Source organism: Hyperoodon ampullatus, assembly GCF_949752795.1.
Source record: "Hyperoodon ampullatus genome assembly, chromosome: 7".
Taxonomy (NCBI): domain Eukaryota; kingdom Metazoa; phylum Chordata; class Mammalia; order Artiodactyla; family Ziphiidae; genus Hyperoodon; species Hyperoodon ampullatus.
Window position 1 is genome coordinate 96,743,496 of NC_136920.1, and position 59,763 is coordinate 96,803,258.

General features: G+C 41.0%; 1 protein-coding gene across 4 annotated transcripts; it reads right to left on the minus strand.

Moving 5' to 3' along the window:
- Positions 1-220: 220 nt before the first annotated feature.
- RNF214 (ring finger protein 214) lies at positions 221-56,024 on the minus strand. Of its 4 annotated transcripts, none has more exons than XM_079709180.1 (14): positions 55,909-56,024; positions 52,905-53,415; positions 52,149-52,208; positions 39,922-40,062; positions 37,137-37,276; positions 4,452-4,548; positions 4,135-4,223; positions 3,221-3,311; positions 2,920-3,018; positions 2,345-2,721; positions 2,078-2,210; positions 1,759-1,863; positions 1,388-1,483; positions 221-466 (listed from the first exon to the last, which is right to left on the minus strand). In XM_079709180.1, exons 1-14 carry the CDS (start codon positions 56,016-56,018, stop codon positions 401-403), a joined length of 2,115 nt encoding a protein of 704 aa, XP_079565306.1. In that variant the 5' UTR covers positions 56,019-56,024; the 3' UTR covers positions 221-400. The 4 variants fall into 4 exon arrangements, with proteins under 4 accessions (XP_079565306.1, XP_079565304.1, XP_079565305.1 ...); XM_079709179.1 differs by having other exon boundaries at positions 223-466; positions 53,370-53,415; positions 55,909-56,020; XM_079709178.1 differs by lacking the exon at positions 1,759-1,863 and having other exon boundaries at positions 55,909-56,020.
- Between the last annotated feature and the right edge of the window lie 3,739 nt (positions 56,025-59,763).

Consider the following 59,763-nt stretch of genomic DNA (forward strand, 5'->3'; position numbering starts at 1 on the left):
GGCATACGTGAGCCTTAAGAAAATGGACTAGAGGCTGAGCCAAGTCAGAGCAGGGTGGCCGTAGAGCAAGAGCAGCTTCCTAGATGTTTTTATATTGTATCTGAAAACAGCCCTAGGCAGGAATATCATAATTTCAAGGCCAAATTAAATACCATCTTACCTACAATCTGCTTCCCCCAGAGAAATTGCAAGGTGAGGGGGACAGACCATTTCTGCATAATATACATACTTTCATTTACGAACATCTGAATACAGACTTTCTATACACACATTACCTATATAATAAAAATGTACATGGCATGAGTATATGTCACTGTATAAATATAGAGTTTTAGAAATCTTGAACCCGCGCTTCCTGTTCACATCAGTTTCTCCTCTTCTTCCTCCCCAGTCAGGTCCGTCATTTAAGAGTTGGACAAAAGGGACAAGTGTCATTTGTGTTGGTCTGGGCCCAGAATTTGATACACTGGAAAGAAAGAAAGACATACCTCAGGTTCATCTGGAAAGATGGAGGGAAGGAGGGGAGAGAGCGCTGTTAAGGCTCAACAGGTCTAAGGGATGTTTACTGAGTCAAAAAAGCTCACTGGGGGACTGCAAGGGCTGCTTCACTGGCTTGTACCGCCAGAAGAGTCTTCAGAGCAGGTGAACCTGATCTTGTTTTACAGGGAACATTAACAATCAGCTAATAACAGTGTGAAGCTGCTTTCTGCTGACTGTCTACAGGCTTGTTCCTTCTTGTCATCCATTTAGCCTGAGATGAGCTTCCATGTCCTAATACCCATCGCCCTCAAATCTTATTCAGGATTTTCCCTTACCAAGAATTTAGATATAAATTCAGTTTCTACCTCTTAGAAAAACAAAATGAACAAAACAAAATAGTAAAAAAAAAAAAAAAATCATCCCTGGTGCTAAGAGATTTAACTCTGTCTGGTACCATCATAAAAGACAGGAATAACTTGTCAGTTTGTGAAGCTAATCTCTAATAGGTCAGCCTTCCAACTATTTTATTAAAGGAGTTACTAATCTCATATTCAGGTTCCCTATTCCATTCCTCTCATCTAAGCAAAGTCTCTTGGCAATGGTGCATCTGAAACAATGGTTAGATATGTATATCTTATTGTCAATTTTCCAAGACAGTGACTGTCAGTGTTCTAGTATGAACTGTTTATCCAGTCCAGTCCCCTACAGGGAATGGGGGAGAAGGAAGCTGGGAGAGCCTAGCTGCCAGTCTTCTGAATGCTGCTGATAGTTAAGCCACGATGTACTGAAAACCTTATGTTTAGATATTAATGAGGAGCATCAACACTGTAAAATGTTCAAGAAAATTAAATTCTCTCAGCTGTCAAAAAGAAAGAGTGGAAAAAAGAGGAAGGCATGCAGCACCCACCTCCTTGTGCAGCACATGGGTGCATGCCATTGGGTGCAGCTCACTGGGCTGGACAAGTTTCTGGCACATTAGACACAGTTTACAGGTGGCTGGAGCCTGCACAGCAGAGGAGGGATAGTCAAAAGAGTAAGGAGCCTCTGGGCCTCCTTGCCTTATATGCCCATGATCCCATCTACGCTTTCCACATAGCAGAAAGATTTTACACCAAAAGAAAGAAAAGTTCCAATACACAGCACCTGCGTTTTCCCAGCTGGGGCTGTTGACAACCCAGCTGAGGAGACGATGGCTTCTTCCTGCGCTCCACCTGTAAACCCACTCCCTCCTCGCCCCCAGCTTCTCCACATCCCAGTTTTCAAAGAATAGAGTCTTACATGTGAAGACCTCCCAGGATATGAAACTTGGGCAGAAGGCAAGAACATTGGGGTACTGATTTGGGCCAATGGAGCAGGGAACAGGGCCCGGATCCGACCAAGGGGCTGTGGGCAGAAACGTTGTCACAGTGAGGGAGGAACATCTGAGAAACAGGGCATTTAACAAAGAGAAGTCATTCATTTCCCAGCTCAGCAAAGGAAGAAAGCAGGCCAGATACCCCTGGCTGCAATGCTTCTTCCCACCCCAAATACTTCCAAAATCTACCTCTTCCCCAACATCTCAGCAGGTCTGAGTTCTCCGCCAAGTAGCTTTTCTTACCTGAGTACTTGCTGCCACCCGCTCGTGCTCTGCCAGTCGCGCAGCTACCAGCTGGATCAGCTCCTCCATGGTCAGACCTGCCATGGTGGTACGTGCTGTCTTGATCTGCTGAAGAATGTTGGTCATCTGGGCCCTAAGAAAGAAAAATGTTGAGGGGGAGAGATTCTATACTACACTCATGAGGAATATCTGTGAAACCTCTCCTATTTTAACCCATAAACATTTCTCTGAAAAACACTTTTTAAATTAATCCTTAAAGATACTTACTTATTGCATTGTGGAAACCGAGTCAGCAGCTTCTCCAGAATCTTCTCCAGTTTGTCTACTGGTTGGGGCCGGGGAGTTTCAGTAGAAGCCTTAACACCACCCAAGCCTGGGGGAGGTGGGATGGAGGCGGCAGGGGGCACGTGTGGACCATGGGGGCCGACAAGGGAACCCAAGCCAGGGCTATTTCTCCCATGGGAGCCAGGAAGGGGTGGGGAAGGCTGGTTGGGCTGGGAAAGGGCAGGGTTCAGGATCGGGAAAGACAAGGAACGGGGATCTGCACTGGGCATAACCATGGGCATTGTGACCTGCCCAATGGAGAAGGGCATCCGAGGAGCCAGAGAGGGACTGGGTTGAAACACCTGAAGCATGAAGTCTGTCTGCAGAGGGGAAGAGGTGGAAGACAAGTGGGAGAGAAAGAAAACAAAAGTTTAGGAAACTGGAGCAGAAATCAGTGAGCAACTCTTTCTTGTAACAAATAAGGATGGTCCCCATATCTTTATAAAAAGAACAAGTGAAAGACTCTAGGCTCTGCCACCAACACACAAAGGTAGACTCCCCAAAGCCAGCGCTCTTACCTCTGATGGGGGTGGAGGCAAAGTGGGAGTAGGGATCTGAGGAAGGCTGCTCAGCTTGGCTCCATTCCTCACGAGCTGGATATGACTATTAAATTGGTCCTAGAAAAGAGAGAAAAGCAAGAATTATCCTTTACTGCTAAGCAGAATGAGCCTGCCCAAAAAGAGAGCACCATCCTGTATCAGGAAGCAAGAGGAGTGGTAGGACAGGCCCTAAGGGCAATGCAAAAGGTCCTTCCCTATCGCCAGAAGTGTTTAAGCACAGATTAACTCTGATTCAATGATCACGCATCACTACACTTACCCGAACATTCTTTTTCATTATCCGAACTCCATTCAGTCTTGTCTCCCACTCCTGTTTGGAACGAACTGTCTCTAGTGTTGGGGGAGTTGACCTTTCAAGAAACCAAGAGTAATTTACAGAATTAAAGAAAATCCAATTCCTAACTCTCTGAGACAGCAGAACAGTAGCTGGCTAGTGGGCCTGGAGAGAAGAGGTCGGGGCATGTGCAGGAGAAGGCCAAGGTTCTAAGCCATTTGCCTCACTTTTACTCCAGCATCTTGCAAAACAAGTATTGGAGAAAGCGGACCAACCACAGAGAGAGGGCTCTTGTCTGGCTAAAAATGCCACGGGGGTCCTCCAAATTTCACGGCAGAAAGAGGAGAAATGACTGTATAAGAAACAAATCTCGGGGCTTCCCTGGTGGCGCAGTGGTTTAGTGTCTGCCTGCCGATGCAGGGGACACAGGTTCGTGCCCCAGTCCGGGAAGATCCCACGTGCCGCCGAGCAGCTGGGCCCGTGAGCCATGGCCGCTGAGCCTGCACATCCAGAGCCTGTGCTCCACAACGGGAGAGGCCACAACAGTGAGAGGCCCGCGTACCGCAAAAAAAAAAAAAAAAAAAAAAAAAAAAAGAAACAAATCTCCAAAGACATTTGTTATGCTTGACAGCATAAGAGATACTGTTTATCCAATTGGAAATAATACAATAAAAAGTACAAAACTATAGAACTGTAGAAAGGGAAGAGTCAGAGAGTGAGGAAGTTTCGAGTATGGGAAGAGAAATCACTGAACAAATTACTATCACACAGAGATGACTTCCCGTGAAGACAGAATAAGTGCCAGACTAGCTGGCCCAGGGTTTCAAAACCTAAAAAGAAATCCCTCCAAAACACAAAACTGCAGGGCCATTAAAACCCTAGAAATGGAAGGTACTTACTTGAGGTAAGTAAGGTGCAGTTCTGCCTCTTTTTCTGCTTCTTCTAGTTTCAATACCAACAACTCCTTCCGACTCTCTAGTGATAAGATCTAAGGAAACCATACACACACATACACACAAACACACACACACACACACTTTATTAATTTTACATACACAAAGCTACCGTTAGATAGTTAAAACAATGCTTAGTGGCTCTACGGTATAATACTTAAATAGCTTAGTGTACAGTATTGATACTATGCCAAAAGTACACACCATCTGGAAGCCCAAAATCAAGACCTTCAACATAGCTTCAACATAGCGGCTCTTCTCACCTCTGCCTTCCAGGCCCGTTCTGTCTCTTCCATAATGTTCCGATTTATTTCACCATCTTGATTCTTGAGTCTATCCAGTTCCATTTCCCACACTTCTCTGTAAGGTAAGAAACCAAGAACAAGACTTAGGAGAGACAGACAAACCTGCTGAGGAACACCAAGGCAAAAGTAAAACCTGAAACTGGTCTACCTAGTATGTTAGAGGAAGTGTTACTCTAAGTATTAACTACAGGTATATACAAATTAGGTTTAAAGTGGTCTGAAATTGCATAAACGCCCTATATTTGAAAGTAAAAATGTTCACATCTCTATTTGCTAAAATAAAGTTACCCAGAACACAGTGTGTACTTAGAACCAAAACCCACTGAAGGCAGAATGTTCTTCTATGATCCAGGAGTGCTCAAATCAAAATGGCATTCCTCTGACTCCTTGTCTTTTGGTACGGGTATTGAAGAATGCAGGACTAAACCCGAAATACTTATCGCTAAGGCAGCAATCACTAATTCACCACTAACCACACAGATACTGGCTTACTGATCTTCACATTTCCTTAGCTACAGTAAACACTCTTCAAAAGGAAAAAATGTTGTCTTCATACCTCAGGATTTTTCCTTTCCATCAGTTTCCTACATTCTTACACCAGCTCCCCAGCCCCATCCTTAGAGTGTAATATACACCCTTAGGATTAGGGTGACCAACTGTCCCAGTCTGCCCAGGAATGAGGGATTTCCCATGATGTGGCACGGTTGATCATCCTACTCAGGACCGAAGATGCCAACAAAGGATCAGAACCAGCAGAAGAATTTCCCTGTATTACACTTGACTGTAATGTAATGAGTTACATAGCTAAAAGCAACAGGATTACCCAGATCAGTGGACAGAATAGTATGGAAATGTGTACATTATTTTCACTGAATTTTTTTTTTTTTTTTTGTGGTACGCGGGCCTCTCACTGTTGTGGCCTCTCCCGTTGCGGAGCACAGGCTCCGGATGCGCAGGCTCGGCGGCCATGGCTCATGGGCCCAACTGCTCCGCGGCATGTGGGATCTTCCCAGACCAGGGCACGAACCCATGTCCCCTGCACCGGCAGACGAACTCTCAACTACTGTGCCACCAGGGAAGCCCTCACTGAATTATTAAAAAGTAAAAATAAGAAGAAAAGATTGGGAAGGATTCTGTCTTAAGAAAAATGTTCCCACTTTTCTATAGTGAGAGAAATAATTTTATTCATCTTCTGGTTTTTTTAGTAACCTTAAATATAATATGAAAGGAAACAATCCACTTAACATAAGGGTTTCAGGTCCCTTTTTTCATTGCCCAATTCTCTTCACATCCCTGGCTAGCTATTTCATAAAGTACAGGTGTATATGTCTGTGTGTCTCTTACACACACATTCATTTATTGATTCACTAGCATCCATCTGGCCCTCTACTGACAAGGTCAACTCATGTAATAGATACAACTAGGAGGGCATATTCTTCCTTAATCTCCATGTGTTGTCCTCTCCAAATAAACTTCCTGCCAGAGGAAGAATTCTCTAATAGTTCTTTCTTTTTTTCTTCCTCTAACAGTTCTTTAGACAAAGGTTTATAAGTAGATGTATTTTCCTAATACAGCACATATTCCTCAAGTGAAAAAATATATGAGGAGTCAGAATCCTCTTACCATAAGAATATGTGATATACGTTGTGGGGTCAATCAACGGTCCATTTAGCCTACTAGACACTCTGTGACGATGGGATGATTGTAGGAAAACATGGCTGCTGCTTTCTGTGAATGATGCTGTCTTTAAGACTATCGGTGTTCATCGAACACCTCTAACTTTCATTAAATTCATTTATCAACTAGGGATTACAATTATATTAGAAAAATACTGCCATGTCCACGGGGGACATCCCACAAATTCACACACAGAAAAATCTTTTCCTTTGGGCATCTGGCAACATCTATCTCCTTGGGATCCAACAAGACAAAAGGAACTACTAGCAACCACAACAAAAATGGTTAAGGAATTCTTAAACAGTCATAAAAATGGTCAGCCTTACCATACGTTCACTAGCCTGTAAGATATGTAACAGATTTCACTTCACTAAGGGGTACTAGCTGCAACCCATGCTAGAAAAAAAAAAAATCAGTTGCCCATAGTAGATGCCCAAAAAATCCTTGATATAATAGAAACCTCTGAGTATGTTTTAACTCTTTAAATGCTTGGTCTAATTTCTTTCAAGTCCCATGCTTCTGTTATTTTGCTTAGCTAGTTTAAAGAATCAATGGTTCCAATGAATAAATCCTACCAGACTGTACAAGTCTGACTTGTCCCAATACGTTTGCATAATTAAAAAAATTAATTTTGCTTTTCATCATGTAAATAATACAAATTATAAAAAGTTTAAACTACCATATGACCCAGCAATCCCACTACTAGGCATATACCCTGAGAAAACCATAATTCAAAAAGAGACATGTACCAAAATGTTCATTGCAGCTCTATTCACAATAGCCCGGAGCTGGAAACAACCTAAGTGTCCATCATCGGATGAATGGATAAAGAAGATGTGGCACATATATACAATGGAATATTACTCAGCCATAAAAAGAAACGAAACTGAGCTATTTGTAATGAGGTGGATAGACCTAGAGTCTGTCATACAGAGTGAAGTAAGTCAGAAAGAGAAAGACAAATACCGTATGCTAACACATATATATGGAATTTAAAAAAAAAATGTCATGAAGAACCTAGGGGTAAAACGGGAATAAAGACACAGACCTATTTGAGAATGGACTTGAGGATATGGGGAAGGGGAAGGGTAAGCTGTGACAAAGGGAAAGAGAGGCATGGACATATATACACTACCAAACGTAAGGTAGATAGATAGTGGGAAGCAGCCGCAGAGCACAGGGAGATCAGCTCGGTGCTTTGTGACCGCCTGGAGGGGTGGGATGGGGAGGGTGGGAGGGAGGGAGATGCATGAGGGAGGGGATGTGGGAACAGATGTATATGTATGACTGATTCACTTTGTTATAAAGCAGAAACTAATAAAAAAAAAAAAAACCTTCAAAAAAAAAAAAAAAAAAAAAAAGTTTAGAAAATACAAAACAGAAAGAGTCTACTAATTCAAAAAAAATACATGCAGGGGCTTCCCTGGTGGCACAGTGGTTAAGAGTCCGCCTGCCAATGCAGGGGACACAGATTCAAGCCCTGGTCCGGGAATATCCCACATGCTGCAGAGCAACTAGGCCTGTGCGCCACAACTACTGAGCCTGTGAGCCACAACTACTGAGCCCACGTGCCACAACTACTGAAGCCTGCGCGCCTAGAGCCTGTGCTCTGCAACAAGAGAAGCCACCGCAATGAGAAGCCCACGCACTGCAACAAAGAGTAGCCCCCGCTCTCTGCAACTAGAGAAAGCCCGCTCATGGCAACGAAGACCCAATGCAGCCAAAAATAAATAAATAAATTAAAAAAAACAAAAAAAAATGCACCCCAATGTTCACAGCAGCACTATTTACAATAGCCAAGACATGGAAGCAACCTAAGTGTCCACTGACAGATGAATGGATAAAGAAGATGTGGTGTATACACACACACACACACACACACACACACACACACACACACAATGGAATATTACTCAGTCATAAAAAAGAATGAAATAATGCCATTTGCAGCAACATGGATGGACCTAGAGATTATCACACTAAGTGCAGTAAGTCAGACAGAGAAAGGCAAATATCATATGACATCACTTATATGTGGAAGCTAAAAAAAATGATACAAATGAACTTATTTACAAAACAGAAACAAACTCACAGACATAGAAAATAAACTTATGGTTACCAAAGGGGAAAGGGGGAGGGAGGGATAAATTAGGAGCTTGGGATTAACAGGCACAAACTACTATACATAAAACAGATAAGCAACAAGGATTTACTGTCTAGCACAGGGAACTATACTCAATATCTTGTAATAATATATAATGGAAAAGAATCTGAAAAAGAATACACACACACACACACACACACACACACACACACACACGTAAAACTGAATCACTTTGCTGTACACCAGAAACTAACACAACATTGTAAGCCAACAATACTTCAATTAAAAAAAAAAAAACCAGAAAGAGCCTAATACAGAGGTCCCAACTCTTCTACTTACTGGTTTTATGACCCTTGACAAGTTACTTAATCTTTCTAGGCCTCAGTTTCTTCATCTGAGAAACGAGTAGGACCTACGTCATGCGACTGATGGGAGAGTTCACTGAGAAAACACACGTGAAGAATTTAATATGGTGCCTAGCCCATGGGAAGCATCCAACAAATTGCTCTACAATTACAATTGCTCTACCCACAAAAAATCATTATTATACTTCTTTTCAGTCTTTTAAAATAAATATTTGTATATTTATATATGCATATGTAACATATAAATCCATTATATATGCTTTTCAAACAAAAACTGTGGTTTTTATCTTACTTTTTCATCCTAATGTATTTTTCCATATCATTAAGTATTCTTCAAAACTGTGGTTTTTAAATAACTATCCATTGTACATATATCCCATTACTGATTTAGGTATTCTCTTATTTTCAATTTCACAATTATAAATATTATGATGAGCATCTATCTGTGCATGTGTACTAACACAGGTTAATGATAAAAGTAATAGATTTGAGAGGAAGCTTCTCACAGCAGTTAAAAGCCCAGCTTCTGGAGCCAAACTAAGCTCACAGTTCAAACCCAGACCCTATTACTATCTACTATCTGTGCAACCATTGGCAAGTTACTTAACCTTTGCCTCATTTTCCTAAAGAAAAATGGGGATAATAAAATAATCTACCTCTCATACGGAGCCATTATGCAGATTAAATGAGTTAATACATGTAGAACATATAGGACAGTCTCTGGCATATAGTAAGAACTTAATAAATGTTAGTTATCATTTGGATGTTAGAGAAACTAAAATATGTGAATACATTTTTTTCCACCAGAAGTGGTGGTAGCAATCAGGTGATTTTAATGCAGAGAAGCAGATGATAAGTGTCTTGTGAAATATTCTCAACAGTCAGAGACAGAACTAAAAATTAAGATGTTGAGTCCTCAGCCGAAATACCTTCCTTTCAGAATATATTATACTCTAAACAAGGCAAAAGGAAACAAAACAAATACTGGTGGATGCGTTAATATAGATAGGAGTTGGCCGTCCTGAACTTGAGGTAGGTTATAAAATTCTTTTCTCTGAACTGAAGCTAATACAAACCAATATATTGGGTGGGCCAAAAAGTTTATTTGTTTTTTTCCATAAGATGGGTCCAGTAGCGCTTAGTTGTCTTTAACTTCATTCGAAATAATTTTGTTAGGCTGTATTGTGACAGCTGTCATATCAGCGTGCGTCTAAAAAAAAAACTTATCAAAATTGGTGAATTTTTGTGTAGCCATTTTAATATTGAAGATGGAAGAAAAAAAGCAACATTTTCGGCATATTATGCTTTATTATTTCAAGAAAGGTAAAAACACAACTGAAACCCAAAAAACGATTTGTGCAGTGTATGGAGAAGGTGCTGTGACTGATCGACCGTGTCAAAAGCGGTTTGCAAAGTTTCGTGCTGGAGATTTCTCACTGGACGATGCTCCACGGTTGGGTAGACCAGGTGAAGCAGACAGCGATCAAATCAAGACACTAATTGAGAACAATCAATGTTACACCACTCGGGAGAGAGCCGACATACTCAAAATATCCAAATCAAGCGCTGAAAATCATTCGCACCAAATGATTTTTGCACCACATCATTGGTTATGTTAATCACTTTGGTATTTGGGTTCCACATAAGTTAAGCAGAAAAAAACCTTCTTGAGCATATTTCCACATGTGATTCTCTGCTTAAACGTAACAAAAACATTCCATTTTTAAAACAAACTGTGACAGGTGATGAAAAGTGGATACTGTACAATAACGTGGAATGGAAGAGATCATGGGGCAAGTGAAATGAACCACCACCAACCACACCAAAGACCGGTCTGCATCCAAAGAAGGTGATGTTGTGTATATAGTGGGATTGGAAGGGTCCTCTATTTTGAGCTCCTTCTGGAAAACCAAACGATTAATTCCAGCAAGTACTGCTCCCAATTAGACCAACTGAAAGCAGCACTCGATGAAAAGCATCCAGAATTAGTCAACAGAGAGAACACATAATCTTCCATCAGGATAACGCAAGACCACATGTTTCTTTGATGACCAGGCAAAAACCGTTACAGCTTGGCTGGGAAGTTCTGATTCATCTACCATATTCACCAGACATTGCACCTTCGGATTTCCATTTATTTCAGTCTTTACAAAATTCTCTTAATGGAAAAATTTCAATTCCCTGGAAGACTAAAAGGTACCTGGACCAGTTCTTTCCTCAAAAAGATAAAAAGTTTTGAGAAGATGGAATTATGAAGTTGCCTGAAAAATGGCAGAAGGTAGTGGACCAAAACGGTGAATATGCTGTTCAATAAAGTTCTTGGTGAAAATGAAAAATGTGTCCTTTATTTTTATTTAAAAACCAAAGGAACTTTCTGGCCAACCCAATAGAATGAATGAGATCAGGCAAAAAGAGAAAAAAATTTACCCTGAGATGCACTGCAAAGTTTTTGTTTATGAGGCTAGAGTTCTTCCTTGATTCAATTTAACTCAACATCTATTAAGCAGCCTACAATGTGCTACACATTTCTGCTAAAAGCTGGGGATATAAAGATGCCTAGTTCCTGCCCCCAAGCAGCTCACAATTCAGTAACTTTCCAAGTGAACAAAAGGAAAAGGAAATTCTGGGCAGATCAAACAGTATATGCAAACGCCAAAGAGAAAAAGAACACCAAGCAGAGGAAATAGTCCAGGTAGTTCAGCAGGCGAGGGATATATAAGTAGTCTGGGCTGGGATACAGATGAGAGTGTCACTAGCACAGAGATAGTAGTAGAAGCCCTAGGTATGGAAGAAATAATCTAGAACAGCAGTTTGCAAAACACAGTCCATGGTCCCCAAAACCCTTTGAGGGCCTGGTCTATGAAGCAAAATTAGTTTCATAATAACACTAAATTCATTTGCCTTTTTCACTCTCATTCTTTCATGAGTCTACAGTGGAGTTTCCCTGAGACTACACAAACTGTAATGAGATCATCACTCTGATGGCTAGTGGAATACATGCTTCTGTATTCTAACGTTTTCTAGCATTTTTTAAGGTAGTAGGTTTAGGGTATAATTTAAGGTATTTTCCTTCTCAGTACTTCTGTTTGTGCTCTTACAGCTATCTTTAGCTATACTTACTATAATCTCATTACTATCCAATAAATCATTACTGTAAAATTTCAAACTTCACGCATCAGGTAGAAACAAGTACTTTTTGTTATTTTGTTTTACAATAACACTTCAAAAATTTTTGGAAAACTCTTCTCAATTTTTAAATTATATCTAAAATGTATTATTTTAGAATTTAATTTTTTCTAAAATAAAAGAAAATTTATTTGTAATTTTTCATTTATATTTAAGAATGAATCATTAACTCCAAACAGGGAGACTAGAAGACTTACTTTCTCAACCCACAGCTGCAATACATACATTTAAAGATACTAAAAAAGATGCAACTGGCCTAGAGTTATCTGACTCATGGAAAGGAAGAATCTACTCCAAAAAAACTAGGCAAAACTGTAAATAAGAAACCAAAGTGTGACAAGAGTCATCTTTCTCTTGACTTTATAAATGTTAATAATTTATCTTACTGTATCTTAGGCAACACAACATTTTCTAATTATATTATGCCAGTTAAGTTATAGTGACATTTTGAGATCATTCACAATTTAAAGAAAAAGTAGTTGAATATTTTAAATGCAGATGTGATGAATTCTTTACAATTCTTAAAAATTGTTAACACCTTTCAAGCTAGAAATGAAAAAGCCACTGAAGCATCTTCGGGTAAGTTACTGTACTTCCTTAACTGGAGAAGCACGACTTGGTACAGGTGACATTGCTATATGCCTGCTGAATGAAGTCAGTAAAATAAATCATGGCAGTGCCCCTTTTTTAATGATATATTAATTCACCAAATTAAAGATTTTGCTGCAAATCTGAAGACTTGGTTAATAACTCATCTGCAGAATTGTAATTTTACTTTACAAATAGACAAATCCACAGACAAGACTAGTCTTGCTATTTTGTTTACATTCATCAAGCATTGGCACCAACTAATCACTGAAGATGATGTCATGTATGAATTCCTGGCAACAAACACAAGTGATGCTGACCTAATCCAAGATGAGTAACTCTTTTGAATCTCATGGTTTATCTGAGAACAACTGTGTTGATACTTACACTGCTCCTACTTGTATGAAAATTATAGTGGATACAAATATTGGCACCATACACTAATGAAGGCAGTGGAATCAAAATTATACTAGTCATTGTATTCTTTACTGCCACACACTTGCAGTTGAGAGTGGGGGGCACTTTTACTTCAGGATGCCCTTGATGAAGCCATCAAAAGTAATAATCCTATTAAATTTCAACCCTTAAATACATAACTGTTTAATATTCTGTTTATGAAATGCTACATGCCAAAATACAATGGTTGTCTTGAGGAAAAGCACATGTGAGACTGAGTTGTGACTTGAACTAGCCTCTTTTTTCATGTAAAATCATTTTTACTTAAAAGAACAACTGAGAAACTATGGTTATTTGAATTTGAGTACTTAGCAGACACGTTCTTGAAAATGAACAAATTACTCTTATTATTTCAAAGAAAACAACTGACAGTGTTTGTTGCCAACAATAACATTTGAGCTTTCAGGCAAAAATTAGAATTTTGGAAAGTCTGCATGGGCCACTGGGAGCCTGAAGGCTTCCCATTACTTAAAGACTATTCTGATGAGATCCACAGTGAGATAAACAAATGTGATTCTTTTTTTTCTTTTTCTTTTTTGGGCCACACCATGCAGCATGCGGGACTTTAGTTCCCCGACCAGGGATCGAAACTGTGCCCCCTGCATTGACAGCAGGGAGTCTTAACCACTGGACCATCAAGGAAGTCCCAACAAATGTGATTCTTTAAACATTGTATAATAAAATGTATCAACGCTTGGAAGAGCTGCATAACTCTGAACCAATATTTTCCAAATTATCAATGCATTGTTTTACCAAATCAATGGGGCCCACTTGGAACCCACGAATTGGTATAAAGATTATTCTAAGATGAAAATACTTGTGGACTTCCAGGGTGGCACAGTGGTTAAGAATCTGCCTGCCAATGCAGGGGACACAGATTCGATCCCTGGTCTGGGAAGATCCCACATGCCGCGGAGCAACTAAGCCCGTGCACCACAACTACTGAGCCTGTGCCCTAAAGCCCATGTGCCACAACTACTGAGCCCACGTGCTGTAACTACTGAAGCTCGCACATCTAGAGCCTGTGCTCCACCACAAGAGAAGCCACTGCAATGAGAAGCCCGCACACCGCAACGAAGAGTAGCCTCCACTCGCCACAACTAGAGAAAGCCTGCACAGAGCAACAAAGACCCAACGCGGCCAAAAAAATAAAATGGAACAACAACAACAACAAAAAGATGAAAACATTTGAGATTCAACAGACACAGGAAAGAAAGCCTTCTCAGAGCTTTCTCTAGCTAACAGCAGCAATTTCTGGGAAATAAGGCTGTCGTAAACTCCTCTTCAGGGCAGAGCTACTCCCAGAAGAAAGAATGTGAATAAAACCTACCCTACCTAAATCTCTTCTCCAGTGGAATTTTATGGCCCTGAAGGAGACGGAAAAACTATTCATACCTGTACATATAAATATTATCACAAATTTAAACTTCTGCTTGTTCTCCTGAAAACCCATTTATCTTTCCAAAAGTCCAGAAAGTGTCCTTTCTCCCCCACTTTTAAGAAGTCATTTGTTCTCCCATAAGCCCCAGATTCTAACTATTCCTTTGAGCTACTCATTGCTGAATTCTTTCACTGTATGCATGTTGCATGCATAAACTGGGCTTTTTCTCCTTACTCTGTCCTTTGTCAGGTTAATTCACAGGCCTCAGAAATTGAACCTACTAGGATAGAGGGAAAAGGTTTTCCTTCCCTAGCCAACACAGTTAAAAAGATCCACTCAAAGTGCAAGTTACGACAATGAATTTTAATAAAACAGTACAGAATCACTGAAGTGGTTTCAGTTTCCACGATGCAATGAAACTTTAAGAAACTATCAGCTGTCAAGTTTTGGAGCACTGTCAAAGAAGAATATTCACAGTTATCTAAAAAGTCTATTAAAATTCTCCTTGCTTTTCCAACTGCATACCTGCATATCACTAGATTTTCTTCCTGTACTTTAACCAAAACAACATATTGTAGGAGATTATATGCAGAGGGAGATAGGAGGATTAAGCTTGTTCCATTAAAGAGGCTTACAAAAATGTAAACAATGTCATTCTTCTAACTAAACTGATTTTTTCTTTTTTCGGTTAGGCAAAGATTTCTTGGGACACAAAATGCAGGAACCACAAAAGAAAAAACTGGTAAACTGGACGTCATCAAAATTTAAATTTTTGGAAATAAAAGAAATTCAAATTGGAAAGGAAGGAGTGAAACTGTCACTGTTTGCAAATGACATGATACTATACATAGAATATCCTAAAGATGCCACCAGAAAGCTACTAGAGCTCATCAATGAATTTGGTAAAGTTGCAGGATACAAATTTAATATATAGAAATCTGTTCCATTTCTATACACTAACAAGGAAATATCAGAAAGAGAAATTAAGGAAACAATCCCATTTATTACCATCACATCAAAAAGAATAAAATACCTAGGAATAAACCTACCCAAAGAAGCAAAAGACCTGTACTCCAAAAACTATAAGACACTGATGAAAGAAAATGAAGAAAACACAGATAGAAAGATATACCGTGTTCTTGGATTGGAAGAATCAATACTGTTAAAATGACAATACTACCCAAGGTAATCTACAGATTCAATGCAATCTCTATCAAAATACCAAGGGCATTTTTCACAGAACTAGAACAAATAATTTTAAAATTTGTATGGAAACACAAAAGACACTGAATAGCTAAAACAATTTTGAAAAAGAAGGTCAGAGCTGGAGGAATCACGCTCCCTGACTTCAGACTACACTACAAGCCTACAGTAATCAAAACAGTATGGTATTGGCACAAAAACAGACCCATAGACCAGTGGAACTGGAGAGAGAGCCCAGAAATAAACTCACACACTTATGGTCAATTAATCTATGACAAAGGAGGCAAGAATATACAATAAAGAAAAGACATTCTCATCAATAAGTGGTGCTGGGGAAACTGGACAGCTACACGTAAAAGAATGAAATAAGAACATTCTCTAACACCATATACAAAAACAAACTCAAAATGGGTTAAAGACCTAAATGTAAGACCAGATACTATAAAAGTACTAACACGGGGGTCCCCAACCCCTGGTCTGCAGCCTGCTACTGGTTCATGGCCTGTTAGGAACCGGGCCACACAGCAGGAGGTGAGCGGCGGGTGAGCAAGTGAAGCTTCATCTGCCATTCCCCATCGCTCGCATTACTGCCTGAACCATCCCCCCCACCCCAATGGACAAAATGTCTTCCATGAAACCGGTCCCTGGTACCAAAAAGGTTGGGGACCACTGTCCTAGAGGAAAACACAGGTAGAACACTGTATGACATAAACTGTAGCAATATTTTTTTTTTGGATCCATCTACTAAGTAAAGGAAATACAAGCAAAAATAAACAAATGGGACCTAATTAAATTTAAAAGCTTTTGCACAGCAAAGGAAACCATTGACAAAATGAAAAGACAACCTACTGAATGGGAGAAAACATGTGAAAAGGATATAACCAATACGGGATTAATATCCAACATACATAAACAGCTCATACAACTCAACATCAAAACAAATAAACAACTCAATTAAAAAATGGGCAATGTGTGCCACAACTACTGAGCTTGTGCTCTAGAGCCCATGAGCCACAACTACTGAGCCTGCATGCCACAACTACTGAAGCCCGTGCACCTAGAGTACATGCTCCGCAACAAAGAGAAGCCACCGCAATGAGAAGCCTGTGCACCGCAACGAAGAGTAGCCCCCGCTCGCCGCAACTAGAGGAAGCCCGTACGCAGCAACGAAGACTCAACACAACCAAAAATAAATAAATAAATAAATTTATTTTAGAAAGTGGGGGGGCAAAAGAACTGAATAGACATTTTTCCAAAGAGGAAATGCAGATGGCCAAGAGGCACATGCAAAGATGCTCAACATCACTAATCATCAGAGAAATGTAAATCAAAACCATAATGAGATATCACTTCACACCTGTCAGAATGGCTGTCATCAAAAAGAACACAAATAACAAATGTTGGTGAGGATGCAGAGAAAAGGGAACCCTCATACACTGTTGGTGGGAATGCAAATTGGTGCAGCCAATTTCCATCTGTGGAAAACAGTATGGAAGTTTCTCAAAAAACTAAAAGTAGGGGCTTCCCTGGTGGCACAGTGGTTGAGAGTCCTCCTGCCGATGCAGGGGACACGGGTTCATGCCCCGGTCCGGGGAGATCCCGCGTGCCGTGGAGCGGCTGGGCCTGTGAGCCATGGCTGCTGAGCCTGTGCATCCAGAGCCTGTGCTCCGCAACGGGAGAGGCCCACGTACCGCAAAAAAAAAAAAAAAAAAAAAAAAAAACTAAAAGTAGAACTATCATATGGCCCGGCAATTCCACTCCTGGGTATATATCCAAAAAAAAACAAAAACACTAATTCGAAAAGATACATGCACACCAATGTGCATAGCAGCATTATTTACAATTGCCAAGATATGGAAGCAGCCTAAGTGTCCATCAACAGACGAATGAGGGCTTCGCTGGTGGCACAGTGGTTAAGAATCCGCCTGCCAATGCAGGGGACACGGGTTCAAGCCCTGGTCCGGGAAGATCCCACATGCTGCGGAGCAACTAAGCCCATGCACACAACTACTGAGCCTGCGCTGTAGAGCCTGTGAGCCACAACTACTGAGCCTGTGAGCCACAACTACTGAGCCCGTGAGCCACAACTACTGAGCCCGTGTGCCACAACCCCTGAAGCCTGTGTGCCTAGAGCCCATGCTCTGCAACAAGGGAAGCCACCACAATGAGAAGCCCGCGCACTGCAATGAAGAGTAGCCCCCGCTCACGGCAACTAGAGAAAGCCTGCGTGCAGCAACGAAGACCCAACGCAGACAAAAATAAATAAATAAATTTTTAAAAATCTTAATTTCAGAAAATATTTTTAAAAAACAGATGAATGAATAAAGAAGATGTGGTAGGGCTTCCCTGATGGCGCAGTGGTTGAGAGTCCGCCTGCCGATGCAGGGGACACGGGTTCGTGCCCCGGTCCGGGAAGAACCCACATGCCGCGGAGCAGCTGGGCCCGTGAGCCATGGCCGCTGAGCCTGCGCATCCGGAGCCTGTGCTCCGCAACAGGAGAGGCCACCACAGTGAGAGGCCCACATACCACAAAAAAAAAAAATAGTTATTAGAAAAGTGCAAATTAAAACCACAATGAGATACTACTAAACGCTTATTAGAATGGCTAAAACTAAAAAGACTGATAACACCAAGTATTGGTGAGGATATAGAGTAACCAGAACACTTATGCATTGCTGGTGGGAATGCCAAATAGTAAAGCAACTTTGGAAAACAGTTTGCCAACTCTTATGTTAAGCAAACATATAGTCCAGCAATTCCACTCCTAAGTACTTACTCAAGAGAAAAGAAAGCATGTCCACATAAAGACTTGTATTTGAATATTCAGAGCAGCTTTATTTATAACAGACAAAAAATGGAAACAACTCAAACGTCCATCAACTAGTAAATAAACTTGGTATAACCTTATAAGTAAATGCTACTCAGCAATAAAGAGGAATTAAATTACTGATACATGCAACAACATAGATAAATTGCAAAAGCTTTATCTTAAATAAGAAACAGACGGAAAAGGCATGATTCTATGATTCTATTTACATGAAGTTCTAGAAAAGGCAAAAACTACACTGAGAGAAAGCAGACCAGTGGTTGCCAATGGCTCAGGATAGAGGAGGCAGTTGATTCCAAAGAGTCATGAAGAAGCTTTCTGGAGTAACGGAAATATTTTATACCATGATTGTGGTGGTAGTTATACAACAGTATACATTTGTCACAATTCATCATTTAAATGGGTGAATTTTATTGCACCGTGTGGTACCTGCATTCAGCAGTTTATTCTGCTGGGAGTTCAAAGGACAATGCTAATATAAATTCAGTATCTGGCACCATTGTTTTTCTTGGCTTTGTGCATGTTAAACCTGGTATTTTTACTGATACAGTATTCCTATAGTTTCTCATACTGTTCAGTTTGACATACTCTTCAATAGGAACTGATGCTTCTCTTTTTCTAGGGTGTCTAAAATTCAGAACCAGCCTGATCCATCTCCTCCGACCCTAAACATGGTCCTAAAATAAACTGCTTGAGAAAACTGGATCCCAAAGATTACACGTGGGGAATTTTTGAAGTGTGTCCGTATTTCATTAGAGAGCAAAGAAGCCCAACTGAAAGAACTGTGGCAAGACTGACTGACATGATAACTGTGGATTGGGCAAAAATTCTTCTTGAAAGGACTATCTTGAAGAGTATGACCCAAACACTAGATTATGGAATAACCTAGAGACTAAAGGTTAATGCTCTGTAAGTTGAGAACCGGTGTTCTATATAATAGACAAATTGCTTATCAAAGAGTTTTTAAATTTTAAGTAGAAAATATAAAGAGGGCTTTAAAAATTGGTAAGAAAGTGAGTCAACAGTGCCCAAAGGAGAGCCCAGTAACTGGGTCATTGGGAGCTGCTAGGAGAGTGGCCCGTGGGGAGGGGCCGATCACCCTCCTATGACCTGGATGCTCTTCTCTCCAGATCCCAGACCTGGCTTCAAGCACTATCCACTTGCCCGAGAACCCGCCCTGGTCTACTCTGTAACTCCTTTAAATTGTGTGCTCAGCTTTCCTTAGTGAGCCTAGCGATGAGAGGAAAAAAATGAATTCTTTCTCTGGGAGAATCAGGGAGACACGGGTAATAATAGGCACTAAAAATCTTTACGGAATGGGAGACTGAGGACATAACTATAGCAGAAAGGTCAGTGACAGCTGAAAAGTGACAAGGAAATACTTAGTTAGGGAAAACGAAATCACTGCCTTCTATACCAGGGTAGGGTTTATCTGCTTCACCTGTTCCTAAATCAGCATGTTACTTCTGGGGGAGGATCATAAGAAATACTTGTAGACAAAAGTTTAAAGACATGTAACAAAGCAAGAGTAAAAAGAAGATAAATCTGGTGTGACTTTTCATTTACTGTTAGCAGAGTTAAGAGAATGATCACGTTTAAGTATTGTGTGGACTAGAAATTTACCCTGGCATCATGCATTGATATTTTTTTGGTCATTTTAACATAGCTTACTTATGTAGAACAATTTTGGCAGTATATCTTCAGTCACAGGTAAGACTGTAGGTGGCGAGATCATAGACAAGCAGTTACCTAAATTTAGTGTTTACATTTTTGATGTTTTTCACTTACTGGATTTTTATTAATATGCTGAATAGTTTATCTACTTGACCAGTCGTTGCATTAAAAAGTTGCTCTTTTGGGTTTCATTGCCTTGATGTTTGAGTGTAATCTAACATTTTCATAAAGTGTTTATTTTGCATGACCTTAACAAATGTTTTAACCAATTAAAAAAGAAAGCAGGATGTTGCTGACACTGTATGTTGAAATGTTAACATTTTAGTACTTACAGTGTTTATCAGTCTGCAGTATTGTGTAATTAGTCATTATTTCAGGTGCAATACTTTGTTCCTTTTCATGTGAGTAGATGCAGTATAATATCACTGTATACTGTATCACTGTATTCTTTAGATTTAGAAAACAATACAAAAGTTGCATGCTAAAAAAAAAAACAAACCCACTAAGGTGCTTGGCAGTGGGTGGAATCAGAAAATGTGAAATTTCTCAAAAACTTATTGACTGAAATAATTTTGCCTATGTAACACATTAAAAAAAAAAACAAACTTTACCCTTTTTCTTTTCTTTTCTTTTTTTCCTTTTTTGGCTGCACCACATGGCATGTGGGATCTTAGTTCCCTGACCAGGGATTGAACCCACGGCCCCTGCAGTGGAAGCACAGAGTCTTAACCACTGGACCACCATGGAAGTCCCCAAACTTTACACTTTTTGTAGGAAAAAAAACGGTGTATTTTACATAAAGTATACCTCCTTAAAACTGAATTTAAAACAAGAATTTACAAGCTCCCCTTCAAGGCCACTGCCCTGAACCTGCCCCACTTCCTATATTCATCATCTCTGCCATTCCAGCCATCTCATTGTCACTACTCCTCTTCTCCCTCTAGCAATCAACAAATCTCAGCAATCCTATCTCAGAATACCCCTCCTTTTTCTTTCTCTGCCACTGAGAGCAGGCCCTCATTTTATCTTGTTAAAACTGTCTTCCTGACATAAGTTTATCTGCACTTTAGCACATCTAACGTAATGCAGCCACAGTCGTCCTTCTAAAAATCAAATCTGGAGAGTTTCCACTTCCACTAAGGGCAGAGTTGCTCCTAATAGACCAACCATTTCTGCAGATAAAAAACTATAGATTCGGGCTTCCCTGGTGGCGCAGTGGTTGAGAATCTGCCTGTCAATGCAGGGGACACGGGTTTGATCCCTGGTCTGGGAAGATCCCACATGCCGTGGAACAACTAGGCCCGAGAGCCACAACTACTGAGCCTGTGCGTCTGGAGCCTGTGCTCCACAACAAGAGAGGCCACGATAGTGAGAGGCCCACGCACCGCGATGAAGAGTGGCCTCCGCTTGCCGCAACTAGAGAAAGCCCTTGCACAGAAACGAAGACCCAACACAGCCAAAAATAAATAAATAAATTAATTAATTTAAAAAAAATAAAAATCTAGTGGTTCTCAAAGTGTGGTCCTGGACCAGCACCTGGGAATCATAAATTCTTAAAAAACAACAACAAAAAAAGAAACCCCATAGATTCTACACAAAATGTAAAAAAACACCTATCTAAAGATACTAAAGAACAAACAAAAACCAGGAGACGATCTGACAATTGGAAGAAGTGAATACCACTATTGTCTCCTGTTTTTTTTAATGGCTATTCATCATTCATCTAAGGACAAACCCCAGACAGCTCTGTGCTGATGACTAAAACTGAGATAGAAGCCTTGCAGCCTTACCAGCTCAAGAGCCAAAGGACAAAACTGGGAGCTACCATAGCAGCTAGAAAATGAGGGAGAAATCCCCAAAAGATAAAAGCCACAAATGGGGAACCCCCAATTCTGCATATAAATCTATCTAAATCTCTGGATGATCCCTGAACCACGCATGCACAGAAGAGACTCCAAGGAACCCATCTACAGATAAATGAACTCAACAGAGACCACAGCTGCTGCCCACCAAACATGTATGTATGATGTTTAAGCCCAACCAAGGAAATAGCCTGATAAAACAAATTTAAAAAAACAAACAAACTACAAGATTTAATGGAGGAATACAACAGAATCCAGAGTCTCTACAATGTATTATTCACAATATTCAGGATTCAACCCTAAATTACCAATGTACAAAGAAACAGGAAAAGCAAGGTCTGCAAACTATGGCCTGTAGATCAAACCCAGACTGCTATCTCTTTTTGTAAATAAAGTTTTATTGGAACACAGTCATGCTCATTTTGCTTACTTACTGTCTATGGCTGCTTTCATGCTACAACAGCAGAGTTGAGTAGCTGTGACAGAGACTATGCGGTCTGCAAAGCCTCAAGTATTTACTATATGGCAGTTAATCCCTTCCCTCCACCCTGAGCCACTGGCAACTGATCTGCTTTCTCTCACTATAGTTTCGTCTCTTCTAGAACTTCATGTAAATAGAATCATACAGTGCATACCTTTTGCATCTAGTTTCTTATTTAGAATAATGGTTTTGATTCTGACTCCTGGTCAAGAAAAAAGGCAATCAATAGAAAGGACTCCAAGGAGACCAAGATGTTAGAATTAGCAGGTAAAGATTTAAGGCATCTATTTTAACTATGCAAAAGAACATAAAGGAAAAAATATGTTCACAAGGAGTGAACAGATAAGAGCTCTTCACGGAGAAATAGAAACTATAAAAAAGACTAAACTGAAATGAAAGAACTGAAAAACACAATACTGGAAATATAAAATTCAATGCATGGGCTTAATAGACTGGAAATGATATAATAAAAAGTAAACTTGAAGACACATCAAGAGAAATTATCCAATATGCTGAAGAGAGTAAAAAAGAACTGGAGGGCTTCCTGGTGGCACAGTGGTTAAGAATCCGCCTGCCAATGCAGGGGACACAGGTTCAAGCCCTGGTCCGGGAAGATCCACATGCCGCAGGGCAACTAAGCCCGTGCGCCACAACTACTGAGCCTGCACTCTAGAGCCTGCGAGCCACAACTACTGAGCCTGTGTGCCTAGAGCCTGTGCTCCGCAACAAGAGAAGCCACTGCAATGAGAAGCCCGCGCACCGCAATGAAGAGTAGCCCCCACTCGCCGCAACTAGAGAAAGCCTGCGCCGAGCAACGAAGACCCAACGCAGCCAAAAATAAATAAAAATTAAAAAAAAAAAGAATTGGAAAGAAATGAAAGAGCCCCTATGAGCTATAGGACAATATCAAAAGTTCTAACACATCTGACAGTGGAGTCCCAGAAGGAAAGGAGGGAATGGGGCAGGAAAAATATTTGAAAATTATGTCAAAATTTCACAAATTAGGTGAAATACATAACTTTACAGAATAAGCAGCTGAGAAAACCCCAAACAGGTAAAACAGGAAGAAAGCTACATCTGGGAAAATCAAAGTCAAACTGCTGAAAACCAAGGATAGAAAATATTGAAAGAAACCATAGGGAAAAAATGACACAATACACAGAAAGAAACAACTGTCACTGACTTCTCATCAGAAACAATAGGAGACAGTTTATATTAGAAGGACATCTTCAACTGAGTAAACAAATTGTTGGATATTCACACAATGGACAACTACTCAGCATTAAAAAGGAATGAACACCGATATCTATTTTTAAAATGGATTCAATAATTAATAACCTTCCAAAACAGAAAATACCAGGCCCAGATGGGTTCACTAGTGAATTCTACCACACATTTAAGGAAGAAATTATACCAATTCTCTACAATCTTTTAGAAGACAGAGCAGAGGAAATACTTCCTAATTCAGTCTATGAGGCCAGCACTTACCCTAATACCATAACCAGACAAAAATAAAAGAAGAAAAAACTACAGACCAATATCTTTCATGAACACAGATGCAAAAATCCTCCACAAAATATTAGTGAATCAATACAAAAAAGTATAAAAAGAATCATGACCAAGTGGGATTTACCCCAGGTATGCAAGGCTAGTTCAACATTCAAAAATCAATTAATATTATCCATCACATCAAAAGACTAAAAAAGAAAAATCAAATGATCATGTCAACAGATGTAGAAAAAGCATTTGACAAAATCCATCATCCATTAATGGTAAAAACTCTCAGTAAACTAGGAATAGAGGGGAACTTCCTCAACATGGTAGACATCTACAAAAAAATCTACAGTTAACATCATACTCAAGAGTGAGAAACTTGAAGCTTTCCCAAGATCAGGTACAAGGTAAAGAAGTTCCCTCTCACCACCCCTTTTCAACATCATACTGGAAGTCCTTGAAAATGTAATAAAGCAAGAAAAAGAAATAAAAGGTATACAGACTGAAAAGGAAGACATAAAACTGTCTTTGTTTGCAAATGACATGATCATCCACGTATAAAATTGGAAAGAATAGACAAAAAAACCCTCCTTGAACTAATAAGCTGTTAAAGCAAGGTTGCACGACACAAGGTTAATATACAAAGGTCAACTGCTTTCCTAAATGCTAACAACGAACAAGTGGAATTTGGGACTTCCCTGGCAGTCCAGTAGTTAAGACTCTGCACTTCCAACGCAGGGGGTGTGGGTTCAATCCCTGGTCAGGGAACTAAGATCCCACAAGCCACGTGGTGTGGCCAAAAAAAAAAAAAAAAAAGAGTAAGTGGAATTTGAAATTAAAAACACAATTATCATTTGCACTACATACACTTAGGTATAAATCTAACAAAATACGTACAAGATCTGTATGAGGAAAAGTACAAAACTATGATGAGCAAAATCAAAGAAGAACTAAATAAATGGAGAGATATTCCATGTTCATGGACAGGAAGACTCAACATTGTCAAGATGTCAGTTCTTCCCAACTTGATTATAGAGTCAATGCAATCCCAATCAAAATCCCAGCAAGTTATTCTATGGATATCAACAAATTGATTCTAAAGTTTATAAGAAGAGGCAAAGGATCTAGAATAAGCAACACAATATTGAAAGAGAAGAACAAAATTGGAAGACTGATGCTACTCGACTTCCAGACTTACTATAAAGCTATAAAATCAAGACAGCATGGTATTTGTGAAAGAATAGGCAAATAGATCAGTGGAACAGAACAGAGAGCTTAGAAATAGAACTCCATAAACATAGTCAACTGATCTTTAACAAAGAAGTGAAGATAATAAAATGGAGCAAAGAGTCTCTTCAACAAATGGTGCTAGAACTGGACATCCACATGCAAAAAAAAAATGGATCTAAACAAAGACCTTACACCTTTCACAAAAATTAACTGAAAATGGATCGTGGACCTAAACGTAAAACGCAAAACTATAAAACTCCTAGAAGATAACTTAGGAGAAAATCTAAATGAATGATATAACACCAAAGACATGATCCACGAACGAAATACTTGATAAATTAGACTTTGTTAAAATTAAAAACTTCTGGTAATTCCCTGGCAGTTCAGTAATTAGGATTCCACACTTCCACTGCCAAGGGCCTGGGTTCAATCCCTGGTCAGGGAACTAAGATCCACAAGCCATGCAGTGAGGCCAAATAAATAAATAAATAAAATAAAAAACTTCTGCTCTGTGAAAGACAGTATCAAGAAAATGAGAAGACAAGCCACAGACTGGGAGAAAATATTTGCAAAAGGACATGTTAAAGGACATGTAAATATTTGCAAAAGGACAAAGGAATGTTATCCAAAGGATACAAAGAGCTCTTAAAATTCAACAATAAAACAAACAATAAGGAAGTTCCCTGGTGGCCTAGTGGCTGGGATTCCAGGCTTTCACTGCCATGGCCCGGGTTCAATCCCTGGTCGGGCAATTGAGATCCTGGAGGCCACACAGTGCAGCCAAAAAAATAAGAATAAAATTAAATTAAAAATATCATCTCTCAGTTTAAAAAACAAAAAAGATTTAAAAAATGGGCCAAAGACTTTAACAGACACCTCACCAAAAAAGATATACAGGTGGCAAATGAGGATATGAAAAGATGTTCCACATCATTTGTCATCAGGGAAATGCAAATTAAAACAATGAGATACCACTACGTACCTATTAAAATGACCAAAATCCAGAACACTGACAACAACAAATGCTGGTGAGGATGTGGAGCAACAGGAACTCTCATTCATTTCTGTTGGGAATGCAAAGTGGTACAGCCACTCTGGAAGACAGTTTGCCAGTTTCTTACAAAACTAAACATACTCTTACCATATGATCCAGCCATCACACTTCTTGGTATCTACCTAAAGGAGTTGAAAACTTATGTCCATACAAAAATTTGCACTTGGATACTGATAGCAGCTTTAGTCAAATTGCCAAAACTTGGAAGCAACCAAGATATCCTTCAAAGATGAATCAATAAAAAACTGTCATACATTCAAACAATGGAATATTATTCAATGCTAAAAAGAAATGAGCTAACAAGCCATGAAAAGACATGGAGAAACCTCAAATGCATGTTACTACGTGAAAGAAGCCAATCTGAAAGGCTCCATATTGTATGATTCAACTATACAGCACTCTGGAAGAAGCAAAACTATGGAGACAATAAAAAGATCAGTTGGGGAGTGGGGGATAAATAGGCAGAGCACTGAGGGTGGGCAGTGAAAACTACTCTGTATAATAATAAATATATGTCATTATTCATTTGTCCAAATCATAAAGTGTACAACACCAAGAGTGAACCCTAAGGTAAGCTAGGTACTTTGAGTGATTATGATGTGTCAATGTAGGTTCACTTTTGGTAAAAAATGTACCACTCTAGTGAGTGACGTTGATAAAGGGAAGGCTATGCATGTGTGTGGGCAGGGGGCATATGGGAAATCTCTGTACCTCCCTCTCAATTTTGTTGTAAACTTCAAACTGCACTAAAAAAATTAAGTCTTTTAAAAAAAAGCAATGAACTATTGATATAGTTCACATTCATCACATCATAGATGAATCTCAAAAATGTAAGTGAAAGAAAGACACGAATGTCTAGAAAAGATAAGTGTAATCTACAGTGACAGAAAGCAGATCAGTGTTTACCTGGGAATGGTGGGGAGGAAGCACAGTGATTAAGAAGGAATACAGGGGGCTTCCCTGGTGGCGCAGTGGTTGAGAGTCCGCCTGCCGATGCAGGGCACGCGGGTTCGTGCCCCGGTCCGGGAAGATCCCACATGCCGCGGAGCGGCTGGACCTGTGAGCCATGGCCGCTGAGCCTGCGCGTCCGGAGCCTGTGCTCCGCAACGGGAGAGGCCATGACAGTGAGAGGCCCGCATACCACAAAAAAAAAAAAGAAGGAATACAGGGAAGATTTGAGGGTAATGGCCATGTGCTATACCTTGACTGTGTTAGTGTTTACATGTGTGATTAATTTGTCAAAACTCATCAAACTGTAACTTAAAATAAGTGCATTTTATTGCATGTAAATTATACCTAAAATTTTTTGATTTTTTAAAAAAAATCTGAAGGATAATTCTTTTTTTTTTTTTTTTTTTTTTTTTTTTTTTGCGGTATGCGGGCCTCTCACTGTTGCGGCCTCTCCCATTGAGGAGCACAGGCTCCAGACGCGCAGGCTCAGCGGCCATGGCTCACGGGCCCAGCCGCTCCACGGCATGTGGGATCCTCCCGGACCGGGGCACGAACCCGTGTCCCCTGCATCGGCAGGCGGACTCTCAACCACTGCGCCACCAGGGAAGCCCCTGAAGGATAATTCTAAGTTTCAACAATTAAAACTATGAAAATTTCCCAAATACTTTATTCAAGAAAATTACAACTCTTTCTAATATAGCATAATCAACAGGCATGTAGTTTGTCTTTATTATGTATGTTGCCAGTGAATTAAATAGATGTGTATTCTGGGTGGAAAAGGCCAAATTAAAATGGAATTCTAAAGAACAGTCAATGAATTAATATTCAATTCACACAGTAAAAGCGTAGACCTAAATCTAATCATATCAATAATCATATTAAATACAAATACACTAAAAGCCTCTTATTAAAAGTAAGCTTGTCAGAATAGATCAAAGAGAAAGACCCAATTATATGTTGTCTACAAAACATATAAAAATGTAGATAGGCTGAAGGTAAAAGATGGCAAAATATATACTGTGTAAAGAGTAAGCATATATAACTGTAATATCTATATTAATATTACATAAAATAAACATTAAGAGTATGACCAAGATAGAGACATTTCATAATGATAAAATGTCAATGGTGAAGATAATTCATCAAGAATACATAACAATCATAACTGTATATGCATCTAACAACACAGCTTCAAAATATAAGAAACAAAAATTGACAGAATTAAAAAAAGAGAAAAATCTATAATCACAGAGATTTGAACATCGCTCCCTCAGCAACTGATATAACTAAATTTTTAAAATAAAAAAAAATACAGAATACTGTTCCTCAATAAAAGTAGACATAAAAATCCTTCAAAAATATTAGCAAGTCAAATCCAGCAATATATAAACAATAACATATCTTGCCCAAGTTGGGTGTAATCACAAGAATGGAGAATTGCTTTAACATTTGAAAATAAATCAACGTAATTCACTATATTAACAGAATAAAGGAGAAAAAGCATTTGATAATTTTAACAGATGCAGAAAAACCATTTGACAAAACTAAGCATCCAATCATATTAAGAACTCTCAGAAAATCTGTTGTTTTTGTAGAAAATGATAAGCTGCTTCTCAAATATATATATGCAAGTGCAAACAACCTAGAATATCCAAAGCAATCTTGAACAAAAAGAAGAAGACTTTGGGACTTCCCTGGTAGTGCAGTGGTTAAGAATTCGCCGGCCAATGCAGGGGACATGGGTTCAATCCCTGGTCCGGAAAGAACCCACATGCCACGGAGCAACTAAGCCCATGCGCCACAACTACTGAGCCTGCATGCCACAACTACTGAAGCCCTTGCGCCTAGAGCCCATGGTCCGCAACAAGAGAAGCCACTGCAATTAGAAGCCCGCATACCACAACAAAGAGTAGCCCCTGCTCGCCGCAACTAGAGATAGCCTGCACACAGCAATGAAGACCCAACGCAGCCAAAAATACATAAATTTTTTTTTTAAGTTTAAAAAAAAAGCAGAAGACTTTGCATAATCTGACTTCATGACTTACTATAAAGCTATAATAATTACAACACTGTGAAATGGCATAAAGATAGGCAAATATATCAATGCAATAGATTGGTACTGTACCCAGAATAAACCCACTATTTACACAAATGACTCATACTGCCATTTGGTTTTTGGCGAAGGTGTCAAGCAACCCAATGGGGAAAGGAAAGTCTTTTCAACAAATGGTGCCAGAACAACTGGATATCCACATGGGAAAAAATTAACTTCAACCCCTACTTCTCACCATACACAAAAATTAATCTGAGATGGATCAGAGATATAAATATTAACGCTAAAATGATAAAGCTTCCATAAGAAAACAGAGGAGAACTTCTTTGCTACTTCAGGGGAGGCAGAGGTTTCTTAGGACAGAGAATGCAATACCTATAAATGGAAACTTGGTAAATTAGACATCATTGAAAGTAAATTTTCCGTTCACCAAAAGATGCAATTTTAAAATGAAAAGATAAGTCAGAGGCTGGAAGAAAATTTTCACGGAACGTGTAGCTGACGAAAGACTTATATTTGGAATATGTAAAGAGCATCTACTATACAGTCATAGAAAGCCAAAACCTCAATCCCCGCAAAAAAGGTGTGTGTGGGGGGGAATATTTGACAGGACACTTCACAAAAACAGGTAAATTAATGACCAATAAGCACATGGAAAAAGTGATCAACATCATTAGTCACTAGGGGAATGCAAATTAAAACCACAATGAAATACTACTGCACAACCACTTGAATGGCAAGGATATGAAGCAACCAAAACTCTCAAACATTGTAGGTAGAGTATAAAAAGGTATGTCCACTTTGGAAATATGTTTGGCCTTTTCTTATAAAACTAAAATACACCTACCCTACAACCCAGCAATTCTATTCCTAGGAATTTATCCAAGAGAAATAAAAGTATATTATCACACAAAGACTTGCACTTGAATATTCACAGCTTTATTCATAATAGTCAAAAATCTGGAAACTGTTATCTACCATCAACAGGAAGATGGATAAACTGTGGTATATTAACAAGAGGAGTACTACTCAAGAATAAAAAAGACAGCATGAAAACATACCAAAAGCATTATGCTGAATGAAAGAAGTCTTACACAAAAGAGTACATGTTGTATGATTTCATTTATGTGACATTCTAGAACATACAGAATTAGTCTTTGATGAAAAAAGTTAGAACAGTAGTTACCTTTGGGAGTGTAAGGACAGGGAATGACAGGGAAGGTACATGAGGAATTATCTGGTTTAATGATGGTATTCTCTAAATCTTGATGGGCTTTGAATTACAAGGGTATGTACATTTGTCAAAACTCACTGAATGGTACAACTTAATATTTATATATTTAACTGCATATACAATTTATTACCACAAAAAAGGAAACACAAATAATATTAAAGTCTAATTAATGATATACATATTTATGAGTTTATAGGTGAATTTACTGATGACTACATCTTACTCTAATATGCATAAAAAACAAAATGGACTGATGAATAGATAGAGGGAAAGATACTGTTAAAACAAATTTAATAGAATGTTAATTGCTGAATCTAGGTGGTGAGCGTTAAGTGTACAATACTTGCAGTTTCTCTGAATGTTTGAAAATTTTCATAATAAAATATTGGGGGAAAAATCAATCCAATAACCTAATTCCCCTACCTAAAAATCCCTATTGGTTACATTCAATAATTACCAATAGCGGGACTTCCCTGGTGGCACAGTGGTTAAGAATCCGCCTGCCAATGCAGGGAACACGGGTTCGAGCCCTGGTCCGGGAAGATCCCACATGCCGCAGAGCAACTAAGCCCATGCACCACAACTACTGAGCCTGCTCTCTAGAGCCCATGAGCCACAACTACTGAGCCCGCACGCCACAACTACTGAAGCCCGTGTGCCTAGAGTCCGTGCTCCGCAACAAGAGCAGCCACTGCGATGAGAAGCCCGCACACCGCAATGAAGAGTAGCCCCCGCTCCCCGCATCTAGAGAAAGCCCGAGTGCAGCAACAAAGACCCAGTGCAGCCAAAAATAAATAAATAAATAAATAAATAAAATTTTAAAAAATTACCAATAGCCTTTATTCAGACCTGGTTCTCACTTCCTACCCTATAGTTTCTGACGCCGTTAACCACCTTCTCCCTTTGAAACCCTATACTAGTATTTTAAACTGCTTCCTTTTCCTTCTTTGATTATTCTTTTTGCCTTCTCTTCCTCTTTCTACTCCCAAACTGCAGGTGTACCTCAAAGTTCAGAACTGAGCCCTACTCTATACTTTTTCCCACAGAAAATTCACTCCTATCATTTTAACTATCACCTATATGCAACTCCAAATGAAGACATAGCATCTTTTCTGTATTCAAGTCTCCCACGTCTAATTGCCTACTAAGTATTTTAACTTGCATGTCCCGTATCATCCAAAGTATTACTTTATCCTCAAAATTTAGAACTGGTATTCTACTTCCCAATTACTGTCCATGGCGGCACAGAGTTACCCAGGGTCAAAACAATGAAGTTATTTTTGACTTCTCCCTCTGTCCTAATCCTTAAAATAATCCGACACCAATCCCTCCTAAATCCATTTCTCCCTTTTCATTCAACCACCATTAGTCTTATAATAATTCTTATAAACTCACTTTATTGTAAGAGCTTACTGGTTGATGTCCCAGCCTCTGTCTCTCCTCATAATTCATCCTGCATACTTCTAAAACACCTCCAATTATGTAACCCCTGTTTATATAACTTCTATGATTTCCCGTATCTTTAAAAGAAACTATTACATGCTGAGCAGAAAAAGTTAAACAAGATGTGTTACTTGCCATGGTAGCAAATCTCCAAAAATGCAATCCTCCCAGTGAACCAGGCCTCCTCCTCGCAGTCCCCTCCCACACTGAATCTGGGCTGGCCCTGTCACTCATGCTAACCAACAGAATGCCACAGTAGTAGCACTGTACTGGTCCCAAGTCTATGCCTTAAGAAAGCCTGGAAACTTCCACTTTTGTACTCTTGGGAGCCCTGAGCCACCAAGTAAGAAATCTGGCTCCTTAGCTGGAAAGACCACCTGGAGAGGAAAAAGTCCTGAGACAGCATGGAGAGATAGAGTGAAAAGGCCTAGACATCCCAGAGTCCCACTGGAACTCAGCTTTCCAGGTGTCCCTGCCAAGGGAGAAACATGAATGAAGCCATCTTGGACATTCCAGCCCCAGTTGCCACATAACAGCAGCTACAGGAAGGACTCCAAAGGACACTAGAAGAACCATCCATCTGAGGCTCAATCAACCCAAAGAATTGAGAGAAATAATAAAATACTGTTGCTGTTTTAAGACACTAAGTTTTAAGGTGTTTTTTTGACAGCAATAGATAATCGAAATACCTGCCCTCAAGAAGCTGACTATATAATGTGGGAAACATTCCAGTAAACACAAAAGACCATCAGAGGTCAGTGTTATGACAGAAGCATACACACCATGCTAGGTGAATACGGAGGAGGGTCATCTAAATTAAGCGGTCAGGGTGTGTGAAGCGGAGGATAAGGGGAGTACCTGGGAAAGCTTTCTAGAGCAGTTGATACAGGCTGAGTTTTAAGTGAGTTCAGGATACAACATGTAGTAGTTAGGTATAAACTAGCATGGTGGTTTGGGGGAGTGGTAAAAGATATAGCTAGGGACATAAACAGGGACTAGATAATTGAGGGCCTCATATTAAACTAAAGAGTTTAAACTTTACCCTAGAAACTATGAAGGACTTTAAGCAGGGAAATGACATTATCAGATCCGTATTCTTTGACAGATTTCTTCGACAGATTTGTACTAGACCAATGAAAATGGAGGCGACTGGAGGCAAAGAACATTTAGTAGACTGCCTCAGAATCTAGGAGAACTGATAGAAACCTGAACTAAGAGTGGCAGAGTGAATGGAGAGAAAGGGACAATTAATATTAAGAATCTACAGGACTTGGTAAAGCAGAGAGGGGCTAAGAGAAGAATTCAGAATGACTAGGTTATTTGGCTTAGTCACTGGAGGAGAGTGTGGTGTCACTTATGGAGAAGTGGGAAAAGCAAGATGGAACAGGATTCACACACAGGTAGTTTAGACTCAGATACAAGGACAGGAAGAAAAGATGGATGTATCTGCTGATAGGAAACTGAAGGAAGGTTTACTCGATGGCCCCTATTTTTTCAGTGAAATAAAAGGCAAGATCATTTGCTAAGACTAAGGAGAGAAGTGGTGGAGACAGAAAGTTTAGAATGAGAGGTAATAATTAGGGACAGCCCTCAGAGGAAGAGGGAGCCCTGAAGATCGGGGTGTTTTTGAAAGTCAAATTTATTCTGGCCTCAAGACACACAGCTGTGTGATCTCCTGCAGCAGCCCTCAGCAGCCCAAGTATAAGAAGAATAGAGATGTCGGGGGAGGTGGGGTCCTGACTTGGCCCAGGACTGGAGTACTATGGAAAAATGAAAGGAAAGGAACAAGCCTCCACAGAATTGATGGTAATGGTAAGGGAGAAATTCAAGTAACGGACCATGAGTCCAGTCTGGCTAGGGAAAGAAATGCTTCCAGGGAGCTGGAGGACTGGGAGAAAATGGAATGAAGTCAAAAAACAAGAAAGAGGACTTGATGTCAAAGTGTACATTTACTGAGAATGAGACAGAAAGCTGGAAGGACTGAAGGCTGTGGGATGCTGCAACAGTCTGGCTCACTGCTTTGCACCTAAGAAATACTCACTAGATTTACTGACTGCCAGACAAGCTATCAGGACTTCAAAGCATACCAGTTAAATAAACTAGCATTTGGTGAGAAAGTTCCAAAAAGAATCCTCTCACACCCTGTCAATTCCAATACAGCATAAACTCTTATATCACATCCAAAGTAATGCTTCCAACATTAACTCCCTTGATCTGCTATTTACCTATCACTCTATCACGAGTTCACCAGGCAAGCTCAGAGCATTTTAAAAAAGAAGACCCTTGCTTGATATTGCAATTTTTCTGCTACTGGTCCCAACCTACCTTTGTGAATCAACCGATGATGTCTCTTGAAGTGCAAGCTCACCATCTTTATTCAAGAAGAACCCTATTTGCTATTATTCTCAATGGGTCACTATTAAAGCCAGGGAGCTTAAAAAGAAGTTCGGCCCTAGAAGAGAACTAGCTTGGAAGCCTCACCTTTCTAATACCAGCAATAATCTTGAAGGATGCAAGCTGGAAACTAGAAAGTGTCCCCACAAAGGCAAGACAATGTCCATTATAAAGCAGCCAGGTGTCAAGGAGAAAAAAAATCAAATATGTGACTAAACTGAATATTTGGTCTTTTTGGGGGGTCAGTTCATGGTGTCTTCTTTAAAAATTATAATTATATTAAAAAACACAGTGATTACCTTCAAACAGTACAAAGCACTTAGCAAATTTCTATTACGTAAATTCATCTTTATATAACATCAAGGTGAAATTCTCTTAATTTCGTATCCAGTAATTCAACAAATACTTGTCCAATAATTATCAGTATATAGCACTGAGCTAAGTGTAAAAGAACACAAAAGAGTAGAAATAAATTTTTAAATACATATGAAGAGGGAGAGTCCAGTCTTTATCCTCAAGAGGCTTACAATATCAATGGCCAGCCAAGACATACACAGGTAGAAAAAAATGTAGAGTACAGTATAGTACAAAAATAAGCAAAATCAGCAGAGAGCTGTATAGATGTCCTGAGGAGGGAGAGATTAGTTCAGGAAGAACTGGATAAGGAAGATTTTACAAAGGAGGTAGAATTTAACTCGAAGCTTGTACCGTGGGTAACTGAATAAGACATCTTATTAAAAAACCCCATTATTTCCCCAATTTTCCAAGCCAGAAATATGGGCATTTCTATAACTCTTCCCTGTCCACCTATTAGTGCTACCCCTAACACCTTACAAATGGATTCACATCTCTCCTCCCCACTGCAGCACTTCAGTTTTGGCCACCATTACTGTAACGCAGGCTCTGACAGATAAGTCTCCTAACTGGTCCTCTACACTACTGCAGTCTATTCTCCAACTGGCATCATCATCTATCTGAACTGCAAATCTCTATTTACAGTTGCCAAGATACGGAAGCAACCCAAGTGTCCAACAACAGATGAATGGATAAAACGGATGTGGTAATACAGACACATACATACACACACACACACACACACGCACGCACACAATGGAATACTACTCAGCCATAAAAAAGAATGGAATTCTGCCATTTGCAACAACAAGGATGGACCTGGAGGGCATTATGCTAAGTGAAATAAATCAGATAGAAGAACAAAACTACTGTATGTCATCACTTATATGTGGAGTCTAAAAAGTGAAAAGAATGAATGAATGTAACAAAACAGAAACAGACTCACAGATACAGAGAACAGGTGGCTGCCGGTGGGGAGATGGGGGGAGGGGCAAGATAGGGGTAGGGGACTAAGACGTACAAACTACTGTCTATAAAATAAATAAGCTGCACGGAGATAGTATACAGCACGGGGAATACAGCCAATAGTGTATAATAACTTTAAATAGAATCCATAAAGGTTTTAAACCACTACGTTGTACATCTGAAGCTAACATATTATAAATCCACCATACTTCAAGTAAAAATTGTTTAATTGAAAATAAATAAATAAAGTGCAAATCTCATCCTTTGATCCCCACCCCCTCCTTAAAACTCTCCAGTCTCGGGGCTTCCCTGGTGGCGCAGTGGTTGAGAGTCTGCCTGCCGATGCAGGAGACACGGGTTCGTGCCCCGGTCCGGGAAGATCCCACATGCCGCGGAGTGGCTGGGCCCGTGAGCCATGGCCGCTGAGCCTGCGCGTCCAGAGCCTGTGCTCCGCAGGGGGAGAGGCCACAGCAGTGAGAGGCCCGCGTACCGCAAAACAAACAAACAAACAAACCTCTCCAGTCTCTCACTATCAGGGAAAATCTCAAACTCCTTACACGGGATCTGAGCCTTTGTGGTCGGGCTTCTGCCTCCTCCACTAGCCTCATTCCTCTCTACCTCAGGTCTCAGTTGTAGGTCCCCTGCCTGCAATGTCTTCTTCCCTATTCATTGCCTGGCTAATTTCTCCCTATATCTACCCCCACCCCTGCAACTTTTTCTTTGCAAATTTCAAACCAACAGAAAAGTTAACAGAATAGTCCAGTGAACACACGTCCTTCATCTGGATTCACCAGCTGTTAACGCTTTTTGCCACATTTACTTTACTTCTCCCTCTGAACCCCCTGAAAGTTACAGACATCATGACAACCCCTAAAACTTCAGCAAGTATCTCTTAAGAATAAGAACCTTCTACAGAATCACACACAAAATATTTACCACTGATACAGTATTACCTAATATGTAGTCCATATTCAAATTTTCCCAATTATTCCAAAATGTCCTTTCTTATTTATCATATTTCCTCATTTGCTGAATCATTTTCCAAGTATCCTGCCACTTTTCACTTAGCTCTCTGACACATTAGCAAGCCAAGATTTTCTTGATAAATAAAAATGTATTTTAGTAGAATTTAAATAAAATCACAATATTCACAACTATTTTGACTTCCAAACAGGTCACATTAAGAAACTTAGAAAATTGAAACTATGACCAAATTCTATGCCCACCTTAGCCTTGCTGTAGTACCCTGAAAGGGACACAGATCCATTAAATAGCTTTGCAAACAGCTTGCAATGTTACTGTTTGAAATTTGGTTTTGGCGCTGAATTTAACACAATCAAAGTAGCCTCGTAGCCTAAACTGTAAAACATCAGATAAGGCAAGTGAAATAGGTGTTAGATATATATCAAAATCTTGATCATACTTGGGACCAAACAATGAGCTGCTGTTATTTCAATGTACTGATGAATCCCTGAAACACTTTTTATTAAATTTAACATAGGGTGCTGAAAAAGCTAAAATCACTAAAGGATTTTAATTTGTGCACTTGTTTTTCAAATAAAAATTAGACTGAAAGAAAAGAAAGTAGAAACACAAATAGAACTGGCCCGTTATGTACAAACATACATGTAAACACAGGGTTTTTATTCTTAACAGCATCATTTACCTTCTGCCCTTCTCACAAAGCTTCTCAATTTCAGCTTTCAGATCCTGCTCCTTCTGCAAAAACTCCTTCTTTTCTTTCTCTATCTTCTTCTTTGTTTCTTCTCGCTTTATTGTTACGTCCTGGATAGCCTTTAATATCTCCTAAGTCCCGCACAATTATAGTCAAACACAAATAAAGAAGGAAATGAATTAGTTCTTTTGGTCTGAAGGTTACTTTCAACTATCTCAAATTAACATATTGACTTTAGTGATTTCAAATTGAATTGAAGGAATCTGGTTGATGAGTAGTCCCAAAAGCGGTCAAAAAAGTCCCAAAAGGGAGTAAGTTATAATAAAGCAGATTTCAATTCAACAGGAGAAAAGAATTTCTAACAATCACAACTGTTCAAAAATGGAATTTACTGCCTTGTGAAGCAATAAGCTCTCCATTACTGGTGCTCAAATAAAGGCTGAATGAACACCTGTCAAGACTGCTGAGAAAGGCATTCTTGCACAGGGTGGGAGTTTGCTACTTCCAAAAAATGTGGTCTTGTTTTGTTTTGTTATGGCTCTACTTTATTATGCGTAGGGGTTATCTTTGTTCTTTTTAAATTATTTAACTATATACATATATATTTATAATAAAAAGTCAAACAAAAAGTAATAAAGTTAAGTCACCCCTAATGCACACCAATTCCACCCATAAAGTAATCAATGTGTTAAGCGTTTTGTTCTATGCTTTCACATCTTTCTCCATTCTTACACAAATACATGTGTACTTATGTACGTCTGTGCTTTTTTGTTTTCTTTATAATGAGGTAATTTTATATACACTATTCTGCATCTTGCTTTTGTTCACTTGACATGAGCATACTATCAATAAATATAGATCAAACTAAAAAATAGCTGTATAACACGACATGACACATATATAAAGAATTTAGTCAACCATTCTCTGTTAAGAGTCCATCCTGTTAAGGTTGATTTCAGTTTTCTTGTAACTACAAATAATACTACAATAAACATCCTGTATGCCTATATTTTCATACAAAAGCTTTTATTTCTGTAGAATAGACTCCTAACAATGAGACTGCTAAGTCAAGGTATGTATACATTTTAAAATTTTAAGTGACAATTCCTAATATCTTTTTTCTTCAGACTTTATTTATATACTTATTTACTTGTTTATTTATTTATTTAACTTTTTGGCACACTGCACGGCATGCGAGATTCTTGGTTCCCCAACCAGGAATTGAACCTGCGCCCCCTGCATTGGAAGCTCGGAGTCTTAACCACTGGACCACCAGGGAAGTCACCCTAATATCTTTTCTAAAAAGGTCATAACAATTCACACTCCTACCAATGTCTAAAAAGAGTTCATTTTTCCTTACCTTTGACAACTTACTTCATTTTCCCCAATCTCTTGGGAAAGAGGGAGGAATGGTATCTAGTAATTTTAATGAGCATTTCACTACCTCCTGTTCTTTTACTGTTTTTATTGTCTGTCTCCTCCAACTAGAATAAGCATTCAATGAAGGCAGAGACTATGTTTCGTTCACCACTAAATCTTCAGAGCGTACATCAGGAACTCAAAAAATATTTGCTATACAAATGGATCGACACTAGTAAGGCTGAGTTTATTTTCATACATTTGTTACTCATTTGCTTTTCCTCTTCTGTGAATTACTGTTTGTGACTGTTACGGGCAAAATAATAACCTCTTCCCCACAAAAATGTCCATGTTCTACTCCTTGGAACCTATGTTACCTTCCATAGCCAAAGAGATAGGGAGACAATCCTGGATTATCGGGGTGGGCCCAATCTAACCACAAATGGGTCTTTAAAAGCAGAGAAACTTTCCCAGTTGTGATCAGAGGAAGATGTGATTAGGGAGGAACAGTTACAGAAATGCAATGTTGCTGACTTTGAAGATGGAGACGGGGTCCACAGGTAAAGGAATGCAAAGAGCCTCTAGAAGCCAGAAATGCAGGGAAATGTATTCTCCCTTAGAGTCCCCAAAAAGGAATGCAGCCTTCCTAATACCTTGATTTTAGCCCAGTGACACCCATGTTGGACTTCTGACCTACAGAACTGTAAGATAATAAAGATGTGTTGTTTTAAGCTCTAAATTCACGACAACTTGTTACAGCAGCAATGGGAAACTATTACAGTAGAAAACTATTACAATAGGAAAGTAATACAATAACCTTTCCTGGTTTTTCTCTAGATTGTTTGGCTTTTACCATGAATTTGTAGGAATCTCAGAAGGTCATCTTAAACCCTTTGTCAGATGTGCTATAAATATTTTCTCTCAGTCTAATATTGATCTTTTGACTGTTTTCTATATCGTTTGCCATGCCAAAATTTTTAATTATATATAATTAATTTTAAAAAATTTTCTAGGTTTTCTGCCTGGGTTAAAAAGACCTCTTGCAACTTCAGGTATATAAATATTCTTCTAAATTTTCTTCTGATTTAAAATTTTTTTTCCAGTTTTTATAGGTATATTTTTAATTTACTTAGAATTGTATTTTTAAATATAGTGTGAGACAAGAGTCTAATCAAATGACTTTCCAGGTAGGCAGTCAAACAAATATATTAAATAAATAATCCTTTCCTCTCTGAACCAAAATAGGAGTGAGTTTGGACGAGATGCCCTCAAAGGTTCTTGTTTATCCTTAAAATTCTATGATAACCATTAAAAAGTTAAATACTGCTTTTTTATTTCTATTAATTTGAAAACAAAATTAAAGTCTGATTAGGGACTATAGCTTTACTTATTGCCAATTTTAATATAAGCAGAATACCTGGTGATTCTTCATTTCCTCTTCTCTCCTTTGCTGAAGTTGCTTTAATTGCACTTGGAGCTGATTCTCCACTTGCCTCTGCTTATCCAGGACCTCCTGGTAACGCTCCTTCAACAGGGTTCTCTCTGTCATCATTTTATCCTATTGGTAACAACAGATGAGAAGTTTAATTCGCCAATTTCATTGCAAGAAACATTCACCATGTCCCTGTTCAAGGCACCATGCAGGGCGCTATGGCTGCAGTGTCTGATGCTGTAGCTAAATTAATTAGAATAAGCAAATGTAAACATCCAGCTCCTCAATCACCTTACCACATTCCAAGTACTCAGTAGCTACATGTGAGTTGTGGCTACTATACTGGACAGCACAGATACAGAACACTTCCATCGTTAAAGGAAATTCTATTGTACAACACTGCACTAAGATGGAGGGTGGCAACTTATGGCCTGTGGGCCAAATCCAGCCATCACCTGTTTTTGTTTTTGTTTTTAATTTTATTTATTTATTTTATTTTTGGCTGCATTGTGTCCTCATTGCTGTGCACGGGCTTTCTCTAGTTGTGGTGAGCGGGGGCTACTCTTCATTGCAGCGCGGGGGCTTCTCATGCGGTGTCTTCTCTTGTCGCGGAGCACAGGTTCTAGGCACGTGGGCTTCAGTAGCTGTGGCACGCAGGCTCAGTAGTTGTGGCGCAAGGGCTGAGGTGCTCCGCGGCCTGTGAGAGCTTCCCGGACCAGGGCTTGATCCCGTGTCCCCTGCATTGGCAGGCAGATTCTTAACCACTGCGCCACCAGGGAAGTCCCATCGTCTGTTTTTATAAGTAAATGTTTTATAGGAACATAGCCATACCCGACAGCTGGCTGGCTGCTTTCACACTACAACAGCAGAGTGGAGTGGTTACCAAAGAGCACATATAGCCCACAAAGCCTAAGATATCTACTAACTGACCCTTTCTAGGCTAATTTCCCTGCAGTAAGGAATAAGAGAAATAAGGTATTTTATCTATTAAGAGGAAGAAGAATGAGCAAAAAACAAAGAACAGATCAACTACTCAAAATGCATCCAGAAACTGGACTCCTTACTGGTCATTAGCACTACAAATCGGCAGATCCACCAAAGAGTTGTGGGGCGCTTGGTATTCAGATTGGTCAAATTGGCAAGCTCTCATATAAATAGGGAGCAGAAGTAAAGCTTCTGGGACTTCCCTCGTGGTCCAGTGGGTAAGACTCCACACTCCTAATGCAGGCGGCCCGGGTTTGATCCCTGCTTGGGGAACTAGATCTTGCATGCATGCTGCAACTAAAGCTCTCGCATGCCGCAACCAAGGCCCAGCACAGACAATAAATAAATAAGTCAATAAAAGAGGTGAAGCTTCTAAAGGTCACAGTTCAGCTCTGCCCCCCCCACATTAATAAATCAAGAAAAGGAATGATTACCTTTCAAAGGAACACTAAACCTTAGAGGGTCAATTTAAAACACATTTGGTATGAGGTAACTGGTGTAAAATTTAAACAGAGCATTAAACTGAATTTGTTCATTAGACGATAACTACTTTCAAAGAAAAGAAAGGTTTTAGAAGTGAATGGGGGAAAACTTACCACACTATGATAATAAAAAAATAAGCTCTCAAGATGGGACTTTAGCTTTGGGATAAGCTAGTCCTTAGTCCATGTACTGAAATGTGACTAAAGCTCCCTAAACAGATGACACCTTAGCATCATAACTTTAAAGGGATTCTGAACCTGAGGTCTATGGATAGGTGTGTATAAAATTTTTTGAGATGAGAATTCAAAGTTTTCAAAAGATTCTGAAAGAGGACCTTAACCCAAGAAAAGTTAAAGGTTAAGAAACAACTGATGAAAACTAGTAGATTAGAGGATTCTTTTCTTCTCTCTCTACTTCCTTATGGTACCTCTCTGTCCATAAAGCATCTTTTTTTTTTTTTTTTTTTTTTTTGCAGTACACGGGCCTCTCACTGTTGTGGCCTCTCCCATTGCGGAGCACAGGCTCCGGACGCGCAGGCTCAGCGGCCATGGCTCATGGGCCTAGCTGCTCCGCGGCATGTGGGATCTTCCTGGACCGGGGCACGAACCCGTGTCCCCTGCATCGGCAGGCGGACTTTCAACCACTGCGCCACCAGGGAAACCCGATAATGCATCTTTTTAACAGCACAGGATGGGGAGAAAACTCTAGTCTTCACGGAAAGAAGTCTCAAGGTACATACTATTAGTACATACAAATGGATGGCTTAAAGGCATACAGTAAATTACTTGATACAATTCTCATCTTAATAAGCCAAAGGGTTACACATTTGGTCCTGAGAGGCAGGAGTCACAATTTCAAATGTAGGCAGTGGGCAATTACTGTAAATGCATGAAAAGGGTAGCAAATAAAACGGGAGTAAAGTTCCCTGTATTGTCACTAAGCTTAATACCTGCCTAGTCCCAGTGCCTTTTTAAAAGCTCTATTTACGATAGCCCGGAGATGGAAACAACCTAAGTGTCCATCATCTGATGAATGGATAAAGAAGATGTGGCACATATATACAATGCAATATTACTCAGCCATAAAAAGAAACGAAATTGAGCTATTTGTAATGAGGTGGATAGACCTAGAGTCTGTCAGAGTGAAGTAAGTCAGAAAGAGAAAGACAAATACCGTACGCTAACACATATATATGGAATTTAAGAAAAAAAAATGTCATGAAGAACATAGGGGTAAAACAGGAATAAAGACACAGACCTACTTGAGAATGGACTTGAGGATATGGGGAGGGGGAAGGGTAAGCTGTGACAAAGCGAGAGAGAGGCATGGACATATATACACTACCAAACATAAAACAGATAGCTAGTGGGAAGCAGCCGCATAGCACAGGGAGATCAGCTCAGTGCTTTGTGACCACCTAGAGGGGAGGGATAGGGAGGGTGGGAGGGAGGGAGACGCAAGAGGGAAGGGATATGGGAACAGATGTATATGTATAACTGATTCACTTTGTTATAAAGCAGAAACTAATAAAAAAAAATCAACACACACACACAAAAAAAGCATGTGGAGAACTCATTTACAACTAAAAATGTTAACCATCTGTCATGCAATGCAAATGAAATACCATGTTCTACTGCTGTCAACTGACTATGGTGTTTTGTATTTTGGTTGTTTACTAAAATATAATCATATTGTGTTTTTAAAATAATAATAATAGGGACTTCCCTGGTGGCAGAGTGGTTAAGACTCCGTGCTCCCAATGCAGGGGGCCCGGTTCGATCCCTGGTCGGGGAACTAGATCCCACGTGCATGCTGCAACTGACGGTTCGCATGCCACAACTAAGGAGCCCTGGAGCCGCAATGAAGGAGCCCACCTGTCGCAGCTAAGACCCGGTGCAACCAAATTAAATAAATAATAAATATTTTAATAATAATAATAATAATAAAAATTACAGCATGTGGGTCACACCACCACCCGAAAGAATACTGCCAAACAAAACACAACCCTGAGCCTCTTTTGGCCTAATGGCTTGCCAGTTTCCACCCGTTTCAGACTGATGCTAAAGCTTATCTATAACCTCTTAGTTGGCCCCTTCTATTGCTATATCGTCAATGAAACCCTGCCTTCCAACTGGGGGGACCAAATAAACACTCCATGTAAAGTGCTTAGAATAAGTGCTCAAGAAAAGGTGACTTCTCCTCCTTCCCCTGGAGGCTCTCTCCTAGCCTGGTTCTCACGCAGCACATTGCCATCAGGTCTCGCATCTCTAGGATCTTTTTACTTGCCTGTTATAAATAACTCCTGAGTTGCTACTCTCTATTTAAAAGTTTTCATGTGGTTAATGTACTCCAATAACTTACTTCTTTCCATCTGCCCCTCAATTTCTTCAACTTGCACAAAATATCCACTTTCTTACCTGGTTTTCCTCTTTATTTCCATTCAATTAACATATCTTACCCTAAAGACCTCTTCCTGAACATAGGGTGCCTTTTCTAGCATTATCCTTCCTCTTGAAAAATGGACATTCAGATATCCACACACTTACAGGGTGGAAGTTTTGCCACAAAATGCCAGGGAAAGATCAAGGGGACCACTTTAACAAAAATAAATGTGAAGTTCTCTAAGTTTTAAAAACCAATTACCTATTTTTAAGTAAAAAACAGATTTTAAAAGTGATACTAAAAAAAAAAAAACCAATTACCTAGGCATAAAATAGGAAGATACAACTAAACAATACATGAGAAAAAGACCTGATGGAGTAAAAGTGAAAGCTCAACAGTGTGACAAGACGGCCAAAATAAGCTGATGTCAGCTTAGGAAATGGTGTCTAGAATGTCACCATAGAACGACACAAGAGTTCCATTGTATTGTGAAGTAATTACACTGTATGTGCATTACTACAGTTAGCTCTCAGGATCACACTTTAAAAGAAACATTGAGAAGATGTAACATGTCTAGGTGAAAAAGTAACCAGGTTGAAGAAAAGACTGAAAAATATATCATATGAAGAAAAGAAGAATGTTAAAAAAACATCTGGGGATGTTTCACCTGGAAAGGTTCAGACTTAAAGGATAAGAGGAAAAAGCATTTAAAAAAACATTTTGGAAATGCAGCTACACGTGGAACAACTCCTACAGAACACCTACTGAACGCTGGCAGAAGACCCCAGACCTCCCAAAAGGCAAGAAACTCCCCACATACCTGGGTAGGGCAAAGCGGAGAGATTCCCGCACAGAAGATCAGTGCCGAGCGGCACTCACCAGCCCGAGAGGCTTGTCTGCTCGCCCGCCAAGGCGGGCGGCGCTGGAAGCTGAGGCTCGGGCTTTGGTCAGAGCGCAGGGAGAGGACTGGGGCTGGCGGCGAGAACTTAGCCTGAAGGGGGCTAGTGTGCCACAGCTAGCCGGGAGGGAGTCCGGGAAAACTCTGGAGCTGCCGAAGAGGCAAGAGACTTTTTCTTCCCTCTTGGTTTCCTGGTGCGCGAGGAGAGGGGATTAAGAGCGCTGCTTAAAGGGGCTCCACAGACGGGCGCGAGTCGCGACTGAAAGCGCGGAGCCCAGTGACGGGCGTGGGACGCTGGGGCTGCTGCTGCCGCCGCCAAGAAGCCTGTGTGCGAGCGCAGGTCACTGTCCACACCGCCCTGCCGGGAGCCTGTGCAGCCCGCCACTGCCGGGGTCCCGGGATCCAGGGGCGGCTTCCCTGGGAGAACGCACGGCGCGCCTCGGACTGGTGCAACGTCACGCCGACCTCTGCCGCTGCAGGCTCGCCCCGCACTCCGTGCCCCTCCCTCCCGCCCGGCCTGAGTGAGCCAGAGTCCCCGAAGAGGCTGCTCTTTAACCCTGTCCTGTCTGAGGGAAGAACAGACGCCCTCCGGCGACCTACACGCAGAGGCGGGGCCAAATCCAAAGCTGAGACCCAGGAGCTGTGAGAACAAAGAAGAGAAAGGGAAATCTCCCCCAGCAGCCTCAGAAGCAGCGGATTAAAGCTCCATAATCAACTTGATATACCCTGCATCTGTGGAATACATGAATAGACAACAAATCATCCCAAATTGAGGAGCCAGGAGTCAGTGCTGTGCCTCTGAGGTGGGAGAGCCAACCTCAGGACACTGGTCCACAAGAGACCTCCCAGCTCCACATAATATCAAACGGCGAAAATCTTCCAGAGATCTCCATCTAAACACCAGCACCCAGCTTCACTCAACGACCAGCAAGCTACAGTGCTGGACACCCTATGCCAAACAACTAGCAAGACAGGAACACAACGCCACCCATTAGCAGAGAGGTGGCCTAAAATCATAAAAAGTCCGCAGACACCCCAAAACACACCACCAGACGTGGACCTGCCCACCAGAAAGACAAGATCCAGCCTCATCCACCAGAACACAAGCACTAGTCCCCTCCACCAGGAAGCCTACACAACCCACTAAACCAACCTTAGCCACTGGGGACAGACACCAAAAACAACGGGAACTACGAACCTGCAGCCTGCAAAAAGGAGACCCCAAACACAGTAACATAAGCAAAATGAGAAGACAGAAAAACACACAGCAGGGGAAGGAGCAAGATAAAAACCCACCAGACCTAACAAATGAAGAGGTAATAGGCAGTCTACCTGAAAAAGAATTCAGAATAATGATGGTAAAGATGATCCAAGATTCTATTTCCCAGATGCAAAATCTTGGAAATAGAATAGACAAAATGCAAGAAACAGTTAACAAGGACCTAGAAGAACTAAAGATGAATCAAGCATCGATGAAAAACACAATAAATGAAATAAAAAATACTCTAGATGGGATCAATAGCAGAATAACTGAGGCAGAAGAACGGATAAGTGAGGTGGAAGATAAAATAGTGGAAATAACTACTGCAGAGCAAAAGAAGGAAAAAAGAATGAAAAGAACAGAGGACAGCCTCAGAGACCTCTGGGACAACATTAAACGCACCAACATTCGAATTATAGGGGTTCCAGAAGAAGAAGAGAAAAAGAAAGGGACTGAGAAAATATTTGAAGAGATTATAGTTGAAAACTTCCCTAATATGGGAAAAGAAATAGTTAATCAAGTCCAGGAGGCACAGAAAGTCCCATACAGAATAAATCCAAGGAGAAATACGCCAAGACACATATTAATCAAACTGTCAAAAATTAAACACAAAGAAATCATATTAAAAGCAGCAAGGCAAAAACAACAAATAACACACAAGGGAATCCCCATCAGGTTAACAGCTGATCTCTCAGCAGAAACTCTACAAGCCAGAAGGGAGTGGCAGGACATAATTAAAATGATGAAGGAGAAAAACCTGCAACCAAGACTACTCTACCCAGCAAGGATCTCATTCAGATTTGATGGAGAAATTAAAACCTTTACAGACAAGCAAAAGCTGAGAGAGTTCAGCACCACCAAACCAGCTTTACAACAAACGCTAAAGGAACTTCTCTAGGCAAGAAACACAACAGAAGGAAAAGACCTACAATAACGAACCCAAAACAGTTAAGGAAATGGGAATAGGAACACACATATCGATAATTACCTTAAATGTAAATGGACTAAATGCTCCCACCAAAAGACACAGATTGGCTGAATGGATACAAAAACAAGACCCATATATATGCTGTCTACAAGAGACCCACTTCAGACCTAGAGACACATACAGACTGAAAGTAAGGGGATGGAAAAAGATATTCCATGCAAATGGAAACCAAAAGAAAGCTGGAGTAGCAATTCTCATATCAGACAAAATAGACTTTAAAATAAAGACTACTAGAAGAGACAAAGAAGGACACTACATAATGATCAAGGGGTCGATCCAAGAAGAAGATATAACAATTGTAAATATTTATGCACCCAACATAGGAGCACCTCAATACATAAGGCAAATACTAACAGCCATAAAAGGAGAAATCGACAGTAACACAATCATAGTAGGGGACTTTAACACCCCACTTTCACCAATGGACAGATCATCCAAAATGAAAATAAATAAGGAAACACAAGCTTTAAATGATACATTAAACAAGATGGACTTAATTGATATTTATAGGACATTCCATCCAAAAACAACAGAATACACATTTTTCTCAAGTGCTCATGGAACATTCTCCAGGATAGATCATATCTTGGGTCACAAATCAAGCCTTGGTAAATTTAAGAAAATTGAAATTGTATCAAGTATCTTTTCCGACCACAATGCTATGAGACTAGATATCAATTACAGGAAAAGAGCTGTAAAAAATACAAGCACATGGAGGCTAAACAATACACTACTTAATAACGAAGTGATCACTGAAGAAATCAAAGAGGAAATTAAAAAATACCTAGAAACAAATGACAATGGGGACACGACGACCCAAAACCTATGGGATGCAGCAAAAGCAGTTCTGAGAGGGAAGTTTATAGCAATACAATCCCACCTTAATAAACAGGAAACATCTCGAATAAACAACCTAACCTTGCACCTAAAGCAATTAGAGAAAGAAGAACAAAAATATCCCAAAGTTAGCAGAAGGAAAGAAATCATAAAAATCCGATCAGAAATAAATGAAAAGGAAATGAAGGAAACGATAGCAAAGATCAATAAAACTAAAAGCTGGTTCTTTGAGAAGATAAACAAAATTGATAAACCATTAGCCAGACTCATCAAGAAAAAAAAGGAGAAGACTCAAATCAATAGAATTAGAAATGAAAAAGGAGAAGTAACAACTGACACTGCAGAAATACAAAAGATCATGAGAGATTACTATAAGCAACTCTATGCCAATAAAATGGACAACCTGGAAGAAATGGACAAATTCTTAGAAATGCACAACCTGCCAAGACTGAATCAGGAAGAAATAGAAAATATGAACAGACCAATCACAAGCACTGAAATTGAAACTGTGATAAAAAATCTTCCAACAAACAAAAGCCCAGGACCAGATGGCTTCACAGGCGAATTCTATCAAGCATTTAGAGAAGAGCTAACACCTATCCTTCTCAAACTCTTCCAAAATATAGCAGAGGGAGGAACACTCCCAAACTCATTCTACGAGACCACCATCACCTTGATACCAAAACCAGACAAGGATGTCACAAAGAAAGAAAACTACAGGCCAATATCACTGATGAACATAGATGCAAAAATCCTCAACAAAATACTAGCAAACAGAATCCAACAGCACATTAAAAGGATCATACACCATGATCAAGTGGGGTTTATCCCAGGAATGCAAGGATTCTTCAATATACGCAAATCAATCAACGTGATACACCATATTAACAAATTGAAGGAGAAAAACCATATGATCATCTCAATAGATGCAGAGAAAGCTTTCGACAAAATTCAACACCCATTTATGATAAAAACCCTGCAGAAAGTAGGCATAGAGGGAACTTTCCTCAACATAATAAAGGCCATATATGACAAACCCACAGCCAGCATCGTCCTCAATGGTGAAAAACTGAAACCATTTCCACTAAGGTCAGGAACAAGACAAGGTTGCCCACTCTCACCACTCTTATTCAACATAGTTTTGGAAGTTTTAGCCACAGCAATCAGAGAAGAAAAGGAAATAAAAGGAATCCAAATCAGAAAAGAAGAAGTAAAGCTGTCACTGTTTGCAGATGACATGATATTATACATAGAGAATCCTAAAGATGCTACCAGAAAACTACTAGAGCTAATCAATGAATTTGGTAAAGTTGCAGGATACAAAATTAATGCACAGAAATCTCTGGCATTCCTATATACTAATGATGAAAAATCTGAAAGTGGAATCAAGGAAACACTCCCATTTACCATTGCAACAAAAAGAATAAAATATCTAGGAATAAACCTACCTAAGGAGACAAAAGACCTGTATGCAGAAAATTATACGACACTGATGAAAGAAATTAAAGATGATACAAATAGATGGAGAGATGTACCATGTTCTTGGATTGGAAGAATCAACATTGTGAAAATGACTCTACTACCCAAAGCAATCTACAGATTCAATGCAATCCCTATCAAACTACCACTGGCGTTTTTCACAGAACTAGAGCAAAAAATTTCACAATTTGTATGGAAACACAAAAGACCCCGAATAGCCAAAGCAATCTTGAGAACGAAAAATGGAGCTGGAGGAATCAGGCTCCCTGACTTCAGACTGTACTACAAAGCTACAGTAATCAAGACAGTATGGTACTGGCACAAAAACAGAAAGATAGATCAATGGAACAGGATAGAAAGCCCAGAGATAAACCCACGGACATATGGTCACCTTATCTTTGATAAAGGAGGCAGGAATGTACAGTGGAGAAAGGACAGTCTCTTCAATAAGTGGTGCTGGGAAAACTGGATAGGGACATGTAAAAGTATGAGATTAGATCACTCCCTAACACCATACACAAAAATAAGCTCAAAATGGATTAAAGACCTAAATGTAAGGCCAGACACTATCAAACTCTTAGAGGAAAACATAGGCAGAACACTCTATGACATCAATCACAGCAAGATCCTTTTTGACCCACCTCCTAGAGAAATGGAAATAAAGACAAAAATAAACACATGGGACCTAATGAAACTTAAAAGCTTTTGCACAGCAAAGGAAACCATAAACAAGACCAAAAGACAACCCTCAGAATGGGAGAAAATATTTGCAAATGAAGCAACTGACAAAGGATCAATCTCCAAAATTTATAAGCAGCTCATGCAGCTCAATAACAAAAAAACAAACAGCCCAATCCAAAAATGGGCAGAAGACCTAAATAGACATTTCTCCACAGAAGATATACAGACTGCCCACAAACACATGAAAGGATGCTCAACATCTTTACTCATTAGAGAAATGCAAATCAAAACTACAATGAGATATCATCTCACACCAGTCAGAATGGCCATCATCAAAAAATCTAGAAACAATAAATGCTGGAGAGGGTGTGGAAAAAAGGGAACACTCTTTTTTTTTTTTTTTTTTTTTTTTTTTTTTTTTTTGTGGTATGCGGGCCTCTCACTGTTGTGGCCTCTCCCGTTGCGGAGCACAGGCTCCGGATGCGCAGGCTCAGCAGCCATGGCTCACGGGCCCAGCCGCTCCGCGGCATATGGGATCCTCCCAGACCGGGGCACGAACCCGTATCCCCTGCATCGGCAGGCGGACTCTCAACCACTGCGCCACCAGGGAGGCCCGGGAACACTCTTGCACTGCTGGTGGGAATGTGAATTGGTACAGCCACTATGGAGAATGGTATGGAGGTTCCTTAAGAAACTACAAATAGAACTACCATATGACCCAGCAATCCCACTACTGGGCATATACCCTGAGAAAACCATAATTCAAAAAGAGACATGTACCAAAATGTTCATAGCAGCCCTATTTACAATAGCCCAGAGATGGAAACAACCTAAGTGTCCATCATCGGATGAATGGGTAAAGAAGATGTGGCACATATATACAATGGAATATTACTCAGCCATAAAAAGAAACGAAATTGAGCTATTTGTAATGAGGTGGATGGACCTAGAGTCTGTCATACAGAGTGAAGTAAGTCAGAAAGAGAAAGACAAATACTGTATGCTGACACATATATATGGAATTTAAGGGAAAAAAATGTCATGAAGAACCTAGGGGTAAAACAGGAATAAAGACACAGACCTACTAGAGAATGTACTTGAGGACATGGGGAGGGGGAAGGGTAAGCTGTGACAAAGTGAAAGAGCGGCATGGACATATATACACTACCAAACGTAAGGTAGATAGCTAGTGGAAAGCAGCCGCATAGCACAGGGAGATCAGCTCGGTGCTTTGTGACCGCCTGGAGGGGTGTGATAGGGAGGGTGGGAGGGAGACGCAAAAGGGAGGGGATATGGGAACATATGTATATGTATAACTGATTAAATTGTTATAAAGCAAAAAAAAAAAAAAAAAAAAAAAAAGAGGAATTGATGGGGTGCAGGCTCCAGTTGTTGGCCAATTAGTGATGAAACCTCCAGAGGAGCATTCTAGCAGGTTCAGCTCCCACAAGACATCTGAACCAAATGTTTTGTTTTCCCTTTGGGGATCCCCACTGTCATTAACCTGGGGAAGCTCCATTAAAAACACTCATTTGGTGAAAGGTAGCCTGTCCACACTAATGCACTGCCACAGAATTAACTCCAGGTTAGGAAAATCGTGAAAGTGAGCACAAGGAAGTTTATAGCACTAATGACTTTAACAAATCTGAGCTGATTAACTGGATGCCATGAACTGAAATCCTTGTGTTCCAATCAATCTTCCAGAGAACTTCATGAAAGCACACTTGAGGGAGAAAATCCATGAGATATTCTAGGCAGGTTTCTTTACAAAAAGAGAGGAATAATTAGGAAAGACACAATACACTGACAAGTAGGGTGATTATTAGCTACTAATTCTTAAGTTAACACTCTTTGGTAAATAAATGTCTGCATTTACATTAAAAAAAAAAAAAAACATTTTGAATATATTTTGGGCTAACAAGTAAAGGGATTTAGATTTACTCTACGTAGCTCAAGGCAGAACTATAACAAGAAGTTTTAGTGGTTCTGTTCTCACCTCATAATGAGATCTAACAATAAGAGCTATTTTCAAAATGCAATATGCTGATTCATGAGTAGTAAGCTTCCCATCTCTGGAGGTGATCAAGTAGAAGTTAGCTGACCATCTGTCAGGGATTTTATAAAGGAGATTCCTGAACCTTTTCCAACTGAGATGATGTGACTCTAGATCTTCTGCATTAATGGTTTCATACAAGAAAAATTACAGTTTAACTACTTACCAGATTCTTTTCAATATCTTGATCTGTGTTTACCTCTGAATCAGCTGTCTTAAAGTCAGTCTATAAAGAAAGAAACAATTATATTCAGAACTGTTCAGAGACATTCTAAAAGGCAGAATTGCTCTCGTCCTTTCACGGAGAAATCTGCCACAAGGAACTGAGAAGTTAACTTTTCGCTCTCTCCCCTTACCAGCTTCATAGCAAGAGAACTGTAGTTCTGGCAAATGTCCACTGACATCCATGTAGCATGAAGCATTTACCCCACAAAATAACCTGAACAAGACCCAACATCTGATGGAGAGACAAGCTCGAGACTCAGATAAGAATTTTGGCCCCTACAATTTACTGTGCTCATCCTTCCTGCTACAAAAAAGCACACCAGTCACTAGAAGGCAGGATACACAGTACTTCTTAAGATGTAGGTCAGAGAATTAACAAGGATTCCTTCTGCAAGGTCGAAGATAGGAAATATGAATGCTAATGACCTACGCTCATCAATTACTCAGTGAAAGTGATTGTATGTAGGTCATGAAGTTCCTGGTCGCCACGATTAGACACGGGCTGTTACTTATTGAACACCAGAATGAAGTCATCACAGGGCACTGTATGAAAATAGTATGAGAGTTGCCAGTAAAAAAACAAGACAGAGTAGTTCTCCACCAACTATGAAGAAATATCTCCTGCCCTCAAAAAAAAAAAAAAAAAAAAAATTAAAAGCCCAAATTCCGTTTTAGTAGTAGAAACTTGATACTTGACCTGGACGGCAATGTTCTGAGAAAGCTTCAGGGAAGAGCTATCCTGATCATCATCCTGATCCACTCTGACTCCTTCAACCCCATTTGCTGGAGGCACCACAGGTGGGAAATCCAAGCCTGTGTCCCTGCTCCCTTCCTTTAGGATGGAGGCTTGTGGGGCCTTCTCTTCAGGACAATTCCCGGAGGCAAGCTGCTTTGTATCGCACCCTGCCTTAAGAGACCGGGTGGCAGGGTGGAGGCTCTCCCGGAGGCGTGTGTCCCCCTCCTCTCCCGCTGTGCTGGCCACGTCCTTCAAATCAGACTGAGACCCACCGCCAGAGAGACAAAGGGCCGTGGCTATCAAGTTTTCTCCTAAAACCGCCTGGTGCGCTGCTGAAGTGTCACCTGCTGATGAACCAGGATTCTGCTCTGGGTGTTCCAAATGGGCATTTCTGTTATTCTCCTTGGTTATCGTTTGGCTACTTACACTCGACAGAGGCGAGTTCTTGTGCTTCTGTGCAGGGTCTTTGGGGCTATCAAAAACATAAGATAAAAGGTTTCTCTCTTCACCCAATCTTAAAGAGGCTTAAATATATAATACTTTTAACATAACCACTAGAAGAACAAAACTAGACTATATAAACCCCTCCAAATTAGCCAAATGAAAAGGAACTTAGTTTCCACCCAGTGATTTCTGTCCCACACACAGGGAGTATGGTGTGATGGTGAAGAAGCTGGGTTCAGGAGACAGAGCGCAGTGAACAGTCACCCAGAAATGAAGCTGAGGAGCCAAAGGCTTGGGGGGATGCAGGTGAAATAGCCTGCTGTTAGTTAGAATATTTCATTTAGGTACATGTACTAATTTTGTTCCACATATTTTAATAAATAAAATATTGATTGAGAAATATTGTTTTAAATTCCACTCTCGTTTCACAAAAATAATTTTCATTCAGATTCATTTTACAGATCTTTGACCAGAACCACCAACAGCTTTCCAGAGCATAGCATCTTCACTTCAAGTTGCCTGAAGTACAGACAATTTTGAATCCCAAATTGAAGCTGTCAGCAGAACTTTTACCCCAGATAACAAATATACACACATGTATACACTGAAATCGTTGTTTTATTGTTTGCTACAACCATTCACCATACTGCTTTTAAGAGATCTTCAAAACCTATTTACAATGACATCCAACATTCACGACTGTAAGTCTTTTACCAGGAATAATGCATGTTAAATTCCTTTGCTATTAAAAAAAAAAACAAACAAAAAACTGCTTCTGTCAACTATGCCCTTAAGGACTCCAAACTAGTACTGACTGAGGCTTCAGGTCACTGTGCCTTCCTTTCCTCAATAGTACCTACTGTTGAAAATAAAACAACAGAGAGAGCACCTTGTGACATGAAAAATCTTTATAAATACTCTAAGCTGATTCCTTGCTGGGGGTTAAGTGTGGGGGGGACACTTAATTATAAATTTGGGCAGATACAGTACCTGGGTGTGAATCCTGACTCTGCTATTTACTAGCTGTTTAACTCTGGGCAAGTTACTTAACTTCATCTGTAAAACAGAAGTAATATTACCTACCTAATAAGATTATTGTGGGGATTACATGAGATAAAGCATCTGGTGTATTTAGTTCTGGCACACAGTAAACACTCAGTAAACCTTAGCTGTTATTATTATTACTAGTAATATGTGTCTGATTTTATTTATAAAATGAAGATCCAAGTTTATGGTTAGGTTTACTTAACATTTTTCCCCATTACCCACTTAATAACAAATAACAAATAATAAATACAAATGTAACAGATTTGTTACATTTATTAAGTACGCTGGAGTCAGACGAGCCTGGGTTCAAACCCTGACTCCAACATAGCTTGGTAACCTTAGGCAAGTTACTAACCTCTCTGTGTCTCAAGTTCTCTCACCTATAAATGGGAATAATAGCATTAGCACCTACCTGCTGAGATTGTTGAGAGAATTAAATGTGTTAACACATATAAAGCTGCTAGCACAGTGTTATCTATTGTATTAGGTCCTTGGTACTCTACAAAAGAGTTGAGGTAGGGGACTTCCCTGGTGGCACAGTGCTTAAGAATCCACCTGCCAGCTCAGGGGACAGGTTCGAGCCCTGGTCCAGGAAGATCCCACATGTCACGGACCAACTAAGCCCGTGCACCACAACTACAGAGCCTGCACTCTAAAGCCAGCGAGCCACAATTACTGAGCCCGCATGCCACAACTACTGAAGCCTGCATGCCTAGAGCCCATGCTCCGCAACAAGAGAAGCCACCGCAATGAGAAGCAGGTGCACCGCAACGAAGAGTAGCCCCCGCTCGCCACAACTAGAGAAAGCCCGCGCGCAGCAACAAAACCCAACACAGCCATAAATAAATAAATAAATAAATAAAAATTAAATTAAAAAAAGAGTTGAGGTAGGATACATAGTCAACCTAGTACAACATTATACATAACAATGTTTTAAGCACTGTAAAACAAGGTGGGGTATTCATAATTCCTGTCCTCAAGAGTTTAGCTGGAAGGCGAAATACATACGTGAAGCAGTAAGCCATATTAACAAGGCTATCTATTTACGTATAGATAGACATAGATACATATACACGTGTCTATATACATTAGATATAATGTGTATATATATATATATATATATATATATATATATACACACACACACTGATGTAACATATAAACATATAGTTAAATAAACAGATAGTGCACGTAGGAGAAGGTGGGAAATGTTTGCATTTTCAAATGAGTTTGACCCCCTGTATTTTAATCTGTTTATTCAACAAATAATTAGCATGCCTGCTGAGTGTCAGATACTGTGCTGGGTACCAGATATACAAATATAGATCAGATAGTCCCTACCTTTAAAAAGCTTCATCTAATGCAATATCACTAGAGCCAAAAAGGGGAAAGACGAACTACACCTCCGTAAGAAGCCCATCTCCAAAGCCCTTTACCCCAATGAAATCTTCCCAGTTGAGAGTCCCCACGTTACCTTAGACCGTCTGGGAGAACTTCGTCGGGTTTGGAAGCACATACACTAGACGAGGATTCCGGAGGACTGGGAGCAGTGGCCACCACGCCGGCTACCTCAGATGCTGCCATCGTGCTCTGCACATTCAGAAACAAAGTACAGGCTACAAGTTCAAAAATTTCAAAACAAATAGATCTCACCCTCTCAGAATGTCCACACAACAGAGTCATATCAGGAAACAAACACAAAGAAAAAGTTGGGCTCCAGGAGAAAACACTTAAGGGTATTCTCTAGTAGGATATTAAAAGAGCCATTACATGCAATAGGTCCCAAGGGATATCAATCCTCACACGTCACTGTGTGTGTGTGTGTGTGTGTGTGCACAAAGCTTTTTCACTTTAGGAGGAATGCAGTCTCACAGACCATGAGAATCTTCCAAATGATGCACATGCCTACCTACCTTGCCTAGTATCATTTACAAAGGATGTGATTTGGGGCCTAATATCAATAACAGCTTATGTTTTAAAATCATTTTATGGCTGTTACATTAAAAGCATTCTCCATTAATTTGGAGATGTTCGTGTGAGAGAGAAAAAGCAATATTTTACTGGGCAATCCAAGTATCTTTCACTTTTACTCTGGGTTCCCCACAGCTGGGAAAAGTCTGACAACCGCTGACTGAGACTCTTTAGAGTTACTAGAGGTGCCAGAGTATGAGAATCTTGGTTACTCCAGCATGAAAATGAGAAGCTGAAAAACACGGTAATCCAAGTAATGTTGCAGGACAAACTCACGCCTTCTATGGTGAAGAGGAAGAATAAAAATGAATATTGGGGCGGGGGGTTGGTGGTGTAACACAGGGTTAGTTTAAATTCTTGTTTTTATTTTAATAGCATCCCAGGTACATCCCTGACCCTCCAAGAGCGCATAGGGCAGGCATGGAGGCTGGGCTGTGTCCACACTTCAGTCCCAGGCCGGAGACCCCCTGTGCCTCAGTTTCCCTCATCAAATTATACGAGGCTCCCGGGAGAAAATGGGCCCCAGGTCGCCATTACTGCTCGTACAGGTGCAAACGTCCTGCCCCACCAGAGCCCGGGCCGGGGGTCCTTGGCGCCCGGGAAACGAAACCACAGGGCACGGGTCCTACGTGCGACTCCGTGGCTGAGAGCCCAAAGGGGAGAGGGACAGGGACATCTGGCAGGAGGCTGCGGCAGGGGGCTTTAAGTCGAAGGAGCCAAGGGAAGCCCCGCATCGCAACCCGGCGGCGACCAGACGGCGACGCTGGGAGCGACGGGTCCTCGGGGGTAGATCGGGGGACGGTCGCGAAGGGGACAATGGGGGGAAGCGACGCCGGTGGTCCCGGCCGCCCTCCACAGGGGGCTGGCCCAGCCTGCCGCTTCCTCCGGCCAGAGCCCCTCCGCACCTTGCCCTCGCCCCCCGCCCGGCTGCCACCCCCGTCCCACTTCTAGGCCGGGACCCCCGCCCCCCATCCCCGCAGCTCCCTCCACGCCCCCCGCCCCGACCCCAGCCCCTCGCGCCGCAGCCCCCGCCCGCGCGCCCGCCCCACACACACACACCTCCCGCGCCGCGCCCCCGGGAGGGAAAGGGGGGAGGGACGGGACTCACCTGAGCGGGCGGAGCGGGGGGAGGGGGCGGCCGAGCCTGGGGGGAGGGGTCGAGCGCCGGCCCGCGCGCGACACCTCCCACTTCCGGCGGCACGAGCGGCGGGGGCGAGGCTAGGCCGGCAGAGGAGAGGCCGCGATGGCACTGCGGCGCCCCCGACGGCGCCCTCTGGCGGCCGGAGCCGGCACCGTCAAGGGGTCGCGGACTCTGAGGAAGCCCCTAAGATACTAGGGGACTCTCCCGGGGCGCAGGGACTAAGGGAGATGCGACCGCGAGAAGGAAGGAGACTTGGTGGAGGGAGGACCCCCTCTAGGAAGATTACAGGGAGAGTCGGGGTCATGACGGTCAGAGGAAGAAGAGGAACGAGGTGTTTTTAAAGGTCGCAACCGAGATGCCCTTTCCAGAGGACGCCATGAAGGAGAGGACCGTCCCTATAGAGAAGGTCCCTCTTGAAGATGCCCCGAGAACTCGGGGCGGTGGGCCCCCGCGAGGAGCACCCACCACACGCTGCTCTCTTAGTGGAGGATGCCCGAAGGAGCCGGCCCCCTAGAGCTGGTTGCTCCCGGCTGGTCGGGCCTGCAGGGGACCCGTCGCTGATTGGCTGCGCCGCCGGGCGGAAGTGATGCTACTGTCACTGGCTTCTCGGGCTCCCGGGAAGCCGCGAGTTTCCGCAAGGAGGCGGCGGCAGCAGCTGCGGCCAGGCGGGTGAGTTGAGAACTCGGTGGGGGCGGGGCATTGGCAGTCCGGGTGGCCTAGAACTGGGGGACAGCCGGTGTCTGAGGATGAGGGAGCCGCACAGAGGGCGCCTTCAGTCCCGGCGAGGGGGAGCCCAGGGAGACGGGGCCACGGAGTCTTGGATCCGGGATAGCGTGGGTCCTCTGAGGAGAGGGGCACATTGCACGGGGCAGTCGAGGCCAGGGAGGGGGAAATCAATGAAACTAACCCCGGTACGCAGCCTGGTTTCTAGGAACAGGTGTAGAGGTTGCGAGGAGGACAGTCTCTTGGGAGCAGAATCTTGGACTCTGGGCTGCCCGTATCATTCCTCTTCTCTCTTGGCACCTCAGAGCTGTAAAGACACGCCTAGCAGTTGGATGAAGTTTGAGATCTACTTTCAGAGGGTATTTAAGTTTCCTTCCCCAGAAGCCTAGGGTGAGGGCTGGGGTGGGGTTAAGGTACTGCTCTGCCAGAGGGACTGGAGGGTGTAGTGGTCAGGTTTCTCCTCTCTTCCGGAAATCTATGGGCTCTACTGAGATTGAAGGAGCCTGCCTAGTTGGGTCACTATCAGGCTATCTAACAAGATTTTTGTATGCACACTGGGAAGGACACCTGAATATCTTGGGACAGTCGAGGCTGCTGGAGCGCAGGGAGAAATTTGCCTGGGAACCTCAGAAGAAAAGAGAGAAGGAGATATGTAGATTTGGGGAGGGAAATGTTAGGTGGCGGAAGTCCCCTTCTCCCTTTCCAAAGAGACTTCGGTAAAATACCCATGTTTCTGTAACGTTTTGAGACTAATCCATTTGCGTATGTGTGTGGGTATAAGCCCTACCTCACGGTGACCCCCCTACACCCCACTCCCGTAGAGAGCAGATGCTTCTGAAGCCCAGCCACCAATTAGGGACACACATGTTCTGCCACCCATTCACCTGACTCTGTCCCCCACAGTTGTCCACCAGTTCTAATTTGGCCCTTCTGTCAAACCATGGGTGGCAGTCCCAGGTTCAGAGCTTGAGCCCTCACTTCTCAGCCGACTTGCTGAGCTAGTGGCTAAGAGTAGCCCTTTAGTGCTGCTTTCCAATCACCCCTTCTCCCCAGGGTGTCCACTTGCCTCTTACGCCTGTTCAGTTTTGTTTGCATGCTCGGGTTTTCCCCATTTCACCCGCCTCCCGCCTACTCTTACTTCCCCTGGCATCCTTCACAGGTACAGAAATCAGGAAGTTAGCTACCACCCGGACTTCTAGGGAGGAGTACCACCTACTTTTTCAAGAGGGGTTTTTGCTGAGAGTTCAAGCCCTCTTCTAGGCATCTAGGAAAAAAAGAAAAGAGGATGGCCTGATGTTTAGGTCGAGAAGTACGGTTTCTGGGTTATGTACTGATCTGGCCTTACTGTACCAGTTCGGTTCTAGTCTGTGACCTATTTGGGATTCCTGGAAATGATACTTAATCATTTGCAGTTTCTTTGGTCACGGGTCCTAGAGTTCATGGCCAGCCTCTGCTTGCTCCACTGGGTTTGGGAGGACACCATTTCTTGTTTTC

Coding starts and splice junctions, on each gene's coding strand:
- RNF214 (XM_079709180.1), bottom strand. CDS start 56,018: ATGGCAGCATCTGAGGTAGCCGGCGTGGTGGCCACTGCTCCCAGTCCT. Junction 3,312..4,134: donor CTGCACCTTACTTACCTCAA/GTAAGTACCTTC, acceptor GTTTCTTGAAAG/GTCAACTCCCCCAACACTAG. Junction 3,019..3,220: donor TAATGAAAAAGAATGTTCGG/GTAAGTGTAGTG, acceptor TCTCTTTTCTAG/GACCAATTTAATAGTCATAT.